Below are 65,976 nucleotides of genomic sequence, written 5' to 3'. Positions count from 1 at the left end.
AGAGAGAGAGAGAGAGAGAGAGAGAGAGAGAGAGAGAGAGAGAGAGAGACTGTAGCAACATGGTAACATAAGGACGTGCAGCACAGGTAGGTGCCCCCAGTACTTTGTGTATGAGACTTTAAGGCAGTAGAAAGTCAGGGGGAAGTGGGCCTTTTAATTTTCTTTGAAATCCTCTAAAATCACACACAAGCAGACACACACTGGTGCCATTTTGTTTGTCTTCTCTTTTTTCTTACAAACGTAGGTACTGAATTGCCTTTTCTGTATCCGTGCAAGCCGCTGTTCTTCCCGTCAGCTGTTACTGCTGTTCCAGTAACTTTGGAAACTGCTACTTTGCAGTGATCTGACTTTTTAAAAATCATGGAGGAAGGGGCACCTGGGTGGCTCAGGTGGGTAAGCGTCTGACTTCGGCTCAGGTCATGGTCTCGCAGTTGGTGAGTTTGACGCCTGCATCAGGCTCTCTGCTGTCAGGGCAGCGTGTGCTTCAGAAATTCTGTCCCCCCCTCTTTCTGCCCCTCCCCACTCTCTCTCTCTCTCTCTCTCTCTCTCTCTCTCTCTCTCTCTCAAAAATAAACAAACATTAAAAACATAATAAAATGAAATAAAATCGTGGAGTAAATTACTTGCGAGCAAACTAGTAATCACAGATACAGGAAATTTACTAAACACATGTGGAAGAACTTACAATAGGACCTAGCTCTCTTTGCTCATTGAGGAATAAAAAGTTATTTTTCCCATTTGTCCCCTGAATTGGCGAGAGTGATTTAAGACCAGGTAACAGACCTTACTCCATGTTTTCTTACCCTTCACACATGGAAAATCATGAATCAGTATTTTCCTCTCAACGACAACAACAAATGCTTATTTTTAGATGAATTAGTAGAATAAAGAGTGGTGTCCCTCCAGATTCCCCTCCTTAAAACCAGGATGAGTGTTCAATTTTCTAATGACTGCGACTGGCCGTGGATAGTGGCACCTTTTGGACCATGGCTTCAATCACTATTAGGTTCCCATCATTGGTTGTTTGGGCAGAGGCGGAAGCCAAGGAGTTCAGTCGTAGCTCGATAAATATGTTATAAAAGCAGGCAGGCTATGACACCGCAACAGTCTCCCCAGACCAGGAATCAATTCTTGTCCAACGTTTCTCTTACCCCTCCCTCCTACCGTTGCTCCAAGATCATTGACATAAGGGATGAGGTTTTATGTTTCTATGGGCTTACTTACACCTAAGTTCAAGTCATTAAAAGTGGCTGCCTAATTCTCATTAACTCAACCATTTTAATTTGCTAACTGAGACGATATTTACTAATCCTTGGATTAGCAATGCTCAATACAACATGATTACTGTTTGCTAATCAGAACTTTCGCGTAATAACAGAAAACTGACAGTTGCTTGTGTGCCTTCTCCGCACACTGCTCCAGAGTGTTCATTAGCAACTCAGGGAAATATCCTCCAAAATTGAAGGAGACATGATGATTTTCAGATAGACAAAAACGGAGAATTAATTGCCAATAGATTTGCCCTGAAAGAAACGTTGAGGGAGACTCTCGGGCAGATGTATTAACAAACACTTGACAGAAACTAGGATTCACACAAAAATATGGAAATGAGGTAAATAAAAATAAAACATATTCTGTTCATGTTAACTGTCCTAAAAGGAAACTATTTAAAACAGAAGATGCACTGTGTACTTGTGGCACAAAGGAAAATAAAACACATAACAAGAAATGTATATAGGATGGAGATAGGCATTGGGAATTTACTAATGTAAGACCCTTACCACTGCATAGGAAGTAGTATACCATTATTTGTAGATTCTTATTGTCTATAAAGATGTAGACCATAAGCCCTGGTCTTATTTATTAATAAACATTTAAAATATTTACAAGCTAAAAATAAATTAACAGTATACATAAAATTGAATTTTTAAGAGTCTTATTAACCAAACATGGCAGACAAGGAAAAAGAAACAAAGAACAGATAGAAAAAAACAGGAAACAGGCTATCCAACTGGTATTTTTATCCAACCTTATCAATAATGATGTTAAACAATCTATTAGGCCCAATGAAAACACAGAGCTGGTCGAGTGAGATGAAAGAGGAAAAGAGGACTACCCAACGTTAGGCGGTCTGCAACTCATGTTACAAATAAAGGCATGAATAGGTTAAAAGAAAACTGATAGAAATGATCTAACATGACAACACAATTTTTTTAACAAAAGAACTAAAACCGCTATCTTAATTCAGACACAATAGACTTCAGAACAAGGAACTTACCAGAACTAAAAAGGGATATTATGCAGCTATAAAGGGGTCAGCTCTCCAAGAAACTTAAACACTCTGAACACGTATGCACGAATCACAGAGCTTTAAAATATACAAAGCAACATTTGCTACAACTAAAAGGAGAAATATATCTGTCCATAATTATAGTTAGAGACATCAACGCTTTTTCTCTCTCTAATTGATAGAATATGTATACAGAAAATCTCTCTGCCAATGAAGATTTCCTATTTCCATTTACTCAGACAAAATCTCATGTCACTTTTAATTTCTCCCTTTCCCATATCTCATCTCTACAAAGCATTTATATATTAAATAAGCCCGTTCCTACTTATTGGAGGAATAGGTGTAATCTCTGGGAATCGTATAAAGTTGGAAAGCCACCCCTGCATAATAACACCTGCACACCTGGGGATAATAACACTATCAATATCTGTTAAGGATAAACAACCAACAGATATATTAAGTAGCAATTATTAGAAAACAAGACTTGAACTTGGAAAGAGAAAGCACATTTCTTTCAATCTACTTCATCAAGATTATCACGTAGAGAGTAATGCATACGAAAATATTACTAAGCCCTCCTCGTAGAAGAACTGCTGGTGTCTTGGGAAAACTTCACAAAAAACTCACTACTACTAAAATCGAAAGACCTGCCTGTATTCCAGGTCACTTTAAACTGTTTTACTGACATCAGCAATGTGTTCGCATTAGATATGTAAGCTTCCTCAGCTATCTGTAATAACATGTCCTACAAGAAAAGAACACTGTCATTTTATTTTTCTTAGCTGTATACGCTATAAGGAACAGAAGCAAAAGATTAGATTAAGCTGTTTTTACTTAAACACATCACTGATGACTCATTATTTTAAAGATTTACTTTTAATTTTTTTTGTCTTTACCATTTAGAAACTAACAGCATACCTTTGATTATGACCATGTAATTTCTTCTGCTTTGAAATAATGTGATAAATGAAGGGGACAAATCACTCCGAATTTATTTGTAACTGAAAGATTTTTAAGGAAAATCTGTCCATCATTTGGCTGTTGTTGATAATGCTGCTATAAACATAGGAGTGCATGAGCCCCTTTGAATCAATATTTCTGTATCCTTTGGATAAACACCTAGGAGTGCAATTTCTGGATCATAGGGTAGTTCTATTTTTAACTTTCTGAGGAACCTCCATACTGTTTTCCAGAGTGGCTGCACCAGTTGGCATTCCCACCAACAGTATAGGAGGGTTCCCATTTCTACACAACCTCTCCAACATCTGTTGTTCTCTGTGTTGTTAAATTTAGCCATTCTCGCTGGTGTGCTGATGAATGGATAAGGATGTGGGGTGTGTGTGTGTATACACACATATTTTATATATACGTTGTATATGTATATATAATGGACTACTACTCAGCCATAAAAAACAACGAAACCTTGCCATTTGGCTTGACATGGATGGAGCTAGGGTATATTATGCTAAGCAAAATAAGTCCTAGAAAGACAAATACCATATGACTTTACTCATGTGGTATCTTAGAAACAAAAAAGATGAACATATGGGGAGGAAGAAAAAACTAAAGAGAGGGAGGCAAACCATATGAGACTGTTAACCATAGAGAATGAAACTGAGGCTTGCAGGAGCAGAGGTGGTCAAGGGATGGGCGAAATGGGTGATGGGGGTGTTACGTGTAAGCGATGAATCACTGGCTTCTACTCCTGAAACCAATACTACGCTGTATGTTAACTAAGAAAAATTTCAATAAAAACTTGAGACAAAGAAAAGAAAATCTTGACAGTTTAAGTTTTAAAAAAAAAAAGACCTTGCAATATTTGAGACATCTGTAAGAAGACTGGTTTCCTTCGGAAAGCACAAGGATAGAGTGGTTAAAGAACAGAAGAGCTCATAAAACCCGTCTACTGTTGACCTGGACAGCATGTTGACAGTGGGCTAGATGTTATCATGAAGTGACTGAAGCCAGAGCAGTTTTCACATATCGAGAAAGAGTACAGGGCAGGGGTGCCTGGGTGGCTCAATGGGTTGAGAGACTGACTCTTGGTTTCAGCTCAGGTCCTGATCCCAGGGTCATGAGATCTAGTCCCGTGTCCACCCGTGCAGCCTGCTTAAGATTCTCTCCCTCTGCCTTCTCCCCAACTTGTACTCACTTTCTCTAAAATTTTTTAAAAAAAACTAATAAAAATATTTTTATAAGAGTACAGGGACGCCACGTAAGGCAGGAAAAGCGAGGCAGATGACAGATCAATAGGACTGTCCAAATCTACCATCCAAGTTTCTAATCATTTAACTGAGCGATGAGCATGTGTCTGTTGGCCGAGTTAGATACAGGCATGGAAATGACTGCGTAAAGACGGAGCTTTTCAAGGGAATAATGTAGAATGTTTTTCCCTATCACCTATACTTGTGAGTTGGCTGCAATTGGAAGTGGGGAGTAGTACTGAGTTTTGTAAGATAAGGAATAAAGTTGAAGCACCAGTTATTCACCACTGCTTAAAAAAAAAAAATAAAAGCTATCTGCGATTCTACCTCTCTCTCTCTTCATCTACCTTACTTCATTCTCCGGTTCTCTCCTGGTCTACTCACATCCTGAGCTCTAACTCTTCTCATTCACAGTATTGCTATGTATTGCTTAGCAGATAGCTATTCACTTCTCAGCACTCAGCTTGAGTTTAACACTCCCCACCTGCTCCGGCCCTCATTCAGACCTCGCTGAAAACTTCATAGTCACTGGCCGCACACTTTTAAAAAATTGAATCTTAAGAAGAACAGATTTTGACACATACGTAAACAACTGTGGCGAGTTATCCTGTGTTTTATTAAAAGTGTGCAGCCAATTTTTGTGCAGTTCAATTTTTTAAAGTCTACGATTCTTTTATTTGTCTATTTCCTGGTTCTGGAACAATACCTGGCATATGGTAAGTACTTAATATCTGTTGAATGCATTTAAATATAGTCAAACGAGGAAGAGGGACTCTTGCTTGGAAACAGAAGTATTCTGAGATAGAAGACAGTCTTGGAATATGAAGCAGGTACAAATTGGCTTGATTTCATTGCAAAATTCAGGGATTAGCATTTATTATCTTTAGGGCTCTGAAGTTTTACGTCTACCTGTTTTTCTTCCACACACATATTTAAATATGCACCTGGTAATTTGAATTTACAAATTGAAAAAAACAATGTCATAATTTTTAAAATTACAATATATGATATCAGTATACCTATAATAAAATACTTGGCCATTTTACATTTACAAGATAAATCCTATTTTATGTTAAAATTAAGCTGAATTTTATTCCATTCAATAAACTCTTCCTTTTACTCAGAAAAGAGTGCTAGCTATAAAATAACTTGTAACTTTTACCTGCACCTGTGATGATGTCTAGTTTTATGAGTAAAATAATCATAGTGCTATTTGAATATTATTTCCTTAGACAGGAACTAATGTTTAAACTTCATGATATCATTTTGTATCATGATATTTGAAAGGTTTACATTTCACATTATTATTACCATGATATGGCTCTCAATCTCTATTATGTAACATTTAAAATCTATGAGATTATTTAAAAGAATAGGGGGGAGTCTTCCCTTGTCTCAAGTTTCGTATTACAGAGTTTATCTAACATATTATATTTTTAACTACCAGTGTCTTGCGTCTAAGCCTCAAGAGATGTTATGCATGCATTACCACATTCATGATCATAAAGGAATAGAAAATGTTCAAAGACGACTTTGTACACGTATATGCGTGCTTGAATGACACCAGGGCTGCTGGCTTCCCTTGGAGAGACAAAAGTTTTCTCTTGGTATTTTCACATCTAAATATTAACACCCTCAGTTGGTTTAGAAGCAGCTTCAGAGACACTGTGACCCTTTTGAAATTATGAAAATAAGTCCAGTATTATAACATCCCAGTCTTTTTGCTTTTTATTCTCTAGCCCTTCTACAACTTAAATTGTCCAATACCTATTTGAAATTTTGAAATTTTTTACTACATCATACTGAATAGAAAATTGTATATATTATATTACATTACATTACATTACATTACATTACATTACATTATATTATAATTTCTTTCCTAAGGTCAGATAATTGTCTGGTTAAATCCAGGAGATAGATAGGGGGTGCCTGGGTGGCGCAGTCGGTTAAGCGTCCGACTTCAGCCAGGTCACGATCTTGCGGTCCGTGAGTTCGAGCCCCGCGTCAGGCTCTGGGCTAATGGCTCAGAGCCTGGAGCCTGTTTCTGATTCTGTGTTTCCCTGTCTCTCTGCCCCTCCCCCGTTCATGCTCTGTCTCTCTCTGTCCCAAAAATAAATAAAAACGTTGAAAAAAAAAAATCCAGGAGATGGTGATACACTAAGAAAATCGCTTTCATTGTGAATTCTATTTTCTTTGATTTGTTTATCTGAGTGACTTTACTTTTTCCTCCCATTTGTTTCCTCTGTATGTGATTCTTTATGAAAATGACGAGAAAAGGAAGCCAGGATGGTTCATATTGGGCTCCAGACTTCACCTGTCACTCTCTTTTTGGTCACACCATTATCATCATTAGGAGGTAAGCGTGACTTCCCTTTCTGGCTTGATTATCTTTTTCCTTTATAGAGATAGCATTTGCATGAGAGTTGAAAGGTTTATTACAGGAAAAAAAAATCTAGGAGGGAAAAGATAAGCATAGCAGACTATATTGGCCCCCTAATATAGTTCTATTAGGTCTGCAGGCTCTGACTGTTTAAATGAATGGAGTTACCCTTAACAGGTAGAATTCTAAATTTCTGTGCCCTCCTTTTTTTCTCGTTTCCAACCATGAAGGGAAATTTTTAATCTATGTATGGAAACATTTAAATTCTTTCTTAATAATGTGAGTCTACTCTATGTGCATTAGTTTCAAGGGACACTAGCATTAGTGTTCTCATAGGGATGAGTATTCTCTAGTTTCTATAACTGAGCTATCCAAAAACTCATTCAAGGGGTGCCTGGATGGCTCAGTCAGTTAAATATCCAACTTTGGCTCAAGACACCATCTAGCGATTCATGAGTTCAAGTCCCACATAGGGTTCTGTGCAGAGAGTTCAGAGCATGGAGCCTGCTTCATATTCTCTCTCTCTCTCTCTCTCTCTCTCTCTCTCTCTCAAAACTAAACATTAAGAGAAAAAGCTCATTCAAGCAGAGGTACGGTTATATGCATACATGGTAATGTAGGTATTTCAAGTCATTAAATTTGCATTACAGATAAAGTGAGGAGAAAACACAGCTTAAACATATTGCCACTGTACTAAGAATAGTAACTTTTAAACTGATTTATTGGCCTAGAATTCAGGTAAGTATCATATATAGAAGACAAACAAAAAACACAAAAATATCTTGAGATATTACAAGGGTATATCATAAGAGATTATTTGGAAAAAGAAGCTTATGCATTCTTAATAGAAAGAGTTTAAAAGAAACTATGATCCTACACGAGTGTTAGAAAAACTGGAGAGAAGTTCAAGGGGCAAGTCGGTTAAGCGTCTGACTTCCACTCAGGTATAGACCTCATGGTTCATGAGTCTGAGCCCCACATCGGGCTCTCTGCTGTCAGTAAAGAACCTGCTTAGGATCCTGCCTGTCCCCCTTTCTCTCCGCCCTTTCTCCACCTATCAAAAATAAACATTAAAAAAAAAGATGAAGTTAAAGAAAGGTACCTCTGAAGATGTGGATAGTGGTTGCTCAAAGTCAGATATACCCAAGTGTAGGTCTTGGACTAGAGCGTAGGGATGCAGGTTGAAAAGGGAGTTTGTGGGGAAATCTTCAGTGTTCACAGCAAAGGCAGACTGGAAGCTGGGGGATAAGTCCGAGAAGCTCCTGCATTTGCCACATGCAAGTTTGTGAAGCCAACAATGAAATCGACAAACTGATGAATTTTCTAAGCTTCAGGACCTCCCAGTGATTACGGTCTCACTTCTGCTTTGTGAATCTCAAGCAAATTTTCATCACTGGACATTTGGTTTTTTTTTTATTTTTTTTTCAACGTTTATTTATTTTTGGGACAGGGAGAGGCAGAGCATGAACGGGGGAGGGGCAGAGAGAGAGGGAGACACAGAATCGGAAACAGGCTCCAGGCTCCGAGCCATCAGCCCAGAGCCCGACGTGGGGCTCGAACTCACAGACCGCGAGATCGTGACCTGGCTGAAGTCGGACGCTTAACCGACTGCGCCACCCAGGCGCCCCTCATCACTGGACATTTGTAAGTAAGAACTATACATGGGGCGCCTGGGTGACTCAGGTGTTATGTGTCCAACTCTTGATGTGGGCTCAGTCATGATCCCAGGGTGGTGGGATCAAGACTTGCATTGGGCTCTATGCTGAGTGTGCAGCCTGCTTAAGACTCTCTCTCTTTCCTTGGCCCTTCTCCCCCACTCACACTCTCCTCCTACCCCCTAAAAAAAGAACTACACAAAAGCCATGCCTGTCAGGGATGGAAGAAGCGGTTATAGAGCCAACTTGACCATGAAGCCTACAAAGAATCTAGCATTTTTTTTTTTTTTGGTACATTGCAATAACTCTAGTAGCAGTAGGGTTATGGAAAGTCTAACACAAACCTGAAACTTTCATAATTACACCAAATAGACTTGGAGGTGAGACTGATTAAGTAATCACAATTGAAGTCACTAGAGAGAAGTGTTTTACAGAAAGAATTAAACGAAGCAGAAACCAAGAGAAACAGATGTGAGAAGCCAGATTATCCTGGAAAGAAAGGAAAAGGGTGGGATTAGTGACTCATGCAACTTCACTGGAAATTGTACTCTGGGACCAGATAAATTTTGTTATACCCTTGTGGCACATTTCTCTCCTTATTCTCTGGTAAATGTAGATATATGATACTTTCAACAAAAAGTACACTGACCAAGAAAATGTCCTGGCTAAATTATGTTCTTTTTTCTGTCATGCAATTAACTAACAACCCTGTTCTGTTTGTAAAAGGAACTGATCAATCAGCATAAACTGTAAATGGACCCACTGTAGACACAGACTATGTAGATTCACATTTTAGCTGTGCCACTCAGACAGGCTCAGGGAGAATTACCTACTTACCTTGCCTATCTGTGCCTAAGGTTTTCATTTATTAATTGAGGATGCCATTATTGGAAGGTAGTACAAGGCTCAAATGATTAACTATTGATACAATTCTTAAGAGACTACCTGGTAAGCTTCAAGCAATTTTTGAGCTAATAATGACAGATTCAGAGATGGGCCAAAAAATCACTTTTGAACAATTCTATCTCCAAACATACCAGAGTCCAGGATCTTTATCATAAGTATTCCAAAAGAATCAATAAAAAATAATAATGAACAGTGGGAGACCTCATAGTCACTATCTAGAATTTGTCTTTACCATGTTGATGGGTCTTTCAAGTCTGATGCGTATTATCAGTTAGGAAGAGGCCACTGAAAAAGACCTCGGCCAACAAATTTCCTCCCTTCCTTGAATCTCTATGGACGATCCGTTCTACATGTTAGCAAAACAACAAAATTGATCTCTACGCCAGAAATCTGGGTATTGAAAAGGTATGAGAGATAATAAAATATATTTTGTAGATACTTAAGTTTCACAATAGATAATTATTTTATAACATCATTTCTTGTGAAGTTCTAGATTCTAACTGAATAATAAGGACATCTGTGAACCCTTAAGCATATGATGATTAACACTAAAAATTAGCAGTATACAAATATTATAAAATAATGAATAATCAATCTAAGTATTATTATGTACTTGGATACAATGCACATGTACAAGTTCAGTAAATTGTACACTTAAGAATAATACCTTATATTTTCACTAGGTTCTCAAAGTTGTTCTAAAGGTTACTATTTTTCAAATGTTTTATTTAGGATATCAGCTTGTTCTTAGTGGAAGGACCCATTCATGTCACTATCACACATATTATTGGAACCAGAACAATTTACTTTGTCTCTTTGTTTCTTTCCTCCCCCCTTTTTATTTTTGATCCATAAGATTGTCAAACAGATAAACTCAACTTTTCCAAATTAGTTGTGAACCTGCTGATGTGTTGTAATAAAATCAACACTTTCCCTTTGTATGGGTTGATTCTTTTTTTTTTTAAGTTTATTTATTTTGAGTGGGAGAGAGGGAGACAGCATGAGTGGGAGAGGAGTAGAGACAGAGAGAGAGAATCCCAAGCAGGCTCCACACTGTCAGAGCAGAGCCTGATGTGGAGCTTGAACTCACACACCGTGAGATCATGACCTGAGCTGAAGTCAGATACTTAACTGAATGAGCCACCCAGGTGCCCTTCTATGGGTTGATCCTGTCTTGTTCATTGAATTGCTTGTAAGTTCATGACTGATTTTGTTGTTTTTGCAGATTCTTCGAACATTTCCTGTTATGCTTTTACTTCATTTGTATTCTTCACCTTAGATTTCATATTATGATATCAACATTGCTAAACTGGCTTTCTTTATTTGCTCAAATTTCAAATTTTTAACTCTTATTCTTTTTATCTATTTTTAATTTTTTTAATTTTTTTAATGTGTATTTCTTTTTGAGAGGGAGAGAGAGAAAGTAACCGAGGGAGGAGCAGAGAGCGACGGGGACAGAGGATCCGAGGCACCGAGCCTGATAGGGGGCTCTAACTTGCCAAAGTGAGATCAAGACCTGAGCCAAAGTTGAACACTTAGCTGACTGAGCCACCGAGTCGCCCGTATCTATTTTTTTTTTTCATTTGGCAGTTGCAAAGACCCCCAAATTTATTTTTTTCTCCTCTAGAAATCTAACCTGCGAGCTTCTCATTCAGCGAGCGGGTTTATATTTGCTCTCTTAGATTGCATAGGGCAGACATTGCCACCACTGTGTCGCCAGCACAGTGTCCAGCACCAGCGAGAATGTCAAGAAACTCTGGGCTTAGCCTCTTCTCATTTACCAAAATTATTCCACTCATACTCAATCTGTCTTACTTCCCTCACCATCTTTACTTCTGTCTCAAATGGAACTAATCTTTTTTGCTCCTCTTTTGTATAGAGTGTGAGCTTAATGTACATTACCTTTATTTTTGTATTCTTTTTTGAGTGTAAGTTGACACACCATGTTACATTAATTTCAGGTGTACAACATAGTGATTCAACACATTTAGACATTATTCTATGCTCCCCACAAGGGTAGCCACCATCTGTCCTCAGGCGTCACTATTACAACACTAATGACTGTATTCCTTATGCTGTGCCTTTGATTCCTGTGACTTAGTCCCTCCAGATCATTTACACCTTTTTATCCAACCAACATCCCCACGTATTTCTTAGAAGCCTACATCTATGCTAGCATATTAAATTAAAAAACCCAGAAATATCTGTACTTCCGGGAGTCTCAAACTAGGGAAAGAAAGCTAAAATACAAAATTGCCATAATTTGGGATACATTCTGTAGTAAAAGAAGCTTCGAGGTACTTTTGACATCAGAAAAACAAAATAGGCAGCTGTGGTCTTTATGCTGCCTGGGAATTTAATGAGGTCGGAGGTAAAATGGGTAGGGGAGGCTTCGCCTTTGTTGATTTGTAAATAATAAGTGCAGTTCTAACGGGCAGAAGAAAGGAAGTCTCCCAGGGAAAAGGCCAGTACATGCAAAGAAGATGAAAGAAACCAGGGAAAGATGTATGAACTGCAATTGGAGACTTAGAAGGTAGATTCAGGACTATCTAAAAGCCACCTCGTTGGGGACGGGATTTGTACAGTTATGGCCTTCATTTAGGTCAGGTTGGTGGCTTGAAGATCAGAGTTTGAGTAATTATAACACTGAAATAGGCAAACACTACAAACCAGGGCTTTTTATCCCAGGGATCTAGTTGCTCAATATTTGCTAGCACACTACTGACTTTATCTCAAGTGTAATGAGGAATCATTAGAAGACTGCAAATTAGGGTGTGACATCTAATTTCCTGTGGCTGCTGTAACAAATTACCAAGCTATCATGGTAGCTTGAAACAACATTTGTAAACATACACTTCTGGAAGTCAGAAATCCAAAATGGGTATCAAGGCTAAAATCAAGGTACCTGCAGGTCTGCTTTTCTTTGGGAGATTCTAGGGAAATACTCTAGGCTTCCTTGCCTTTCCACCTTCTAGAAGCTGACCATATCCCTGGCTCATCAAAACTGCTACCTCTGCACTGTCAGCACAGTGTCGAGTACCATTTCTTATTCAAAACCACCAAGGTCTAGAAGAGTCTTTCTTACAATACATCAGTCTGACACTCCATCCTCCCTCCCTTTTCCACTTATAAGAATCCTATGATCACTCTGGGCTTGCCTGGATAATCCAGGATAACCTCCCCATATCAAGGTGAGCTGATTAGCAAACTTGATTCAGCCCTCAATCTTCCTCTTGCCATGCAATATGTTTATAGGTTCTGGGGAGTAGGACATGTACATCTTTGGGGAACCATTCTATACCTACTGTTGCCTTCAATAAAATTTGTTCTAGAAGTGGTACAGAAGATGGCCTGGATGCCATGTTAGAAGGATGAGACAATATCTCGGTGAGAGAAGATGAGAGCTTGAATTAAGTTAATGGAAGTTACAGTAAAAGTGGTGAGGAAAACTGATGACTTCTTTGTTGGACATAATGGTATGGAGAAAATGAAAGAAGGTGAAGCCTTAATACAATGCACAACTCTATCAACAAGCAATGATATTATTTCCATTTCCATTACAAACAAAAGTTATCAAATGGAGTTTATATTTTGGTAAAATTGTCTATTTTGTATTAGATTGCAAACCAAAACTGCAGTGCAATAGAAACGTTGTGTAACTTATCAAATCCTAGCAAGTAAAAGGCAGTTACCCTGATTCTTCAAATTTTTCCTCTGTGCCTTTCCTCTTGCTCTATAACATTCTTTCCATGGCTTTGCAATAAGTAACAATGGATTGGAGAAACAAATATTGCTTACTTCTTTATATAACTATACTCTAAAACCCACTCTTGAAGAACTCATAATAACTTTAATTGGTTCCTGGAGCTGGGATAATAGCCTATATGCTTTATATCTCCAAAGCAATAGCAAAAACTACCTATAAAACAGTTATGGAGATGAAATATTTGCTACTGTTATAAGAAGGCACAATTGTACATATTCTTAAATAGTGAGATAAAAATAATTTAGTGTATGTCAGGGGAAGAAGAGAGCCATCTAACTTGTGTCTGGCTCTTACCAGTTATCAGGGGGAAGGATTTATTAGGTAATACCTGTTCTTCTAAGCCTAGTTAAAACCAACCAACCAACCAACCATGTTCTTTTTATGATCAAAAAATTACCAGTTGTAGTATTCCTAAATTTTTCAAAGTGACAGAAAATGACTATGTTGCCAGCACAAAGTAGATGTTCAACAAATATTTACTGAAGAAATAAATTAACATAAAGCCAAAGAAATATTTCTCAAAAATCTTTAAAGCTCCAGAAATATACATTGATAACTCATATAATACCATATATTAACATTTGTGGACATTGAACTTTGGTCACAGAACTAACCCAAGTCACTGTCATATCTACAACTGTCACACTGTCCCCAATTTTTTGCTGCCATTCTTGACCCTCTTAAATCCACACCCATGTAACATCATCATTAGTCAAAACAAAATACAGTCATACCTCTCCTGCATGAAACCCTCTAGTGGCTTCCCACTTCACTGAGAACAAAATTCCCAACCTGTGGTCTCCAGGGTTTATCCTGACTGGCACCTATTTAGACAATGAGCCTCAGAACCTTCCTGGAATGTGCTGTCCCCAGATCCTGGCCTGTCAACTCTGAAGAAAGGCTTAACTAAAGTAATTCTCCTTTTCATCCTACCAAGGTAATCACCTCATTTCATATTATTCATGGATCTTAAATATCTTAAACCTTTTAGATTAGATCTATCATTATTACTCTATGTTTATCTCATTTCCTTGTTTATCTCTGGCTTACTGCCTCCTGCCCCTCCCCCATTAAAATCCAAGTGTCACGACAGCAAGTTGTGTTTGTTTTTGTTCATTGTTCTATCTCTAGGTAAGCCCTCAGCAAATATTTTTGTGTGATTTAATGCATGGTATTCCCTTTAAGTATAATAAATGCAATCTTACACAAGCACCAATTCATACTGTCTGATGAATTTAAAACTGACATCCATATATTCACCTCCGTTAAAATTTTACATAAATGAGACTCTTTTCACTGTTCAGGCAAGAAATATATAAAGCACGTTTTTGCTCATTTAGTTCTCTCTCTCCACATCATCTTAACCTTCAGCAAATTCTCTGGGCTTTATCCTCAAAATATATCCAGAATGTGACCAGACTCCCCCTATACCTCTAGTAACATGATCCAGGGAGCATCAACTCTTGTCTAGACTCCCATAAAGGAAAAAATATATACATATCATGTAGGTTGAGAGTTATACAAGACTGAAGCTTAATGAAAAATATATTAAGATATAAAATGGGAATTTTTATCCTGACAGGTATAAAATAATATCTCATTGTGGTTTTGATTTGCATTTCCCTGATAGTTAGTGATGTGGAGTATCTTTTCATGTGTCTGCTGGCTATCTGCATATCTTTTTTGGGGGGGAGAAATGCCTATTTATGGCTTTTCCTTTTTTAAATGGATTATTTGATTGGGGGGAGGGGGAGTTGAGTTGTATAAGAATGAGAAAGACAAGAAGTAACAAATGTCAGCAAGGAAATGGAGAAACAGGAATGCTTGTGCACATACGTTATGTAACGTGAAAATGTAAATTAGTGAAACCACTGTGCCAAACTATGGAGGTTACTCTCAAAGTTAAATATAGAAATATTGTGTGATCTAGTAATTCCGCTACTAGGTATTTACCCAAAGAAAATGAAAACACTAATTTGAAAAGATATACGCACCTCTATGTTTATCACAGCATTATTTATAATAGCCAATATATGGAAGTAACCCGTGTCCATTGATAGATGAATGGACAAAGAAGATGGGAGATACACACACACACACACACACACACACACACACACACACACACACACACTGGAATATTACTCAGCCATAAAAAAGAATGAATTCTTGCCATTTGCAACCAAACAGATGGATCTAGAGAGTATAATGCTAAGTGGAATAAGTCAAACAGAGAAACACAATACCCTATGATTTCACTTATATGTGGAATCTAAAAAACAAATGAACAAAGAAACAAACAGAAAACTAGACACTTAAATACAGAGAATCGGTGGTCACCAAAGGGGAGTTTTGTGAAGTGGACAGGCAAAATATATAAAGTGGATTAAAAAGTACCAATTTCTAGTTATCAAGTAAGTCACAGGGATGAAAAGTACAGCATAGGGAATATAGTCAATGATACTGTAAAAATGTTGTTTGGTGATAGATGGTAACTATACTTATCTTGATGAGCACTGAGTAATCTAGAATTACCCAATAACTACATTGTACAACTGCAAATTGTATAATATTGTATGTTAATTATATTTCAAAAAGAGAATTGGGATTTTTCAGCATACACATGGTGTTAAAGCCATGAGTATCTCTCTTAAGAGATTTAGTTTAGATTGGATGCAATGCTACTAGGCTTAGTGTTTGAAAAGAGGAAGAAGTACCAGAAAGAGATATTAAGAAGTTAGATCCAGTGAGATTTATGAAACGCCAATAAAATGTATTCACCTAGAACCAAAATTAGCAAGAGTTTCAAGCAGGAGCGACTAATCAACTATATTACATGTGCTGACAGACCAATTAAGGTGAGGGCTAAGAGTTGAACATTGGATTTAGCAACTCTGACAAAAATAATTTCAGTTTAGTGATCAGAATCAAAGCTTGAATAGAGTGAATTCAAGAGAACATTAGAGCTTAGTCATCTTGCATAACTGAAAATTTACATCAGTTGAACAGTAACTCCCCATTGCCAGCTTCCTCCAGCCCCTGGCAATCGACTTTCTATCTCTTCGTGATCCTGATTTCAATTCCTGTGGACATATATCCTGAACAAGTTCTAAATATCTGTTGTATAAAATAATATCTATAGTTAACAATACTATAGTAAACAATTTGCACTTAAAAAAACTGTTAAGAGACGGGCACCTGGGTGTGTCAATGGGTTGAGTGTCTCTTGATTTCCGCTCAGGTCACCATCTCGTTGTTCATGAGCTTGAGTCTCGGTTCTGAGCTGACACAGTGCTGCTGCTTGGGATTTTCTCTCTCTCCCTGTCTCTGCCCCTCTCCTACTTGTGCTGTCTCTGTCTCTCTCTCAAAGAAAGAAACATTTTAAAAAATTATTAAGAGAATAAGTCCTATGTTAAGCGCTAACAAGCAAACAAAATCAAAGGGCTATAAAGAAACCTTTAGTTGTGATGGATAGGTCTATCACTTTGATTGTGGTAATGATTTCCTCCAGTATATGCACATGTCCAAACTCATCAAACTGTAAACATTAAATATATGCAGTTTTTTGGGGCACGTAGGTGGCTTAGTCAGTTGAGGTTCGGGCCCTTAATTTCAGCTTGGGTCATGATCCCAGGGTTGTGGGATTGAGCCCTATATTGGGCTCTGTGCGAACAGTACAGAGCCTGCTTGGGATTCTCTCTCTCTGCCCCTCCCCCACTCGTTATGTGCTCTCTCAAAATAAACAAACATTAAAAATAAAATAGACATATACAGTTTTTATCAATTATATCTCAATAAAGCCAGGGATAGGGGAGACCATTATGGGAGAGAAAGCTTAGTGGTTTCTATAAAAATATCTTTTAAGTACCTTGCTATAAATGGGGTTATATTTACTCTAATTTCTCCATTTTTTACAATGAATGGACAATGGTTTTAATCGGCTTTAGAATAAGGATTGAGGTATTTGTGATTTTACTCTCTGGCCTTTTCTTAAAAGTATAAAAGCAGTTAGTTGACTATAGAACGTCCATTCCTATTCTTTGAAAGTTCCTTAAAGGGTCATCAATCCTGAACTCATCAGATACTATTAATGCACGTCAACAAAGCTGTATAGCTTGTGCTTATCTTTAAAAGTAAGGCTTTTTTGTTTGAATATTCAAAAATGAATTTATTATGAATAATTTAATGTCTTATTTTCTTTTTTAGTATAACAATAGATAATTATTTTATTATTCAGCCTCTGTTCCACATTCAATGGGGGAAAAACACATTTTCCCCTAGTTTTTTCTTTTTCTTTTTTTTTAACTCTTTGAAATTATATATGCTTGGTCGTACAGCTATTAAAATGTGTCTTTCTCTCATAGCCAAAAAACAAACAAGAAAACCATAAAATTTGGGGTAAGTTTTTTTCCCAAGAACTATTAAATTCTATTTGAATAGTAAACTCACCTTGCACATTATTCAATCAGAACTAGAATTTACAGGACTGATTAACCAGGAAATAATTGTTTGATCTTATCAAGAAAAAATCAGAGGTAAGTAACTTAGGATCAGTATTTATCTAAGTACTTTCTCTTCCTCCTGTAGGTCAGAGGATGAGCTGGATTATACCAGGTGTTTTGTGAAGCTTTTTTATAACATAGCTATGCATCCAAGATATTTAGTTTCTTGAGGATCTTAATCTTGCTATCAATAGTCAAAGAAAGGCATTATGTCTTTTTTAAATGTTTATTTTGAGAGATAGAAAGCACGAGTAAAGGAGGGGCAGAGAGAGGAGAGAATCACAAGCAGACTCTGCTCTCTCAGCTGTCAGCAAAGAGCCTTATGGGGCGGTGGGGGGTGGGGGGTTCCATCTCATCATGAGCTGAACTGAAATCAAGAGTTGGATGCTTAACCAACCGAGCACCCTAGGTGCCGTGAAAGGCACTACATTTTTAACTCAGCACATACTAAATGTAAGATGTAGTACCAGGTGCTAAGCAAATAACTATATAAACTCATGGGTAATCATCATAATATTCATGTTTCTATGCTAACTACACTTTGTAATGCACTAGTTGTATTTTGAATATGTAAAAATTGGCTCAAACTAAATTAATGATGTCTGCTGTTAGAGTTAGTAGTCTAAGTCATGAAACGATATGACATTCTCATCAGTAATAATCATTTTCCTAATTCTACATTCCATTGAAATGGGGTAATTCAGACAAGTTTTGGATCTTACTATTTTTAAAAATAAGCATCATTTTACCTAATTGTTTTTCCTAACGGGCTGAACTGTTTCCCCTTCCTGTTATAGGTGGGAAATAAGCTGGATTAGACCTGGTGTCCTTTGAGGTTTTTCTTTAATATGGTCATAACCATGAGACACCTGGGTGCTTCAGGGGGTTGAGCCTTGGATTTGGTCTCAGCTCATGATCTTGCAGTTTGTGAGTTCTAGCCCCACATCAGGATTGCTACTGTAAGTGTAGAGCCTGCTTCAAATCCTCTGTCCCAAAGTCTCTCTCTGCCCCTCCCTTGCTTATGCTCTCTCTCTCTCTCTCAAAAATAAAAATTAAAAAAACTCATATATGGTCACAGCCATGTGTCCAAGCTATTCAATTTCTTTCTGATCTGTAACATTTTTCATGAAGACCTGCTTAAAATTATATTTTATACTCACTGGGAGGAGATGTTGCTAAATAGATTCCATTACATAGATGTGCTGCTAATATTTACGACTTATCCTGAAAATCAACAGCCAGAAGGCTAAGAGGAAAAATTTAGTGTGCATCTACCAATCAATTAAAACTTACGTGGAGTCTCAGGAGAATATGAAAAAAAGGCAGGAGATACACTAACCTTCAGAAATGTTGACAGTGAGGAGGGAGACAGTCTAAGTCCCAGAAATACTTAGGTCTTGATTACAATGCATTTCAGAAAGACTCTAGATTGGCCCAACCATCAAGAAGAAGTGTCCCCTGTAAGGACTTATTAGTGTTTCTTGTTGATGATCGGTATGATTTTGCAGTCATCCTTTATAGCAAAGAGTAATATTTTAACATTGTTACAAATAAAGACTATAGAAGATCATTTTAGGATTAAAAAAATTCAACCTTCCTTTGAACTCTTACCTACATCACCATCGTCAAAATGGGAATCAGTACTTCAATGGATCAAAACAGGATTCAAAACTATTACATTTGGGGTTTTATCTTCTCTTTATGATGATAAAGCATTATAATGGAGAAGATATCTTCATTGTTATCTTCCCCAGTTGACTAATCATGTAATAATTCTTTAATTCCCTCAACTACTCAGTCCATCTGTGCTTCCTGGATTTAATACCCTCAAGTTTAAATGTTCTTGCTTTCCCCACATATTATGGTTTAAACAACCTGTTAAACAAAAGTTTAATACTGCTCTCTCAATATCGATAACAACAGAGGGACAAAAATTGCCTTTCTCACAGTCCAGAACAATTTGGTAAACTTCAATTAACCAGCAATACCATCATTTCAAATTTAAGAGTTATATTACTTTAATTAAACGATCTTAGCCAAAAGTTTCCTGTAGTTACTACTAGATATAACAGTTCTACAAAGGTGTATATCATCATTTAATAATTTAGTTAAGCAGGGGATTAGTAAATTGTCACTGTTGTATAGAAAGTATTCTTAAGTAAGCCTGACCCCTAATGAAAGGCTCTTCTGTTTTTGTTTTAGTTTTGGAAACAGCATGAGTGGGGCAGATGGGCAAAGAGAGAGAGGGAAAGGGGCGGGGGGAGGAGGGGAAGGAGGGAAGGAGGATCCCAAACAGGCTTGACACTCAAATACAGAGCCTGACACGGGGGGGTTGATCCCATGACCATGAGGATCATGACCTCAGCCGAAATCAAGATTTGGATGCTCCACCTACTCAGGCGTGCAGGAGTCTCAACATTCTTCTGTTGTAAGACAAAATTCTCCAGAAAATGTGGACTTTCTTTCAGTTCAGACTAGTCAGATTGCAGTTGACAGTGTGGCAAATTGCAAAAATGACCATAGCTCGCCACCAGTCTTCTCCTTTACAGTATGACCTAGCAGTTCTTTGCATCAAGAAACGGAATTTATTTCCCCACCCCTTGAATTTGGGTTGGCTCTGTGACTTCCTTTGCCAAGAGAATGGTGACAGATGGCACAGCGTAGAAGTTCCAAGCCTGGACTGCAGAAGGTCCTGCTCTCTTCCTTTCCTTCTCCTGGAGACCTACCTGGCTGCCATGTGAACAAGCCTGGACTAGCTTTCTGAAGGTAGATAAACCATATGGTGCACAGAAAAGGCACCCACCTGAAGTTTTCCTAGTCTAACTGAGCATTAGCTGGCATGGTCCCTGACTACAAAGATGTGCAAGGCAGTGCAGCCAACATCATGCACCTACCTAACGTTACATCAGCAGACTCGCCTAGTTGACTCATAGACTCTTAAGCAATAATAAAATGTTTTAAGATAATTAAGTTTTGTGGTGCTTGGTAAGCAGCAAAAGCTAACTGATCCAGGTGGAAAGAAACCCCCCAAAAAAAGGGAGAAATTATTGTAATCTTAGTGAAATACATCAGGACAGCTACAGGAAAGTCAATGATGAAAGCCCCTTAGGAACTACTAGAACCCAGGGGTCAATCTTATGCTTCTTCTTCTATATATCAGTCAACTAAGGCTAGGGTTACATTGCACAAAAGGACAGCTCGTTAGCAACACTACTGAGAACACTGTCAGAAAAAGAGGTTTAGGAAAGATATCCATTGCAAACTCTTGTTCAGTTGTGAGAAGACCTGTGGTTTTAGTCATAGATAGTACATTATCCATTAATACCCATCCCTCCTACTACACAGACCACTTCATGATTCCTAATGTATATTCTGAAACCCCATCCACTGATGTGAACCTGTGTATCCAAATTTCCTCTTTCATCCTGTTTTGTACTTTAATACCGTAACTCCCAGCTGATTTTGGCAAAATCATGTAATATTCTTTCACAGTAACAATATCTAGAAAGTAGAAGAATCCCTTTTTAATATTCAAGAGTCTGAGAATCCATGCAACTCAAGGAACCCACTAACTGCAAGGTAGCGTAAGCAGGAATATACATTCTTTGAATGTCAGGTCAATTCATGTTCTGGCACAATCACATTATGACTGATTTTTACTAAGCATGTGTTCATGAAATTCATGTAAATTCAGGTAAAATAAAGACTTTTTGTTTTAAAGTCTGAGACCTGAATCGCTGACTACATTTTTGTTGGAAATAAGTGAGTGATCTTGCTCAAAGTGATATGACCTAAAAAGTATGTTAAAATGTTTTACTAGAAAATATGTTTGTTATGCAAAACCAAGTGAGAATAGAAAGATATTTTTTAAATTCTCATTATTCATGAATGTTAGGTTTGAAAATTTTTAGATTAAAAATTATTGTTAGACATAGGTCTAAACTTAAATACAAAATCAAACCTTTGAATCTATTCAGTTTTTGAAAGGGTAGCAGTTTGGTGGCTCCATCAATGATAATCAATGGTAGTCAGTCATGTCAATATAATCTTGTGCAGATGGAGGATGGTAATCAATTTTCAAAAGAATAAGGTTTTACTAGATTTGGTGGCTCTGAAGAGATGCATGTTGTGTGCGTTTTGCGTTTCATTTTGGAATTGAACAGTCTACACAATTTTGTAACCATATATATGATATATATTGTATACACACACACACACACTCTGGAGGGTTCATATCATATTATTTTCAAATGATCCATTTCATCTAATGTCATTGTTTTTACAAGATGAGTTTTATAATGTATGGTAATTTAAAATTGCTTGAAGAAAATATGCTGAGAATTTTGTGACAAAAATATAATGTATCATATACATTATAAAATGCTACATCTAGCTTAATCATATATATATTTACAAAATGAATTATCGGACACCTATTACTTAATATTGCTTTCTTCATTGTAAATGCTTTCTGTTTATGTCTGTTGTCCGTCCATTTATAAAGAAATAATTGAATTATCAAAACATATATCCTTCAAGCAACTGTGGACAAAAAACAAATGCACTTTTTTTTTTAATTTTTTTTTCAACGTTTTTATTTATTTTTGGGACAGAGAGAGACAGAGCATGAACGGGGGAGGGGCAGAGAGAGAGGGAGACACAGAATCGGAAACAGGCTCCAGGCTCTGAGCCATCAGCCCAGAGCCCGACGCGGGGCTCCAACTCACGGACCGCGAGATCGTGACCTGGCTGAAGTCGGACGCTTAACTGACTGCGCCACCCAGGCGCCCCAAACAAATGCACTTTTTAAAACCAGTGGCATTTCTAATGAAAGGTATTTCACTGAAGAGCCCTGGTGAATTTTATCTAAAACAATAGTGTTTAGAAACAAGTATTTGGTGACTGGATGTGCTCAATGTTGTTGAATACAACTGCTTCTAACCTTCTCAGCAAACAGAGCTAGGAAATATACATTTGTACATACAAGACATCTATACTTACCTATCTCTTTATCAATACTCAACACCGCAAGTTCATACCAATAACTCCAATTTCAGTTCAAATTTAAAAGCTTCATTTAATTTTCCCCCCTTGCTTTATCTGTTGTGCTTCTCTCTCATTGTGGTACCCAGTATTCAGAATAAAATAAATTTGCTTGATCTTTTCAGTCTTAGACTATCAAAAGACAAATGCATCTGTGATTTTTTGGGATGTTCTCAGATACGTCTCCACAAGAATTCTTCAACAAGGACTTCATTTTGCCTTCATTCCTGAGAGTTGCTATTTTTGGGGTATGGAATTCTGGGTTGAACTATTTTTTTTCCCCAGGAATTTTAAGATGCAATTTCATTGTCTTTTGGCTTCCATGGCTTCTGAAAAGAAAAAACCGTTGTAATTCTAATCCCTATTCTTCTCTATATAATTTTTTTTCTTCTAACTTCAAAATGTTTTCAGCTTTATTGAGGTATAAATGACAAATAGAAATTATATATACTTAATATGTACACTTGATGTTTGAGTATATGTAGACACTATAAAATGATCCCCCCAATAAAGCTACCTAGTATTTTTATCACCTCACATAACTTTTTTTTTATGGTGAGAGCACTTCAGATCTACCCTTTTAGCAAATTTCAAGTATACAATACAGTATTGTTAACTGGAGGCAGCATGCTGTATGTCAGATTTCCAGACCTATTCATCTTTCATAACTGAAACTTTCTCCCATCAAATAAACATCTCCCCATTTTCTTCATCACCCAGAGTCCTGCCAGCCCCATTCCTCTTGGTGCTTCCAGAAGTTCAACGATTTTAAATTCCACATATTTGTCTGGCTTATTTCACTTAGTGTAATACCCTCCAAGTTCAAGTAGGAGTCCAATCGCAGACAGGTAAGGACGTTTGATATTGCCCAACAGCTTTTGGATGTTCTAGGGTTGACTGTTGCTACTGTTAGTTCTTTTCTCATGTTGTGTCCTTTCCTAGGATGTCTTATATCTACTGACAAGCCTGCCAAAACCTTTTTTGTCTTTCTACCTGTTATTGTTGTTAGTGTTTCCATTGACTCTTTCCTCTGCTTTCCATCTTGCTCCTGTTATTGGTAAAGGATGTCCATCCTGTGCACTCGATGCCTTTACATGGTAAGCATTGTTATTTTAACACCCTTATCTGATTGTGTCAACATCTGGTTCTTTGGTTGAGTATATGTTTATTGTTCTGTCTCTTGACATTGTGATTTTGTGTTTGCCTCAAATTTTTTTTATCAAATCATGGTCATCATGTGAACACAGGAACACTGAGTCATATAGCATTTACCTCTGAAAATGGACATACCTGTTCCTGTGCTCGATTTTTAGTTTTAGCTGGAGTTAGTTGAATCAACCTCTTCCAGAGTTGGGCAGGTTTTGATATGTGTTGTTAATCTGGGTAACTTCTACACATCCACTTCCATTTGTTTCTTGCATTACCTGTGGTTAGGATGTTGGCTTGGTTGCTGTAGGGGTTTTCTTCAGTGCTGCTGTTCCATGTTTAAGTTTCAAACTTCCTGGTGACTGGTGCCTAAGAGGGAAGCTCTATGTATGTGTCCCTCTCCCAATGGCAGTCTGTGGGTGCTTATTACTCAGTGTTTGCTGCCATGCCAGTGGAGTCAGGTGCCAGGGGAGTCTAGGTTGGGGTCTCAGAGATGTGTCTTTCATGGTGATACTACTCTTACTCCTATGGAAGCCAAACTCTACCTTTTTTGGCAGCTATTTTGTGGAAGAGGATTTCTTGTCTTTTCTTCAGAAGTAGGGAATCTCTAAATTTTCCCACCATTGGCCTGTGGTAAAGATTTTTTTCCTTTTTGTTTTGTCTTTAGTTCCTCTCCACTAGCCACACAGGATCCTCACAGGTGCTCACAAAGATTGCCGCCCTTCTCCAGTAGCTTAAGATGCTTGTTCTGCAGAACAAAAAAATTGTCCTTGTGGACCACTTTTTCTTCCTTCAATGGGAACAACTTTTATCCTTCAGTTCTGTACCACTCATGGAGGTTTTATTCAGTATGTGCCTCACCCCTAATCATCTTCGTAGCCAGTAGAGGTCTCTGAAGAAAGTCTGTAAATGCATCCTAACTCCCTTTGTGTCTGAAGCTCAGAGGGGCCATATACACTCCCCCTAGCGCACGCTCAATGTTTAGCACATTTTTAAGTATTGTAGCTCAATTATTTTTATCCACTCATGTGGTGCTTGGTGTCCATTTTGCTCATGTTATGCCAAGGTGATCCAGGGTTTGTATTCCATTTCTCTTTGGAGGAGCTGGTTTTTCCAAAGAGTTCAGGCTACTTGCTTGCCCTGCAAACTCTTCTCTTCAATAACCTGAAGAAAATTTATGAAAATGTAGCTCTTGTAGTTTATCCAGCTTTTCCTTCTTGTGAGGACAGCAGCGACCGGTGTTATCAGCTTTCCACCCCGTTCATGGGAGGGGTACCCAGAAAGACGATTTTGAAACTTATTCCACATGGTTTCTTAGAGGACCCCAGTAACGTTAAGCCCCTACGGCCCACAGCATTATACCCACTCCTCAATGACCCTTTATTGATTTTTCATACTTTCCTGTCACCTTCTCCTGCTTTCTCTACTCTGCACATCTTTCTAGGATTTACTCCTAAATAAAACAACCATCACTAAAGTCTTTTTAATACTATATTCCAGAGGGACTCAAAATAAGACACATCTGTTTCACCTCATGTCAAAACTTAGCTGTCCTCACGGAGCTGAGGTCGTGCCTAGAACTGGAAAATAAATGTACTCATAGATCTAATGTATGTTTGTTTGTTTTTTTGCATTTAATTTTTCTATTTCTCTCCCCCTCTCTAAAGGAAGGAAAATCATCATTTTTTATGAGGCATAATGTATAACCTCTGTGTATAATTTCTACTGCTTAAGAAACCTACCCTTTCTTCCATGCAACAACTTGCCATATTCTGGATAATTCTAATACATTTTTTAAAACAAGTTTGGTGGAAAGGACTTCACTTAGTATCAGCAGTAAGGTAGTAAGCTATCTTTCTAACATTGTTCTAAAATCATTTGTTTTGGGGCCACCTAGTGGCTCCATTGTGTCTCACTTTTGATTTTGACTCAAGTTACTATATCACAGTTTGCCGGTACTGAGCCCCACATCAGGCTCTGTGCTGACAGCATGGAACCTTCTTGTGATTCTCTCTCTCTCTGTTTCTTTCTTTCTTTCTTTCTTTCTTTCTTTCTTTCTTTCTTTCTTTCTCTCTCTCTCTCTCTCTCTCTCTCTCCCTCTGCCCCTCCCACCCACACATTCCCTCTCTCTCTCTCTCTCAAAATAACTTAAAAAAATAAATATAAAATCACTTGTTGCATATGTTGCCCTGCCCTCTATATTTCTGAAACTGTGTACTATTTATTATAAATTCTGTCATGAATTATATGTATTTGTTTAAAATTATCCATGTACAAAGACATTTAGAAAAGATGTTTCTAAGTTAAACAAGAATTTCATTTAACTATACTGCACAAACCTTAAAAACATCTCATTCCAGGGGCGCCTGGGTGGCTCAGTCGGTTGAGTGTTGGACTTTGGCTCAGGTCATGATTTCGGGGTCTACAAGTTCCAGACGTGCATCAGACTCTGAGCATGGAGCCTGCTTCGGATTCTGTGTCTCCCTCTCTCTGCCGCCCCCCCCCCTCATTCATTCTCTTTCTCACTCTCAAAAATGAATAAATGTTAAAAAAATTTTTAAAAATCTCATTCCAAAAAATTCACTTATAAATAGCTAGATCAGAAAAAGGTATGCACATGGAAAATACCATATTTTCTATGAATTTCTTGGATTACGAGATTAACATAAATATGAGTTTTGGTGTTGCATTTTTAGACAAGAAGCTCAGAGCTCAACTCTTTATCTGAAGTTCTCTGGCCTTGAAAATATAGTCCTATTGTTTTCTGAGAAAATAACTTCTCAAAATGCTGTAAATGCATTTTGGCTTGAGGCAGATCTGGAAAGGTCCAGGAATGGATTGTCTGAGCTTTATAATTCTATTCTTGAAGTTAGGTAAAATAAAGAATGGGAAACAAAAATAACTTTTTAGAGTAAAAAAAAATTATTTGGGTAAAGTAGAACTTTAAAAGTTAATGTAGAACTTTTATTTAAAACTAAGATTCATTTAAAATGAATGTTTTAAGATTCAGAAAATATCCCACTTATTTCTAATTTAAAATAGTGTATGACTACAATAATTCATTAAAATATGACCAAATTATGGCTATACCTTTCATCTACATTCTGCCTAAAATCATGATATGATTGTAATGTACTCATTTATAAGATGATTAAGAACAGTACTGATTTTATTTTGCTTGGTTTAGTTTACAAAGTAAATCAACAACTTTTAAGAGAAGATTATTTTATTGCTCACATAATCGAGCATTTCCATGATAATGAAGTATGTTTAAAGTCACAGGGGAAATTGGCAGTTGATCATTCAGGGAGGAAGGGATAGATCTCTCTTCCTTTATCATTCAACTTTCTGTGATTTAAAAACAAATAAATTTCCTGATTTTTAGAGAAAATTAACTTTTTTGGCACCACAAACATTATTTGCATCAATTTTTCAGAAATAAAAATGTTTCTTTGTCATGTGAATAAGTTATATGTTAGAGCTCTTTTAAAAAGCTCCAAAGGAAAAGCTTTTAAAAAGTTGGAAAATTTTTAAATGTTTTCAAGGAACTAGAAGATAATTAATGAATATATTTTATATTTTTAGAATATAGCTTTATTATTCATTTCCCTCCCAGTGTGCATTGTATTTCACATGAGTTAAATATATGATCCAGCCATATGTTAGTCTTTCCCTTGAAACTAATGATGAAATCTAAATAGACACTAAGCATTCCACTACCAAGAAAGAAAGTTAATATCACAATAGAAGAGCAAAAATACATGGCAAAAACGTGGATTTTTTCACCCTCTATGTCAAGCTATTCCTCACCTGAAGACAGATTTTGTAATATGATTTCTTGTCTCATCAAAATAGAATGTAAAATTTGTTTAATATTATGAATATTAGTTTCTAATCTTAGACCGGTGGAGATTTAATTTTTGCCCTTGCATTATTATACTAATTTTAACTAGTCTAATAATGAATTTTTCAAAGAAGACAAAAAAGGATAACACTAATAATGGTGATAGTAGTGCATAAAGAGGTAGAGGGAAACATAGAGAAACAAATTTAAATGGCTGTGAAAATTACTATGTTGCTTGCCTACATACATTAAAAAGTGGATTACTCAAAAATAGTTTACCTTCATCTCACAAAATCTCTCTGCATTACATTCTGAAAATCATGTTCTACAAATAAGCTAGTACATGTTCCCATAGAATCCTTATGAAGTAGGATAAGTAATATAAAACAAAACAAAAAAACCACCTTGAGTATTACATAAAAAGGGATTGGTTTATAATTAGCTAAAAATAAAAAATGCTATATCCAATTTTGTAACTTCTGTCAATATGGAAAGAGAAGTTTCTTTATCACATTTGTGTTTCACAGCAAAGGGATGATTAATAGGAAAGAGAAGACTGGCTGAGCCCAAGAGCCTAGCACTGAAAAGTTTTGCACACAAAAATACATGAATGAACACACACACACACACACACACACACACACACACACACACACCAGAGACCCACACATGAAATACTGTCTTGGGATTTAGGTATTAAACCAGTTTGCTAACTACATAAAGATCATCTATATCACAATACCTAAGAGATGTTCTTTAAAGTTATGCAATAAAAATTAGCTCTCTTTAATATTTTTCACCTAGTAATAGGTATGTGTCTCTTCATCGCGCTTGTCATACCTATAATTTTAAGTTAGTTTTTTGTGCCTATTTGCCTAACATCTCTTTCTCCATACAATCATTGATGATACGGATCATAGTCATGTTTGTCCATCATAAACTCAGTGCGTGACACAGTGCCTACAACGTGACAGACACTTAATACCTATATCTATTGAACAAATGTGAGTGTTTAAAGCAATGAAAGGATGCGTTCTTCAAAGTATCACAGTTTTCCAAACAGTGATAGAAATAATTTTCCCTTGGTATAAGATCAGTACTGAGCTCTAGGTGAAAATTCGAGATGTACCATAGTTACTGCTCTCAGAATACCTCACAACTCAAAGCAATGAAGTGAACAGAGCCTTTGGATTAGGTCTATGTCTCAAGAAAAATTAAGTTACCGTTCGACTTACACGGTACGGTGTAAGACCAAATGTTGGTACCAAACCAAAATGAGTCTTTGTAGGTAATGGGTGTCATACTCCTTTAAGGAAATCTTAGGACACTCACCATGGACTAGGAGCAGGCTTTGAAGTCTGGTCCTGCCCAATGTCCCCAGGGAAGCTGTAGAAGCCCTCACTGCCTCAAGTACCTCAATGAAAAGTGAGTGTGTGATATACCTAACATATCTGAGGAATAAGTATTACTTGTAAACCTCTTAAGTGAATGCCTGGCACATATCAGAAGTTTTGGTATAGGTTAGTTTTAATAATTTTGATGACAATTTAAAGTTACGTTTTATGCCTTGCATTTATATATGAATGGTGCTTCAGGAGGCAAATTTTCTTTTGATAAGAAAGGACTAGAAGATAGTCAAGTTAACCAACAGCTCAATAATTCAATCATATATATATATATGATAATATATCATATATATACATACAATATATATATTATATATTACAATATATATATTGTAATATATTATATATATAATATTATTCAGTGACCAAAACACAAATATACATAAACTATATTTATATATATTTATATATATTTTATATATATATTTTATATATATATATAAATTATATATATATATATATATATATTTATATATAATATATATATTTGTGTTTTGCTCACTAAATATATATAATATGTAAAATAATATTTGTCAATAATTCAATCATATTTATACACAATATAGGATATATATTAAAATATATATTATATATGGTATACTATATAATATAGTATAGTATAATATAATTATATAATATATAATTATATATATATAATTTAATTATCTATGTATAATTCAGTGACCAAAACACAAATATATATATATAATATATATAATATAAATAATATATAAATAATATATAATATAATATAATATAAATAATATATACATATTAATATAATATAATATATAATAATATTCAGTGACCAAAACACAAAAATCCTCTAAGAATAAAGTTTGACTTCTAGTAGATGAGGCAGACAGTGACCAATAAACATAATAGTTACATTGTATGTTAGGGGATGTCAAGTACTGTATAAAAAACAAAAGACAGTAAAATGGAGTAGGACTGAGGGTTCAATATTGGCAGAGGTTAGGCTACAATTTAAAAAAAGATAGTGGATACATCTTCAAGGTTCATTGGCACAGACCCAAAGGTAGTGAGTGTGTTAGGCATGTGGAGAATATGCCAAGTACAGGGAAAAGCCAGTGCAAAGGCCCTGTGACAAGAGTAACCATGACGTAATCAGGGAACATCAAGGAAGCCTATGTGGCTGGAGTTGGGTGAGTGGGGGCAATCATACAGGAACTTCTCTATTTTTTTTAATCTTTTGATATCTTTCCCTTAGTTGCTAAGATGTTGAATGAAATATATTTTAGTGTAAATTAATCAGTTATATATTTTTAAAATTATTATTTAATAGTTAATTTTGTTTGTCTCATAGAGCTTATAAAACACCAGCATCTTACAAGAACCTGTGTCTGATATTTTTTCCATAAGTGACCAGGGGTTGATATAATTTTCTTTCACATCATCAGGTCTCTTAACTGATACTATCTTCAATCAAACTTACATTCTTCTCTCCCAAACCTATTTTGTTTCAGCATTTCTTATTTGCTGATGGTCACGTAAGAATCGAACAGCATAGTTGTCCTTTGCTTTTCTGACTCCCTGATTCCTCTTATCTACTGAATCATCAAGACTTGCTCATCTTTTCCTTTCAACAGTCTTTCCATTCTCAGTTCTACTTCTTCAGCTCGGGGGTGATGGGAAGGCTTCTAACCTACTTTTTACACCACTGTCAAATTAAGTGTGGTGAGTGTGCAATTCTCCATTAAACTGTTCTAGCAGGACAAATCGATAACTGGTGGATGGGGTTACAGCAGCTCTTGAATCTCTCCATTCCTCGGCCCCTCCTTGTCTGTCCCATATTAATTGGGTAGTAATTTAGCCCTGGCTCCAAGTGGGACTAAGTATATGTTAACAGGCACCAGCGTGGTATTTTTAGTGGCTTTCCAATACCGTTAAGCCAAAATGCTCCTTCTAGTGCTGACTGAAGCAGCAGAAAAAGTAATGAGAAACCTGATTTATGACCTTATTTAAAAGACAAGTTTGTAAAGATGAGGGTACTCTTAGGGTGGGGAATTCGCATGATAGATGAAGTTAGGCAGTAAAGGTTGCTGCAATACCCCCAAAAGGCGACAACATTGTCTTCCAGGGAAACCGAAGAAAGCAAGCCACCCAGGTGCTTCGGAATAAAAGACAAATTCTTTTTCCAACAAAGATTGGATTATATTTGTTTGCAGTGATTTTATGAATTTATATATTATACATTATATATATATATACATATACATTATATATATACATATATACATAATAATGTATAATTTATATATTACACATTATATATTATACATTATATATATATATATCATCCCATAGCTTGAAATGTCAGAGATATAAAAATATCAAATTTATGAATAGTCTAAAATGCAAAAGGTATAATTGTGTCATTGTCATATTCCACTGAAATTTCACTGAATTTGGATTCAATGTCTAAAGAAAACCTAAAATGAAGTAAGAAATGCAACTTAGACACAGACTGACTTTCTATGTATATAAAAAAGAAATCAGGTTTCAACAAGTGGATGATTTTTCTTAACATGACATTTTTTGGCCCCAAATATTCACCCATTCAGTGTCCTAGAACTTAGCACATGATTTATAACCCTCAAATAATCTGTGCTATATAGCTATAGTTACAAAATTGAATGACTGGATGAACTGAGACACACAGCCTAGATTTGAGACTCAGGTCAATGCAATTTTAGGCAAGTAAGTTATTTTATCTTCATAGGTTTCACGGATTTTACAACTGAGATGATTATGTTGACTTGTTGATCTCTAGGACCCAGCTCAGTAGAAAGAGTGGCCTTGAGAACAAAGAAAGAAGATCTATATCTGTATCTACCTTTATCTGTATCCATCCCTGTCTTTCAATTGAAAAGCCACATAATTCAATTGGAAAGTAAAATGCAGCTCACTTATTTCCATTATTTCTATTAAATCATGGATTTCCATTATTTCTATTAAATCATGGCTATGTGGTCAGGGCAATTCTCCCAAGGGCACTCTTGCACACAATGTTCACGTTATGTGAAACCAAAACAATAATTTAAGGAGCTCCAGAAGGTACGTGAGTCCATTACAAAACTCCACTTGGCTGCATTCCTTAAAATTAAAAATGAGTAAAAGTTAATGCTTCCCGCAGAACTTTAATTTCTGAAAATGCCAAATGCACACATACATCTGTTCCTTTTCCCATCCTATCAACATGGTCATAATTGAGTTACTGCCTCAAATTCAATATGGCATGTATATACATGAAAAGTGATCTAAGTGCCTTCAACAGAAGGATAGAATATACATCTTATAATTCTTTGTCAATTATTAAGTTAAATACATTAAAAATAGACATGTATAGATAGGACATTTTCTTAACTGGGGTAAAAACTGTGTAAACACAAATATTGCATTGTATCCCTGACTGTATTATAAAGTTAAAATATAGACTTTATAGTGATTATTTTAATATATATTAAATGATTTTCGGAAGCACTCGGTCAGAGCCTCTTTCTCTCTCTCAGCTCTTTAAGGGGAAGATTCAAACAAAGCCATGAAGAAAATATAAAATAATTGCGTAGCAAACATATCCCACAGTACACTTCTGTGGCAGGCAGAATTCTAAGATGACCCAATGATCCCCACCCTCTGTTATTACATCCATAACTAGGATACACTACATGATAAAAGATATTTTGCAGATGTAATTACAGTTACTAATCAATTGACCATATTATCAGATTATCCAGGTGAACCAAGCCTAATGAGGTGAGTCCTTTAAAAACAGTGTTTCCAGGGTGCCTGGGTGGTTCAGTCGATTGAGTATCTGACTTCAGCTCAGGTCATGATCTCACAGTTTGTGGGTTTGAGCCCTGCACCGGGCTCTGTGCTGACAGCTCAGAGCCTGGAGCCTGCTTCAGATTCTGTCTCTACCCTACCCCCTCTCCAAAACAAAAATAAACAAAGACTAAAAAAAATAAAAATAAAAACAGTGTTTTCTTGCACTATATGCTAAGTAACTTGGATGTAAATTTTAAAAAGTAAATTAAAAAAATAAATAAATCAGTGTTTTCTCAGGATGATAATAAAAGAGGAAATCAGAGAGATCCAAATGCAAAAAGGATATTATGAGAAAGAGAGAGAGAGAGGCAGAGAGGGAGGGAGAGAGATTTCATTGCTGGTTTAAAGATGGAGAAGGTTTTTAGAAAGGACATGAGAGGATTCTAGAAGCTAAGAATGATCCCAGTTGACATCCAACAAGAAAATCAAAACCTAGTCCTACAACAGCCTGAACTGAATTCTGCCAAATAAGGTGAAGGAGCCCGAAGGTAGATTCTTTCCCAAAGACTCCAATAAAAGGCTATTCCAGCGACACTTGGATCCCAAACTTGTGAGACACTAGGTAGAACCCCCAGTAACGCCCATATCTCACCTACAGAAGTGTGCAATAAGTGGTTGTCTTAAGCTGCTACATCTGTGGTAACTTGTCCTGCAAAAATGGAAAACTACTAGCACTTCTAAGGCCTCAGATTCATCTCACATATAAAAATAAACTGTAAATGAATTCGAAACCTAAGGGAAAAACAAAGCTCCATTTTTTTTTTTAAATATAGGAAAATGTCTTATGACCTGAGATCAAAAAAAGGACATTTTAAAAAGAAAAAATAGGAAACACAAAAAGTAATAAAAACATTAAATTTGGATCCACTAAAAATCTCAGAAAAAAACTTGCAGATTCAAAGTAGAAGGACAAATTATACACTGCAAGAAGATAATTTTTAACATATATTACTTAAAATGATCATTTAATTATAATACAATAAATTTTAAAAATGACAACTCATTAGAAATCAATCAAACAGAAAAAATTAGAAAATCATGTAAAAAGAGAAATTACATAAAAACTGAAATGGTTTATACATATATGAAAAATACTCAATCTCAACAGTAAGTAGAGAATTGCAATTTTCCTAGAAAGCCATATACTATTTCATGCCTATCATATTGACCAATGTAAAACAGTCTGTATAGCAATAAAAGGGAAATTTGTATGAGGCTTTGGACACTAAATTGCTGTACTTTGGAATCTAATTTGGGATTACCTACTAATGTTGAAGGCCCCAATATCCATTAGTCAACTATCTTATTCCCAGGTTACTCCTAAGAGAAACTTGCACATACGTTCAGGTGGGGAATTACAACTTGCTTCTAGTGAAAAACTGTAGGCTACTTAAATTGTGGTCTTCCAGCAGAATGTGTAAAATAGAAATGATTTTAAATTACAGGCACTAGATACTATTCATCTTAAGTTAAATCAATCCCAAGATCCTAAATTTCTAAATACATTATTTTCTAGCATTACATGGGAGTTTCCCATTTCTAAGTACAACTTTTATAACACTAAACCACACACATAAACACACACACACACACACACACACACACACACACACACACACACATTCACCAACTGTCAATTTCTCATTTATCTGGCAAATAAAAATACGTCCGTCACACTAAATAAATTTTAAGGTATGTTCTGGGAGGGGTCTCCTCTAATCATGAGTCATGTCATGATTTATCAGGGCTTCCTTCTTTCCTTAGTTATTCCTAACAGATAAAGGATGGCACTGGATATGGGTTATATTGGTCTTTATTTGGGTTATCTAAGTTAGAAATATTATACACATGGTCCATAACAGTAATGGCAATTCTGGTTTAGCAACCTCCAATCTTTAATAACTTAAATATTACTAACAAAATATTGTCTTTGAGACAGGGTCTTATTAAAGAAAAGTAAATTAGGGGCGCCTGGGTGGCGCAGTCGGTTAAGCGTCCGACTTCAGCCAGGTCACGATCTCGCGGTCCGTGAGTTCGAGCCCCGCGTCAGGCTCTGGGCTGATGGCTCGGAGCCTGGAGCCTGTTTCCGATTCTGTGTCTCCCTCTCTCTCTGCCCCTCCCCTGTTCATGCTCTGTCTCTCTCTGTCCCAAAAATAAATAAAAAATGTTGAAAAATTTTAAAAAAAAATTTAAAAAAAAAATAAAGAAAAGTAAATTTGTAAAGAAAGTTTGAAAATTAAAGAGAATTTAAAAATATAATTAAATGCAGGGTGAAAAACACCAGGGACCCAGGAGGGACACGCCATTCCTGCTGTTGCATGCACTTTCAGGGAGTCTGTGCTCTTTCTTCATTTTGGGACCTACTTCATCAGTTTCTACTCCAGGGGAGGTATTTTGCCCTTAGTCATCCCCCACCTTTTCATAGAGTATCACTAGAACCAAGGCTGAATACCCCTATGTGAAGTCCACCAGACTCATGTTCAAGGACCGAGGCTAAGAGTAAGAAGAAAAAGAGTAAACAGAAGAAGAAAAGAGAGAGGATGAAGAAACAACTTCATCTTATAATCTGGTGGACAGTAACAACCTTTGGTGAAATACCAGGAACCATAGCAATTGAAATGGATAAAGGAACCTACATACATGCACTTGACAATGGACTTCTTACACTGGGAGCTCCACATAAAGAAGATGAGGAGGCCCCTAGTACCCCAGAGCACTTTACACCTGTTAAATTGCCTGATTCCAGAATTGCGCTGAAATCTGGCTATGGAAAATACCTTGGTATCAAAGCAGATGGACTTGTTGTGGGGTGTTTGGAGCAACTAGACCAAGAGAACAAGGGGAACTAGACTTTCAAGAGGAGAAAATGGCTTTATTGGCTTCAAATAGCTGCTCAGATGCAATGAAGCAGGCAATATAGAAAAAAAAAAAGTAAAACAGCAGGAGAAAAAGAAATGATGAAGATTAGATCCTGGGCTGAAAGAGAAATTAAGAAAAAGGATGATATTCCAGAAGAAGACAAAAGAAATGTTAAGCAGTGTGAAATCAATTATGTAAAGAAATTTTGGAGCTTCCAAGCCCACAAACTTAAGTAAAGACGACAGTGAAATTCTCAAAAAGGCCTGGAAAGATGGGTTTTTTCATCAAACACTTCTGGACAGGAGAGCAAAATTGAAAGCTGATAGATATAGCAAATGACCAGAATTTGTGTCTCTGTGTTCTATTTTTTTTCTGAATAGTCAGTGGAATGAAGTGTTTCTGCAAAATACATATAACATATAAAATTAAATGCAAACACTTATTTATATGCATCCTTATTAGTTGGGCCACCAATTTTTTTAAGTTAGCCTAAATAAAATTCAGAGTTAAAAACTACATGTTTTTTCTTTCTTCCCCACCATGGAGGGTTCTTCAGTAAGGGTAGTTAAGATCTATTTTATGAGAATTTCGACTCTTAGAGTAGATGTGTTTCTATTTCTCCTGACGACTACCACTAAAGCCCTTGGAGACACATATATTATTTCCCTGGGTTTACATAGATCTTTAAATATAAAGGAAACCCAAGAAGAATTTGAAAGGTGGAAAGAAGAAGGCAGAAAGGCTAGGAATCTTGAACCCTGATAAATGGCATGTGGTGATTTGACTGGGCTCTCATTACAACATGTGTAAATAAACAAGGCTGGTTTCTAGGAAAGCTGGCAACATAGAAAAATCAAGGAAAAATAGATAAAAGCAATTCCTCATGGTGTTACTTGAGTAGTTTGGAAAGTCTGGATTCTACCCCCACGCAACAGTAATAAAGTAACCCTCTCTCCCCCACTGGGGTAATATCAAGGAGGCTGAGTAAAGAGGCAGGACTTTCCCCACATTTCTGGAGTAATGAGCCCCATTCACACAACATCAGTGGAAGCAGTGCCCAAAACAGTAACAAAGGACCTCTTCCCTTCATAGATGTGGTATGAAGAGAAGCCTAGCAGGGGGTCTGAACTCTTACTCCTGGGTCAGCAAGTAATGATAGTCCTCTTCCCTCCACCTCAGGGTATCAGTGGAAGCTGAATAGGAAACCTGGACTTCCATTCCCATGTGAAAGTAACAGATATCTTCTTCCTTCTTAAAAGAAGTGATTTAAAAATTAGAATGTATCATAAAAGAAAAACCTATAAAGAAGAACCAAATGGAAACTTAAGGACAGAAAATAAGGTAACAAAAATTTTAAAACCCGATGGATGTATTTCACACAACGAACTGGACAGAAGAAATATTAGACTGGAAGACAGAATAGAAATTGCCTGAACCTAAACAACAGAGAGAAAATACACTAAAACAAAAACAAAAAACAGAGACTGAGGGACATGTGGGACTATAACAAAAGATCTAAAATCCCAAAAGAAGATGAGGCTACAAACTTTTAAACTACTTAAATTTGGCAAAAAACATAACCTATAGATCTAAGAATCTGAGCAAACTCCAATAAGGATAAACCATGGCAGATTCATTGTAATTAAACTTGTGAAAAATTAAAGACAGAAAACAAACGTTGAAAGCAGCCAGAGAAAAAAACAACACCTTACCTACAGTAGAAAATCAACTCTAATGAAAATAGACTTCTTACGAGAATAAGTGAAGCACAGAAAGGAGAGGCACACTATTTCCCAATTATGAACAAAAGAACTACAATTTCAGAACCTTATATTCAGTGAAAATATCCTTTAGTAATGAAGGGAAAATCAAGATATAATCAGATGAACGAAAACTAGAATTTGTGATATAGAGAGAGAGATAGAGATTGGCTAAAGAAAGTTCTCTCAACAAAAAGGAAATCATTAAAGAACAAATTTTAGAACATCAAAAAGAAGAATATGAAGAATATGGTAAATAAACATATAGATAAATGCAATACTTTTTCTAAGTATTCTTGATATTCCCAAATTATACTTGATGTAAATATATTTTATTTTTTTAATGTTTATTTTTAAGACAGAGAGAGAGCATGAGCAGGGAGGGGCAGAGAGAGGAGACACAGAATGGGAAGCAGGTTCCAGGCTCTGACCTGGCAGCACAGAGCCTGTCACGGGGCTTAAACTTGTCAACCACGAGATCATGACCTGAGCTGAAGTCGGACACTTAACCGTCTGAGCCACGCCAGCGCCCCAATATATTTTCTATATGTATATACACATACGTACACATATGTAATGGGACATCCAGAGCAACTAAACATGGACAAATGCAACAGACTTCCTAAGTCTTAATGTTCCTAAATTATATTTGAAAAATATACTATATACAATATATAAATAAGTTAAATAGGCATGTGTATGTGTGAGTGTTAACACCTCAAGCACCTACTAAAAATACTACATAAAGAGATACACTCAAAAACAACAATAATAAATAAAGGAACTGTAAATTTGTTCAAGGAGCCCACAGGAAGGCAGAAACAATAAAACAGAAACCAAAATACATAAGGAATAGAAAGCAAAAAAAAAAAAAAAAAAAAAAAAATAGGCATGCCAGATGGCTCAGTTGGTTAATTGTCTGACTTTGGTTCAGGTCATGATCTCGCAGTTCACGAGTTCAAGCCCCATGTCGGGCTTTGTACTCAGAGCCTGGAGCCTACTTCGGATTCTGTGTCACCCTCTCTCTCTCTGCCCCTCCCCTGCGTGCGTTCTGTCTCTCAAAAATAAATAAGAACAGGGGCACCTGGGTGGCTAGGTCGGTTAAGCGTCCAACTTCGACTCAGGTCATGATCTCACCGTCTGTGAGTTCGAGCCCTGAGTCGGACTCTATGCTGACGGCTCAGAGCCTGGAGCCTGTTTCAGATTCTGCGTCTCCCTCTCTTTCTGCCCCTCCCCTGCTCACATCCTCTGTCTCTCTCTCTCTCTCTCTCAAAAATAAATAAAGGTTAAAAAAAAATAAGAACTTTAAAACTTTTTTTAAATGGTAGACGTAAGTCCTAAAATTATCAGTTATTACATTAAATATTAAATATAGATGGTCCAAATACAGAAGGGAAAGGACATAGAACTGCAGCATGGTTAATTACATGACGCAACTAAATGTTGTCTATATAAGAAACTCGCTTCAAATAAAATTATACAAGAAGGCTAACTATGGCAAAGGATAGATCATGAACATATTAACCAAAAGAAAGGCTGAGTGGCTATATTAATGACACATGAGTTACACTTCAGAACAAAGTAAATTACCAGAGGCAGAGAGGGACATCACATAATGATAAAGAACCTATTTACCAAGAAGATATCGCGATCCTAAATGTGTATGCAACCAACAGGATATCATACACATTACAGAAAACTCCACCCAACAACATCAGAATATACATTCGTTTCAAATTCCTATTCAACAAATACCAAAAACTATCATGCCCTGGACCATAAAACAAACCTCAATATATATGAAATAATTGAAATCATTTGGGGTATATGCAACTACAAATGAATCAGTCTAGAAATAAATTAGAGAACAGAAAAAACCCAAACACTTCACTATTGGACAATATGATTAGAAAAACAATCCCCTGACCAAAGAGCAAGTCTCAGAGGAAAATTGTAAAATTGCATCAAACTGAATGAGAATGAAAACACAACCTATCAAAAAAGGACACAAATAGGACAAAACTTAGGACACAAATAAAGCAGTGCTTCAAGGGAAATTTATAGCACCAACTGCTTACATCAAAAAAGGAAAGTCTCTAAATAATAATCTAAACTTCCATCTAAAGAACCAGTATGAGAAGAGAAAAATCAATCTTAAAACAAGCAGAAGGAATGGAATAAGATCTCAAATCAATGAAATTGAAAACATGAAAGAATTGAGAAAAAAAATCAATGAAACAGAGCTGATTCTTTGTAAATATCAATGAAATTAACAAACCTCTAGCCAGACTGACAAAGAAATAGAGAAGACAGAAATCAACAATATCAAGAATGAAATGGGATATCACTACAGACCCTTTAATATTAAAAGCATAAGGGAATACAAACAATCCTACATATGTAGATTTGACAACTTACATGAAACGAATTCCTTAAAAAAAAACTATACCAAGTCACCCATTATGAAATAGATATTTTTAAAAGCTCTATAACTACTAGAGTAATTGGGATTCATAATTTTAAAACTCCTAAAAAAATTCTAAGTCCAGATAATATACCTGAAGAATTTTACCAATATGTTAACACCAATTCTACTCAGTCTTTTGCAAACAATAGAACTGAGAACATTTCCTAATTCATTTTGTGAGTGATCATTACCTTAAAACCCAAATGAGCCAAAGAATAAAATAGAATAAACTATGGACCAATATCTTTCCTGAATATAGGTGCAAAAGTCTCTAACAAAATATTATCCAATAGATTTCAACAACCTATAAAAATAATCACACACAATATCAAGTAAGGTTTATTCCAGATGCAAGGATGGCTCAACATTTGAAAAGCAATCATTGTAATACACCTGCCATATTATCGGGGTAAAGAAGATAGAAAAAGATCATGTTAATTGACGCAGAAAAAGTACTTGACAATATTCAACACTTATTCATGAAAAAAAATCCCAGAAAATGAGAATAGCCAGGAATTTCTTCAAGTTAGTAAAGAACATCTACAATAAACCCATAGTTAACAGCACACTTAATAGTCAAGGACGAAATGCCACCAAACTGTTTTATACAGTAGTTGCGTCACTTTACATTCTCACCAACAATATATGAGGGTTCGAATTTCCCCATGTCGTTACCACCATTTGTTATTTTCCTTTTTTTTTTTTTTGCCTATTTTTTACTACTCACCGTTTTCTACTTTTTACGAATCATCAAAAAGTGCTATCTTGTGATTTTGATTTTCATTTACTTAATGACTAATAACGTTGAGCAAGTCTTCACGTACTTATTAAAGCTTTGTATATCCTCTTTGGAGAGATGTCTATTCAAGTTCTTTGTCGATTTATAGCTGATTTTTTTTTAGTCGTAAGACACACACACACACACACACACACACACTGGAATATTATCCAGGTATAAAAAGGAATGAAGTACTGATATATGCTACAACAGGATGGACCTAACTAAAAGAAGAAAGATACAAAAGATCAGGCAGTATATAATTCCATTTATATGAAATATCCAGAAGAGGTAAATCCATAGCAACTGAAAGCAGAGTTAGTAGAGGCTGGAGGGAGAAGAGAGTAAGAAGTAACTGCTTAATGGGTGTGGGGTTTTCTTTTGGGGTGGTGACAAAAATGTTTGGGTATTTGATAAAGGTGACTTCACAACACTGTGAATGTACTACCTACCAATGAATTGTATGTTTTACAATGGTTAATTACATGATATAAATGTCACCTCAACTTTAAAACGTGGCAAGAAATAATAGCAGCTAAACGAGAGAGGAGGTAGAGACTGGCAGGAAGCATCAAAAGGGCTTTTGGGTTCCGAGTGAACGCACGATTTCTTTAACTGGGTACTGGTTTTCAGAGGAGTCAATTTCTTAAATGCTCTATGTTAATGACACATGCACTTTTATAGAAATGTTATACTTTAAAAGTCCATTCAAAAAATAGCTGGGGGTGCCTGGGTGGTTCAGTTGGCTGAGTGTGGGGCTTCAGCTCAGGTCACGATCTCATGATCTCCTGGGTTCCAGCCCTGTGTCAAGCTCTGTGCTGACAGCTCAGAGCCCAAAGCCCGCTTCAGATTCTGTGTCCCCCCCTCTCTCTCTACCCCTCCCCTGCTCACGTGCGCTCTCTCTCTCTCAAAAATAAAGAAACATAAAAAAAAAAAAACAAAAAAAGAGAAAATACTACAAGGTAGGTATGGCTATTTTCATATTTTAAATATTGAAATAGCATTGTGCAGCATCATACTACCAGGAAATGTAACACAGAAATTCTAATATAATTCCTAAACTCTCACCATTGCATGCTGCACTGGAGCTCAAAACAGATACTTGTGGCTATGTTATCATCTAAAAATCTTATACTGAGTATTCTTCTCAGGTGGGTACTCAAAACCTAAGCCAGTTTTTGTTTTTACAGCTTTCAAGTTACTAGTAAGTTTTGATATGTCCAAGTGAGGATGTACACCAAGAGTTATGGATGTTAAAAAGAAATAGCATATGAATTGATCTTAAGATAATTTAAAGTAAACTAGAATATTGACTGATGAATTTAATCTACTAATTGATCTTTTAGCCATTGTTTCAACAAAGCTAGAGAATGTTAAATTTCTTTCCGTAATGGATTATCACCTTGCTTCAAAGGCCTTAGAAGAATTCTTTTGGTAGCTCAATTATTCCATTATTTTTGTTTTTTAAGGAATGGAACAGTTGAGCTAATTAAAAATCTAAATGCAGGGGCGCCTGGGTGGCGCAGTCGGTTAAGCGTCCGACTTCAGCCAGGTCACGATCTCGCGGTCCGTGAGTTCGAGCCCCGCGTCAGGCTCTGGGCTGATGGCTCGGAGCCTGGAGCCTGTTTCCGATTCTGTGTCTCCCTCTCTCTCTGCCCCTCCCCCATTCATGCTCTGTCTCTGTCCCAAAAATAAATAAACGTTGAAAAAAAATCTAAATGCAAAAATTATCTCCTCCCCCCAAAATACACTGCCCCTCTCTAATTGAGCACTCATTCTTTTTAATGCACTTGTTTAGATGAAAGTGCTATCATATTAGCAGAATCCTTTTTGTTTCCTTTGTATTGATTCCCATCACCTAATCTTAGTTGGTAATTTCTCTTTTTTCCCCCCGAGGCTGCTCAGAAAAAAGTAAGAGCAGCTGACAACTTTCTTGAATTACTTGTATCAAATCCATCTTTTTCCATTTCATCTGTCATACATCATCTGCCTTCAGGAATGGAATTGCAGTTCTCTTGGACATGCTCTGCCTTAGCCAGTATTCTTGTGTGGTGATGAGTGGAGGGTACCCTAAGAAAAAGGACAGTTACGAAGTCTCTAATTTCTGTACTTCCACAACCAGCTTGTGGGACACACACAAGCACAGACGCCGAGGTGTATGCGTGTACATGTGTCTGTGAGTACAGAATCTATCCTCTTTTTTTTTTTTTTTAATGTTTACTTTTGAGAAAGACAGAGACAGAGCACGATCAGGGAAGGGGCAGAGAGAGAGAGAGGGAGACACAGAATCCAAAGCAGGCTCCAGGCTCTGAGCTGTCAGCACACAGCCTGGTGGAGGGCTCGAACTCATGAACCTCAAGATCGCGAGCTGAGGCGAAGTCAGTTGCTTAACCACTCAGCCACCCAGGTGCCCCTCGCCTCTTTTTTATGAACATCTGTACTTTTAATATGGTATAACTGCGCTTATAAATTTCTATAGCGTTTTTGACTATGTATTAATGTTCCTACTGGTGTTACCCACAAATACCACCCACAAAGACAGATTTGCATGAGGATTTTAAGCTATTAAATACCATGTCAGAGTGATGATAAATAATTCACATGTAAGACTAACAATGTTTTGTAGTATAGAAATAACATTACTTGGGCAGGTCAATTTCACCTGAAATTATAACAGTAAGAACTGTTTCTGGGGCACCTGGGTGTCTCAGCCGGTTGAGTGTCTCGACTCCTCATTTTTGACTCAGGGCTCATGATCTCACAGGTTCATGAGATCGAGCCCTGTGATGTCTGGTTCTGTGGGGAGAGCATGGAACTTGCTTGGGATTCTCTCTCTCCCTCTCTTTGCCCATCCCCAACTTGCACACTCTCTAAATAAATAAGCAAATAAGTACATAAGTAAATATTTTAAAAAAACGTTCAGGGCACCTGGGTGGCTCCCTCATTTAAGGGTTCAATTTTGGCTCAAGTCATAATCTTGCAGTTCGTGAGTTCAAACCCTTGTGAGGCTCTGTGCTTACAGCTCAGAGCCTAGAGCCTGCTTCGGATTCTGTGTCTACCTCTCTCTCTCTCTCTGCCCCTCCCCTGCTCTCACTCTGTCTCTCTTTCTCTCAAGTATAAATAAACATTAACAATTTTTTAAATAAAACAAGTATTTATCATATATGCAAGAACGTAATCATTTGGATTCTCAAGGACTCAACAATCTAAATCCTGTAGGTCAGACATGTTGTTTCTTTTTTTCTCTTTTATTTACAATGCCTGGAACACGGTAAGGACTTACTGATATTTACTCAGTGAACACACACAAGAGTTCGAGAAAGTATAAAGTGAAAATTGATTTTATCATTAATTTATATGTATTATACCACTGCACACAAATGAAAATAAATAAAATGCAATATTGAAGGGAATTCTAAACAATGCTGGCTCAATTATACATAAATATATATGTAATTGATATATATAATTATATACTTTTTAAATTTTTAACTATATATTATAAACATGATTGATTTTGTAAAAATTGCCACTGGTTTTTAATGCCCCTGTGTCTCTTTATTAACTCTTGAGGGTCGTGAAACTCTTTAACACCCAGTAAGTAGATTGTACAAAGATATGATGCAACTGTACAAACTAGTCCCATCTTCACTTCACTTAAGGTTATGCAAATATACCTGGATTCTCCGATCTGAGATACAACAATGGGAGTGGGGAGTTTACATCACCAATGGAATTTAAAGCAGCAAAAGAAGGATCAAAGACAAAGAAACCATATTATATTTAAGTGAAAACTATATATCTGTAATGTTTTCTCACATGGAGCCATAACTAAATCCCAATACTATAAGAGAAAACAGATGTGTTTTATTTGATTCTCTTATTTAATCTCCAGATCCCTCACTAGAGTGATTCTCATAGTGAATTTTATTCATGGAAAACATACATACAAAATTCAGTATCCATGAATGACTCACTCCATTCATTCAGCCATATAACTGAAGATAGCACTAAGAACAGTATTACCCACAGCAGATTTACTGCCAGCTCAATTTAATAAAAGTGTTATGAAACTTTAAACATTCTCCCAGATGTTTAAGTAGTTGACATGGCTCATCCCTGCTAGAAGTTACAATATTGTGGGAGAAAAAATGGAGACAAAACAAATACCTGACATTGTTCATCCCTGCATGAGGTTACAAGATTTGGGGAAAAAATGGCACATTAGACATTTAAAAATTAGGGAATAATGCAAAATTACAGCAAGAAAGTGCTAAATGGAATATAATCAAATATCAAAAAAATCAAGTAATCCAAAGAATAGCTACAAGGAATCTCAATGGGGCCTTGTGTTACAGGAGGAAGCCTCCTGAAGCAGGTAGAGAACTAGGATAAGTTTTATTTTTAAAAATTTTTTTTCAACGTTTATTTTTTTGGGGACAGAGAGAGACAGAGCATGAACGGGGGAGGGGCAGAGAGAGAGGGAGACACAGAATCGGAAACAGGCTCCAGGCTCTGAGCCATCAGCCCAGAGCCTGACGCGGGGCTCGAACTCACGGACCGCGAGATCGTGACCTGGCTGAAGTCGGCCGCTTAACCGACTGCGCCACCCAGACGCCCCAAGGATAAGTTTTAAAGAGGTTGAAGAATGGAGACAGAGCTATAAATCTTGGGCCACATGCAGAGAAGGGGAGTATTTTTAACTGTGAGAAGCCATCTTTTCAAACTTACTTTCTGAAACCCTATTAAAAGCATCAAGTTTCTAGCAGTCCCTGGTGGGCCTCCTCTATACTATGTTAGGAAATTCGGAATACAGGACACAAGGAAAACAGTGGTAATGTGTGCAGAGTATAACCCCAGCATCCAACAGGGGACTCTCTTCAACTCCCTCAAAACAAAACAAATGGAGAGCTTTAGGTCAGCAACGTTTGCATAAAGATATATGTGCATCCCACATACTATGTGATTAGAAGATTTCTGGAATCCCATCTCTGAAAACCAAATTATGGATAACATCCATGTTAAAGAGGGCAATTAGCAAGTATATCAACATCTTTTGTGTAATTCAATTATAATGTAGAAGTAGAGATTGACTTATCTATGTAATTTCTGAATTCGGTGCCTTGCGATTAAAACAAGAATCATTACATTCAAATATGCTTGCGTAGTTCAAATGAAGTTCCATAGTAATAGTTGTTACTGAACAAAAGTATGGCAAACCTCTAAGTAAAATTTTTAAAGCTTTTTTATTATTACAATAAAGAAAAATAATTGGGGCGTTTGACAAGTATTTTTCCCTGCTAATATTTATCGTAATATTTATCAGTCATTCCTGAAACATAATAGTGAAATTGTCTATTTCTGTTCTGATAGTAAGATAACTATTTTTCTCCAAAAGAGTATTTTCTCAAAAAAAAAAAAAAAAACAACACAAACAACATTAAAGGTAATTTTTAATAATGGTCACTCAATATCTTTTCATCATAGCGATCAATGTTTGATATTGAATTGTGTAGTCAGCGTGTACGTGTTTTTGCTTTGAAGAATTTCCTTCTTTTCTATTTTTCTTACACAAAGCACTTCAAAGATACTTAACAAGACCCATAGTCATCTCTTTATGAAGTTTTCACCCTACTTATTTTCATAGATAAAAGTCAGCACTATTTGCTTTTAACTTCTGTGTCTGAGCTCCAGAGTAAATATTACCCAATGAAGAAGTTCCACATTGGATGCAAATGGCTAGAACGTTTTACAACTGCCTTGCTCAAATACTGAGTGCAGTGCATCCTGGAAAATCAAGTCCTCCACCGTGCCATGTTGCTCAGTCATTGGCAGTGCTGTAAGCAAAGTTAAGATCTCAGCCTGTTAGAACTGAAGCAAAATCGGGGCGCCTGGGTGGCGCAGTCGGTTAAGCGTCCGACTTCAGCCAGGTCACGATCTCGCGGTCCGTGAGTTCGAGCCCCGCGTCGGGCTCTGGGCTGATGGCTCGGAGCCTGTTTCCGATTCTGTGTCTCCCTCTCTCTCTGCCCCTCCCCCGTTCATGCTCTGTCTCTCTCTGTCCCAAAAATAAATAAAAAACGTTGAAAAAAAAATTAAAAAAGAACTGAAGCAAAATCTAAAGCAGTTAACAGCTGGGGGCTATCAGCTAGCCCCTCCCTTCTTAACAGCTGGCTTAATATAGATAGAATGTATTTCCATAAATTTTAGTAACCCTTTATTTGTAAACAAAAAAGCCATCCTTTAAATACATATTTCAATAACATTAGTAAAAAAGATCCTTTCACTTTTTTTTTTTAATTTTTTTTTTCAACGTTTATTTATTTTTGCGACAGAGAGAGAGACAGAGCATGAACGGGGGAGGGTCAGAGAGAGAGGGAGACACAGAATCGGAAATAGGCTCCAGGCTCTGAGCCATCAGCCCAGAGCCCGACGCGGGGCTCGAACTCACGGACCGCGAGATCGTGACCTGGCTGAAGTCGGACGCTTAACCGACTGCGCCACCCAGGCGCCCCTCCTTTCACTTTTAAGTAATTCAGAATAGCTCATCCTTCATTTCAGTTCCTACATTCACCCACTGAAGTCCTATTCTATTATTCTTCTATCCATTCTATGTCTTGAAAAATCCAACTATTTCAGATTAATATGAACAAGGAAGAGGTGAAAGACAGGAAAAAAAAACCATCTAGCATCTAGCATCCCCCAAAAAAATCATGCATGTAAGATTTGAGCAGTGCATTGCCTTGAATTGTAGAAAACTGTGAAACTATTTTAAGATTAATTACCTTAATCAGCTAGGAAGAAAATGTGATCAAAATTGACATGAATGTGAGTGATGATTTTAACAGAGTTTTCAATTTTTATTATTGGGAATGTCATCCCAACCTAGCATGATCTTTTCAAGTAAGCTCTAAAGGTCAACAGCATCTTCAGAATGTAAGCATGTTGTGTTAACACTGACATTTACTGTTTTCTCTGAAGGACCAATAATCTTCTCTATTAAACTAGCCCTCAGAAATTAAGTATCTTTCATTGAAAACACACAAATCTGTCAAAATAGTATGCTTTTTTATTAGGAACACTGCTAATCAAATGAGATCATCCCCCTTCCCCCTCAACCTTCACAGCTATGCCACTAAACTAACAGAGAGATGTTAAATTAACCTCTGCTAAAACATCACGATCACTACTAAAAAAGGAATCGATTTACTTCCAAGGAAAAAGAAGGAATGTACTGTGTTTTGGACATTAACATGTTGAATGTTATCTTGAAACAATTTAAGAAATAAAATACATGAAAAATTCCTCTAAGAATAAAATCTTGTACAGTAGATTCCAAAGAGGGAATCCCTTATGGCGGGTCAGTTACATGCAAACGACTACTCAAAATTTCCTTCATGAATCCTATTTAGGGAAAATTACATAATGGAAGAAGCAGTAATACAAAATGCCAATACACAAAACGATTTGGAAGAAGTCAGTAGAGCGAATATTTGTATATACATAAAGGTCAAAGAATTACAAGTCAGGTATCTTTAGGACCATACGAGGTGCTCCAAGAAAAAGAATGTTGGTTCTGGTCCTAACTCTGTCATTTCTCATTATACAAATATATTTGTATATATTATTGTCCAAATCACACTGTGTAATAAGTGACGTTTTACAGTAGGTCTTGGTATCTGGTAAACATTTCAAGATTATCATGTTTTCCTATGTTTTGCAATTCATTTTTCAATTTCCAAAAAAGACTGGCTTAGATTTTTGTTGAGATTTTACTGAATTTACAGATAACACTGGGGACAACTGGTAACATTACGTCTTACAGGTTTCCAGTCCAAGAACATAGCATATCTCATATAAATTATATTATTTTCTCCAATTTATAATTTTACAGTCATGTCCTATAAATTTAGGATTTGTTCCTTGGCATTTGAATTCTCTTATTATTCTAAATAGTATCTTCACAGACTGGGAGAAAAAAAATACCTGCAACACACATAGCTAATAAAATCTGCATTTTATGGTATATAAACAACTCCCATAAATCAATAAGTAAAACAGTAGCTGAGTCAATGGGGAAAACATGGAAAAGTTATTCAAACAAGACATGTTTTAAAAGATATTCTAAATATCCCAATACACATACAAAAAGGTGTTCAACCTTATTAGTCTGAATATAAATAAAAATTAAAATGAAAACCAAACATAGATAACCCTACACATTTGCCAGAATTAGTCAAGTCAGGAAGATACATGGCGGAGAATGTTTGCAAGAACATAAACAGGTGCTGAAAGGCACTGCTAGTCACAGTGTAAATTTGTACAACCAGCTCAGAGAACTATCTGGCCTAACACACTAAGTCGAACTTACACTTATGATTTGCAGGCATCTCACTTCCCACTGGCAAGGAGCCCAGTGCTATGCTCAAGCACATACACATGATTAAGCTAATTCCAAAATACCCTATTTTAGGGGTTATCTCCTGAAACTTTCTCCATATCTATCCTGCATCAGAACATAGCGAGGACACAAAAACACCAGTAGTCTGAACAAGGAAATCATTCATAGAAAACATAATATTAATTATGAATAGGGGAATGCCTAGAAAGGCTGATTAAAACAGAGTGTTCGAGAAAAGCCTAAGCCTGAGAGAGCAGAGGCAAAGAAGCAGCAAAGAAGGAAAAGGACTACTTGCCCAAAGCTGAGATTCAAGCCTTCTTGGGCAGCGTGTGGCTACAGCCCATTGATGCTGGAGACAGTTACGGAGTTCGTCCAAAGCTGTGGGGTCAAGGCTGGAAACTAAGAAACAAACCAAATGGGAAGATGGAATCTAGGTGGTCCCCTGCTAGAGCTGGCCCACAGGTACTAGATAAAGCCTGATGAGCAGGAAGCTTCCTGACAGACCGCCAGTAGGTTGAGGCTGGTGAGTAGGAAACCATGGGACAGGATGGGCAAGGAAACGTGCTAGAGGACAAGCACTCCCTTGGTGTGCACGCTGCTGGCTCCAAGGCTGGCTCCGTGTATGTTGCCAGGGCTTGAAGGGAAAAAGCACACCAGAACCAGGAGAATCCTCTTCTCCATCAGTTTCCCTCCCGTTCCCTTTACTGACCAAACGTTAACATCTCAGCTGGCCAAGAAGAAATGTTCACGGAGTCTAGGTCCAGTATCGCAAAGCAAGGCGAGCAAGGCTGGATTGGGACAAATTAACACGTGGCACAAAAAAAATTAGGTTACTTATAGTAAGAATTGCAGAAAGAGGAGCACCTGGGTGGCTCAGTAGGTTGAGCGTCTGACTCTTGATTTCAGCTGAGGTCATGATCCCAGGGTTGTGAGACTGATCTCTGCACTGAGCATGGAGCCTACTTAAGATTCTCTCTCTCTCTCTCTCTCTCTCTCTCTCTCTCCCTCTGCCCCTCTCCCCTGCTGATGCTCTCTCTCTTTCACTCACTCTAAAAATCCATAATAAAAAATAAATTAAGGAAATAATTTCAGAAATAATGTAATTAGAAGAAACTAAGTAAACATGTATGGCTGTCCAACGTGAGAAGCCTAGCCGACTGATGATCACATAGGACACGCTTAATACTACTTGGACATGAATTGATTCATCTCAATACTGCTACTAAAATAGAATTAAAAAGGAAGGGTCAGAGAAAAGGGTGAGAGACCGGTAAAAGACAGTGCCACAGAAGTCGGGAAGCAATACATTTTTAAATGCAAGGGACAGTAAAAGTGTCAAAAACTCTAAAGACAACAAGGAGAATTAGGACCGAAGAAATGCTTCTGGTTTGGGACAGAAATAAATCACTGGTGTCTCCTCTGTTACTCGTGGATTCTGGCCAGATTTCCGGTGATTAAGAAAGAAATGACTGGATACTCAGGAAAGTGAAAAATGGGAGATGGCGTGACATTAGCAGTTAGCATGCATCTCTTAGATCAGACACCGTACAGACATTTGAGGCACAATATATTTTTTAATCTCCTCTGTCTCCTGTCATGATAATTATTATTTCCATTTCATAGTTGAGAAAACTGAGGCTGAGAGCAATTAGGGAAATTGCCAACGGATTTGAAGTTCCTATGTGACAGAACCGGAACTTAAATCCAAATTGATTGAATATCTGCCAGAAGAGATAAATGAATCAAATGAAAGTCAGGCTCATTTTTAACATGAAGCTGCCTGTGACTATTTGATTTGCAAGGGATGGATTTCATGGGGAAAATAATGAAGCTTCTAAGAGATGAGATGTATACTCTTGTGATAAAAATATTAGTAGCCTAAATAACAAGTGTTGAACCTAGAGGTCATGGCAGATGACATCCAACAGAAAGAAAACAATTTAAGTTCATTAAAATCAAAGACTTTTGTGTCTGCTGAGACTTTTGTGTCTCTTCCTATCTGTATAATCTTAGGCAAATTACTTTACCATCTGTCTCCATTTCCTCAGCTACACGTTTACTTTAGTTATTATGAAAAGTAAATAAATTCATATACATAATGCATGCACAAGTTCCTGGCCCATAGAAAGTGCTTTATATATTAGTTTTGCTATAATACAGAGATGCAAGAATATATCATATACTCCTTTTTTTCCATTTCTTTAAAAGTTGACACAATGAAGCTACTTTAAGAATATGTTCAAAGAGACAATTTATAATTATTTATTATTGATGAATAAATTATGGAATCTAGGCAAGATTAAAAGAAACAACAAGATGTTTATCCTTCTAAGCGTACTCTAGCCTGTCTTACCATTCTTACAAATCTCACACAAATCTCACTTTCTTCCTCACTAGTCCCCTGACCTTCATTCGAAGCTGGGTGAGCACTCTTCTTTGACATTCATCAAAAACTGCCTTATCAGTTAGCTATTGCTGTGTAACAAATGGTCTCGAAGCCAAACAGCTATAAACACCCATTTTTTATTCTATGGATCAGGAATCAGAGAGGTTAGCTGAGTCCTCTGGCTTTGGATTACTCACAAATAGGGTTCCTAGACTGGGCAGATAAAATATACTATGCACAAATAAATTTTTACTTTAAATAAACAACCGATAATTTTTAACGTATGCCCCACTTATGTATACTTACAAAATATTTCATTGTTTATCTGAGCCTCCAATTTAACTGATCTTTTTATATGGCAACTCTACAAGACTTAAACCATCTCAAGCTTCAACAGGAAAGACACTGTTTTCTAGACCACTCACAAGGTTGTTCACAGGATTTAATTCCTAGTGCAGTGTTGGCTGGAGGCCTTGACTCCTCATGACCTGCTGACCAAAGACCTTTTTCAATTCCTTGCCATTAAACCTCTCCATGGAGCATCTCACAACACAGCAGCTGGCTTTTATCAGAGCAAGTAAGCAGGAGAGCAAGAAAACGTTCCAGGAAGAGAGAAAGCACCAGCAAGGCCAATGTCAGTCTTTTGTAACATAACGATTGAAATGATCCCTCATCAAGTGTAGAGTATTCTACTTGCTAGAAGCAACTCACTGGATCCATCCGTCATCCCTCACTGGATTCATGCCCTACACAAGGCACGAACTCCAGAAAGTGGAGAATCCCTGGAGCCACGTTAGAAGCTGCCAGCTACCACAATGATTTTCTCTCTCTCTCTCAGTCCAGCCTTTTCTTTCCTTATCACCCATTCTATCCCTACTGTCTACATTACTTTTGTCCCAGTGGTTCCCCCACTGGAGACACACCTTGAACACACCTTGAACACACCAACAATGCCCTTGTCATGGTGTTTTCTACCTACTATCCTTCTGTCTGAAATGGTCTCCAGCCATGACAACTCCATCACTGCTTTCAAATCTTTTCTTAGATACATCACTCTCAGTAAGCCCTGCACTAACCTTTCCATGTAAAACAGCATCCCTCCTCACCTCTAAAATCTCAAGCACTACTTTTCCTGCTCTTATTCTACACCCAGCATAGCCATACGACATTCTAGCCTATCATTTCATTATGGATTGATTCTCATACTATTTATCGTCTATCTCTGCTTGCAATATAACCTTCTTGAAGGCAAGAATATTTGCCTTGTTAACTGATGTGTCTTTAATGCTTAGAAGTGTTTGGCATCGGGAATGTATTTTATCAACATAAACTGTTGAATAAATGAATAAATAAATATGACATTTCGTTTCTACCTTATGAGATTTCAAACACACTAAGGGTAAGCTCTGGAACTTTGATTTTTTTTTTTTGTATTCTTAATAATTAGCACAGTGACATGAAAATCACTACAATTACAAAATATTTTTTAAGATCATCTTTGTGCTTTGACCTAAATTTGCAAGCACTGAAGAATCACTCCTTTTTGCCTGTAATGATCCTATTGACTTCAAAGTTAATCAAAGTTGTTCTATAATGGGAAAATTGGGGCTATCAAATTTGGCATAAAATTTGGCATATTAGCTGGAAAAAGGCAATTTAGAAAGCCATCATAAAATGAATTAATACAATTTGAAATTCAAAGCCATGGGTTATGAATTCAATTATTTAGGAAAGGAAATCTTTTGATTTATGCTTCAATTCTGGTATAGTACCTAATGGCAGTCTTTGGTTTATCACACCACTTAGTTCAAACTCTGCCTGGATTTAAATACGTAAAATTTTTCCATTAGGAAAATAATAATCTTTAGCTTGGAAAAGAAAAATCAATAAGAAGTAAGCTTAAAACATATTTTTCATAGGTTATCTCTTCCTCTCCACCCTCTCCCCTGCTCCTTTCCCCACCCCCTCCCTCTTTTCCCTCCTCCCTTCCTCTTAGAAACCTGCTCTTGTTAAAGTAGCAACACGTTGAATCTTGTTGGTGCAAATATCTTAATTCCAGTACCCTCTCTAAAGAAGTTAAGCGTGTCTTACAGAATACCCCGTTAGAGAGCAGAATTTTGGTTCAGTAAGATTATTCTGTCTCCTAGGGGCGCCTGGGTGGCTCAGTTGGTTAAGCGTCCGACTCCGGCTCAGGTCGTGATCTCACGGTCCCCGAGTTCGAACCCCGCGTCGGGCTCTGTGCTGACAGCTCAGAGCCTGAAGCCTGTTTCAGATTCTGTGTCTCCCTCTCTCTGACCCTCCCCCGTGCATGCTGTCTCTCTCTGTCTCAAAAATAATAAATAAACATTGAAAAAAAGATTATTCTGTCTCATTATTTTTCCCTATTTCACCTTCTTTCTCATGACAACAAATACATTCTAGTGATTTTATCTTCACCATGACCATAATTTTAATAATGTTTTATCTAATTCATTCTAGAATAACACTGATTGTGCATTTAACTAATTTTTATATGACATAAATATAGGAAGAATAAAAAAATTAAAAATCCATTACAGATTGAAATAAGATGACTTTTAATGGGAGCACAAATATAAATGTCAAGTGTGAGATGGTAAGGCACGACTTAACACCATGATATATGAAAACAAAATACAGGGAGTTTAATTCACTGTATATGAAATATGAGTCAAAATATTATAGAAATGATAAAAATAGAGTTTAGAACACTTTCCAGATTATAATGTATACAAGAAGAGAAATAATCATCACTTCTCTTTGGACTAATTAGACTGTATTTTATTTATTTATTTATTTATTTATTTATTTATTTATTTATTTATTATTTTAGAGACAGGGGGAAGAGAGAGAGAGAGAATCCCAAGCAGACTCTGCACCATCAGCACAGAGCCCAACGTGGGGCTTGATCTCATGAACCTTGAGGTCATGTTCTGAGCCAAAATCAAGAATCCTGTGCTTAACTGACTGAACCATCCAGGTGCCCTGAGAGTGTACTTTTTAGTAAGTTTGTTTAGGCTTAGAGGTCATACCTGTTAGCTGTCGACAAATATACAAGATTTAGACAAAGAAAATGAGTTACGTTGGGTTGTTTGAAATGACGTAATTAAAAAAGAGCTGACAAAATGGGAAAGATTTATCTTGAGAAAATAACACTAGAAGGAAACCAAAGATCTGACAAATACTTAAATCTTTTCAATACGAGAAAGAGAGTAATGTATTCTAGGTTAGCCCAGATAATTAAAGTGGATTTAGTGAATGTAAGTTATAGGAAAACAAATATAGCTTGGTATAATGATCAATTAGCTCCTTAACAATTAGGATTGAAATCTGTGAGATAACTTTTCTATCAGTTGGTTTCATCCATTGACATATTAATAAAAGTTTAGCTGGTCATTGGTTGAGGGGTAATTTTTGAAAATATTGGTAAATGGCTGGGTAGCCCCTTAAGAGCATTTCAACTCAAATATATTCTGATGCCATTATCTCCTAATGAAAACTTAACTTTAGCCCAAATTGCTACCTTGTAAGTTTTATACTCTTCTGAGATGATGACATGTATACTTTTCCAATCATTACTGCTTTGTTTTTCTGGGCACCACCGCCATTTTCTCCCTTCATCAGCTTTTTGCGATATTCACATGCTTCTCTACTCAGCCTGGGCTACATGATCAGAAACATCAACTTTCTTCTCACTATGTTAGAGTATTTACTGGTTTTAATCTTACGGTTTTGTTCTTTCCAATACCAATAACCTGTACTCCAACTCCAACAGTGCTGATAGAAAATTTATGGTAAGAATAATTGAGACATAATCTGTGAAAAGTATATTGGGAGATTTTTAAAGACCACACGATTTTCCTCCCCTCCACATTATGTATGCAAACTATGTCTCAGGCAAAGTTCAGTCAAGCTTTTACACAGCTGTTTCCACTCCAAAATAAGACTGACTTTCTAAGTAACCATGGCCAAAGTTCAACCCTTTCCAACATAACACTTGAATGTCTACCTTCAGTCGGGGAGGCTGGGTGGAAGGAATGTGATTGCATGAGGCAGCTTGATGCTGCTAGCAAGTTCCCATGCTCCAAATAAACTGGTCCACTCGGGTCTGTACTCCAGTTAAGCCACAATCACACTTTTTCGAGAGCCATGCCAAATCCTAAACCCCCTAAATATACTTACAGGATAGGATAAAAACAACAAACACATGCAATTCACATTTTACAACAGCCAGAAAGTGGTCCAATCCCATTTGTTCCTTAGGTTCATTGATTTGATTTCTAATCACCAGAAATTATCTGTAACTCTCATACATATACATAGATATGTATGTATACATGCATATACGTATGGGAATATATACGTATGTATATATCTGTCTTTGTATATAGGTATATGTGTCTATACATTTATATATTAAAAGTGTCTTATGCAGATGTGATAATTTGAAGATTTTCTATTATTAAATATTACCTGGCAGTAAATAAGAGAAAACTCATTTTACATTTTCTGGCCATAGATAGTTTATTACTAAGATTTCTTTGACTTTAGACTTTTAAATAAGTCTTATATCGTATCTCTTCGGCATCATTCTTGACAGCGTTTAGACCCTGATAAATCTATTTTGCTCCTGTATTTGCCTCCTTTGGGCTTCAGAGCTCTGAAAAAATGTGCTAGTATAATGATACCAAATGGCTCCAATCACTCCAACGTATTTTTCTACCAATTAATCTCTAACTTTTTTCCTGCTTTTAGTGAAAATTAGTTTCCATAGCCTACAGTTATTGATTTCTTGCTAATTTTGCATTGCTGTCATTCATGTAACAAGTGTTTGTTCTCTTCCTATCAATCCTACTCACTCAAACTTACCTTAAGAAAACAGCGTGTATTCAAGTAAGACTTCCTTCACTGCTCTTCATTCCTAAGCAACACGAAACTACATCTCTATCCTCCCTTCCTCATTAGCGCTCTTGCTAAGCAAAACACTGTCATTTTCAATTTTTAATTCTTCAGACTTCAAGGATTTTCTTCTGTGCACTGTTCAATGATTGTTCCATTCTTCAGACTTCAAGGATTTCCTTCTGTTCATTGTTCTATGGTCTGTTCTATTGTAAGTCCCTGGATTCTGTTGCAGAATTTTAAAAACAGGTCAACCCATATTCATATTCAAATACACCCTCTCTTGGTCCTCTTCTTTTTCTCCTTTACACTTTTTTTCCTGCAGAGTAACAGGATCAGAAAATGTCTATTGTTTTTACTCCTGTTTAGTGCAATAATATAAGGAGCACAGGCTGTGTTGTTAAATTGAACATCAACTCGAACACATGTGTTCCTAATTACTTTAAATCACCAAAATGCCTTTCCACTTGTAAATGGAAATACTAACAGTATTTTGAGAATTAAATCAATTTATAGATATAAGACTCTTAAAACATTCAAAATATATTATGGCTAAAGGTATGTTAGCCACTGTTAACTTTATTAGAACTTTCTTAGAAAATGGGTTTTTATTAAATCTTCTAACAGAAATTAATCTGTGTAATTGTAAACATTAACCTTCTCCTTCTAAAATCAAAACTCTAGGGAGAGAAGCAGACAACAGGAAACTTGGCTTTGTATCCTACTTGTTTAACCTTTTAAAAATATAATACCTGAATATATAAAAGAAACATGTTAATTAGCAAAATTCTATTTTGAGTGCCTAAAGTAATGGAGATTAATTGAACACTGTTAAAGAGTTTCGATATAGGAACCAGGAGCAAAATATCAAAGAGCTCTTCAGTTTCTAGACATCTATCTTTTCATAGCTTTAATGTTTTTCTAGGTCCCCAAAAATTATTTAAACAATAGCTAGGAGGGGCGCCTGGGTGGCTCAGTCGGTTAAGCGTCCAACTTCGCCTCAGGTTATGATTTCACGGTTCGTGAGTTCGAGCCCCACGTCGGGCTCTGTGCTGACAGCTCAGAGCCCAGAGCCTGCTTCGGATTCTGTGTCTCCCTCTCTCTCTGCCCCTCCCTGCTCAAGGTCTGTCTCTCTCTCTCTCAAAAATAAATAAAAAATTAAAAAAAATTAAAAAAAAACAATTGCTAGGAAAGTGCATGGAAAGTAAAAAGTGGTATCTCTACACACTGAAAACGTATACAACAAAGGAAATTATTTTTTCATAACATATAAAGGAAATATCCCAAATCTACATGTGTAGACATACGTAAACACACTTCTATTTTCCTTACATATCACTTAGAAAACACGATGCCTGAATTAGGCTTTTAAAATGCATAAAATTAAGAAACATCTGTAACTTAAACTTAAGAAATATTAAATGAACATGCATATTTTCATACTATTTAATTCTGTTTTAGTAATTTTATAAGGCCTTTTTAATCTTTGAAATCTAAGTGATGTATCAGCACCATAAAATTTTCCCCCATGCGTTTTTTGTTATAATTTCTAACTTTGTTTCTAATTCCTTTACATGTTTTTTAAAACACTTGTTTATATAATACTGACGTTTTGAAATGTGTTCGTGTGTATATTATTTCCCTGTATTTCAGGTAGATATTATTTTAGATAGTCTCTTTTTAGGTTTTCCAACCATTTTTTCCTCATTTCACCTTATATTTTTACTGCACATTTCCTTTTGAAGTACTTTTTTGAAGTTGTTTTTGAACTTTAATTATTAATGTTCTAAATCTAATACTAAGTTTTATTATACATGTTGGGAATATTATTTCACACTTATTCTTAAACAACAGTGCTGGCTTGAAACCTATATTCTGTCAATAGTGTGTTGGCTTCTGGTGTTGGCTTTCCTCATGGCTTCATTGGTGTCCATTGAATAGTCTGATGTCTGCAGTTGTCAATTCTGTGTACTGAATCTAGCTTTTCTCCCTAGCCTCTCTGATTTTGTTTGTTTGTTTGTTTGTTTGTTTGTTGCGGCTATTGTTGTTTCCATGATCTGAAGTTTAACCACTTTAGGTTTAACCAGTTTTTTTTTATTTTTTTTTAACGTTTATTTATTTTTGAGACAGAGAGAGACAGAGCATGAACAGGGGAGGGGCAGAGAGAGAGGGAGACACAGAATCTGTAACAGGTTCCAGGCTCTGAGCTGTCAGCACAGAGCCCGACGCGGGGCTCGAACTCACGGACCGTGAGATCATGACCTGAGCTGAAGTCAGAGGCTCAACCGACCATGCCACGCAGGCGCCCCAGGTTTAACCAGTATTTAGGTATGTGTTACTTTTTATACATCGTCACATGTTTGTTTGTTTGTTTTTTTCTGAATCTGAGGATTCAGGTCTTTATTAATTCCAGAATATTCTCAACTGTACTGCTCTTGAACTTGCTCATTTTTCTTGGCTAAAGGCTCAATTATTACTTTATTTTATGCTCCTTATGAATCTTTGACATTCTGCCATATTTTCCATCCAATTTTCTTCTGTGATTAACTTTCCGTAATTTCATGTCATCTATTTGCTATACCAATCATTTTTTTTCCAGTGGGTCTATAGTGTTGTCTTATCCATCCCGACATTTTAATGTGAACAGTTTTTTCTTAAAGCCCCTACGTTATTGTAACTATAGAGAACTCACGGTTACCAGACGGAGGCAGGTGTGGGATGGGTCATACGGATGGTGGAGATTAAGGATTGCACTTGTGCTGAGCAGCAGGTGTTGTATGCAAGTGTTCAATCACTACACTGGACACCTGAAGCTATTATTACACTGTATGTTAACTAACTGGATTATAAATAAAAACCTCGTTTTTTTTTCTTGCTTTACGTACTCTTTGTTTTAAAGTACACTTTCCTGTTACACCTTGTTCGTTTCACATATTTTTATTGAGACACAATTAAAATACTTTGCATTTGTCATCTGAATATTTTGGTATCTGAAATCTTTGAGGAATAATTCAGTTCTCTGTTGGCTCTGCTTACTTTCACTCCTAGAGGCTATTTTTTCACATATTGTGATTTTAAGTGCATGTGTGTGCATGCGTGCATGTTGTGTTGCGTTGCAAGTTAACCATATAAGCACCAGAAGTTTGTAAGGCCTTTCTATCTAACCTAGAAGTGTAATTTATCAAACTATGATAAAAAATTGCTTCACAAAAAAATACCATCTGGAAAGTCAAACTGAAAAAAAAAAGTATGTGCAACTTACCTAAGAGACAAAGCATTAACATCCTTAAGGTATAGAATAATACTTTAAAAGTCAAGAAGTAAAAAAAAGACTTGTTAAAAATCAAAGTATGAACAGATAGTCTAGAAGGTGTATATGCAAGACCCTTAAACACCTAAAATATGCTCACCATTATATACAACAAAAATGCACATCGAACTCCATAGTGTTTTTCGTTACTCGATTAAAATACAAAAGTTTGAGGATACATTTTTTTAACAAAATGAGTGGAAACACAAACATTCTTACATTGCTGGTGGGAGTAAAAAATAGTATTTTCCCATATGGTTGGAAATTTGGCAATGCATAGCAGAATTACTGATGCATGTACCCTGCCCCAGGCATCGGTCGGATATTATGACAATAATGCCTTAGAAAAGATTGCAAAATTTAACTTAGATTTTCTCATTTGTTTTCCACAAAATTAAAATGCATTGTGCACTGGCTGTGTGCATTAGCTGTGGCTGTTCTAAGTTGCTGATTACCTCAGTTCAAGTGCAGGCTGTGAATTGGATGTAGCTCTGCTCTAGGTAGGCCTCGTTTTCCTTTAACTGAAACCTATCCAAGCCGTATGCTCATTACAAATCAACATATCACAGTAGACGAGATGCAGGATACGAATATGTTTAAAGCTTGCGCTTGCATATCTGTTCATGTTGCGCTGACCACAACAAATCACATGGCCAGCACCAAAACAGGGGCTGGAAAATCTATTTTGCCCCAAGGAAAAGAAAGAATGATGAATGGATATTTGCTGAGGATGACTTCAGCTTATCAAAATTCGCCCTCTTGTTCACAAATATTTACGCTCATTCCTCCCGTGTAAAAAGAATCTAGGTCTGGGACAGGTCAACTTGGGCCATCTTGTAGTGGCAGGAAGCAAGAAACTGCTCAAAGATGAATGGAGCTCTGTGAAAAGCAAACAGGTTACCATGCACGAATTCTTACTGGGAGTCCAGATACCATGCAACAACATTTATAAATTTTTCCTGCCCAAGGTGCACTTGAATCTAACCAAGCCTGTAGAACTAACTTCCAGTTTGCAGGAAACATAGGGCCTAAAGGAACAAGGGAAATGAAGAAAATGAACAAATAAGCAAACATATCAAGTATTTGTCACAAAGTTATGAGAAAACTGATCTGGGCTCTTTAAGAAAAAATCAGTGTTATTTGAAAAACTTTTAAAGCATGAGTTTGCCTCTGGATTTAAAATTTGTACCAACCGAATGAAATATGGATCCTTTATGGAAGTGGGGACAATCAACTGTGGAGGCAGGTAATGTGAGAAAGTTGAAAATGGACTATTAGACTTTATTGGTAAATTACTGTCAATTTACCAACATTTTATAAAGACAAAAAGCATTTTGATTGTGTAAGAGAATATTATGTTCTTACTAAATGCAAGCCAAAATATTTAGAGTTGAAGCTCCATAGTGTCATCAAATTGTTTTTAAAATGGTTCTCTATGTATTTATAGAGACAACGTGAGAAAAAAAATGTAGGAAAATCTTAGCACTTCTTAAATCCTAAATACAGATGTTTACTGCATGAGTCTTTCCTCTTCTCCATTTGTGAAATATTTCCAGTAAGAAATTGATGGAAGAAATTGTATGTAGTCAACCTGTTCCACACCACTGTCCTAAGCATCTTCAAGTATTTTCCTTGATTGCTTATAAATAATTTTCAAGCTTTAGAGAAACTCGGGCCCACCTTAGACAGCCACCACTCATGAAATGTTTCCTCCTACTTGAAATGTGTTTAAAAACACACACATTTGCATCATGACAAACCACCTTTTGTATTTTACTTAGGTCATAGCTGATACAACTTATTTCAGGTTTAGAAAAAGTCTCAGTAAATTTTGAATTTATTTTCCTTCTATGTTCCATACGTATAACATCATGATTATAGGAATGTTGATTTACTTAATTTTCTCAATTTTAATATTAAAGTTCTCTTGCTTTCTTTTATTTATCTGCATATTTTGGGAAATTCTTTGCCGTGAACAAGAGGGAATGTTTGTCTTAATTCTCTAAGCCAACAGTAATCTCTATTTTCAAGCCTTCTGGTTATTTTTCAGAGTTTTGTTTGTCTATGTATTAATTCCTCAAATTTTGCCTCAAGAAAATTATTGTAAGGACATCCAAAAACAGCTTTTTTATCCTCCCCCTCTTAAAAAAAAAAGTCCTGTCTTTTCAAAATGAAGTCTAAGACTGAACATGATCTGGATCCCTGCCACATATGTAAATAGTAGATGATATAAAAATCTTTATTTCAGGGCTGGGGTTGCAAGGACATGGCTGCGCACCTCAGGATAGTTTGCCAAGTGCCACTGTTGGCAGGGACCCTCAGGAGCCCAGGTGTTCTCCCGGGAACCCTCTTATCCACTCAAAGGGGGCTGACTCTGAAACCAACATCCCTTCTCCCCAATTGCCTCCTGATCTAAGCGGGCTGTTTCTCATACCTTCTACACGTGGGTCGCAACATATGGGGGTGCTGGGCAGGGAGGTCAACTGCTTTAGAGCTCCACCTTGGAGTGACTGAGGTCAGCATGGAAGTTTCTTGTGGAAGAGATAGAATGTTCTATTTTGGGGGCACTGTTTCACAGCATCTTTACACTGCTTGAGGCTACTGTGGGCACTCAACAAATGGTCTTGGCCAACTGAATCACTTCTGTTCAGATCAAGGAACATAGAAGAAGTTTAATAAGTGGTTCCTATGGAGACGCTGATGCTTGATCTCCCCAGTTACCTCCATATTCAATTGCTTATGGTCTATCGCAACTTGACAGGGCAACTCCAAGGAACAATCAAAGCACACTTGGTAGAGGGTTCAAAATATTACTACGAGTAGGGTAATAAAATAACCAAAGTCACAATAACAGAGAGCAAGTAACAATCCCTGAAAAAACACCTCTTGAAGGGCCAGGCCCTGGACAGTGTATGACCCACCTTTAACAAAGCAGTGCTTGCAGGTACAGAACACACAACAAGATTTTAAAATGCCTAAGGGACAGAAAATTACCAAAATGATCAAGCAGAAGAATTCTCCTCAAAAGAAATTCCAGGAAGTAGCGACAGCTAACGAATTGATCAAAACAATTTAAGCAATATAATGGAACAAGAATTTAGAATACTAGTCATAAAATTAATCGCTGGGTTTGAAAAAAAAGCATAGAGGACAGAAGAGAATCTATTGCTACTGAGATCAAGGGACTAAAAAAATAGTCATGATGAATTTTAAAAATGCTATAAATGAGATGCAAAATAAAATGGAGGCGGCCATGGTGTGGATTAATGAAGCAGAGGAGAGAATAGGTGAATTAGAAGATAAAATTATGGAAAAAGATGAAGCTGAGAAAAAGAGAGATAAAAAAAAAATCCTGGAGTATGAGGGGAGAATTAGAGAATTAAGTGGTGCAATCAAACGGAATATCTGTATCATAAGAATTCCAGGAGAGGAAGAGAGAGAGAAAGGGTCTGTGTACTTGAACAAATCATAGCTGAGAACTTCCCAGACCTGGGGAAGAAAACAGGCATTGAAATCCAAGAGGCACAGAGAACTCCCTTCAGATGTGACTTGAATCGATCTTCTGCATGACATATCATAGTGAAACTGGCAAAATACAAGGATAAAGAGAAAATTCTGAAAGCAGCTAGGGATAAACAGGCCTTAAAATACAACAGTAGACACATAAGGGTAGTAGCAGACCTATCTACTGAAACTTGGCAGGCCAGAAATGAATGGCAGGAAATCTTCAATGTCATGAACAGGACAAATATGCAGCCAAGAATCCTTTACCCAGCAAGTCTGTCATTTAGAATAGAAGAAGATAAAGGTCTTCCCAAACAAACAAAAACTGAAGGAATTCGTCACCACTAGACCAGCCCTACAAGAGATCCTAAGGGGGATCATGTGAGACAAAGTACCAGAGACACGACTACAAGCATGACACCTACAGACATCACAATGACTCTAAACCCCTATCTTTCAATAATAACACTGAATGTAAATGGACTAAATGCTCCAACCAAAAGACATAGGGTATCAGAATGGATAAAAAAACAAGACCTATCTATTTGCTATCTACAAGAGTCTCATTTTATACCTGAGGACACCTTCAGATTGAAAGTGATGGGGTAGAGAACTATCTATCATGCTACTGGAAGTCAAAAGAAAGCTGGAGTAGCCATATGTACAGCAGACAAACTAGACTTTCAATTAAAGGCTGTAATGAGATGAAGAAGGGAATTATATAATTACAGGGTCTATCCATCAGGAAGAGCTAGCAATTATAAATGTCTATACACCAAAGTCAGAGCCCCCAGATATATAAAACAATTCATCACAAACGTAAGCAACCTTTTTGATAAGAATGTGGAAATTGCAGGAGACGTTAATACTCTACTTACAACAATGTATAAAATATCTAGACAGAGAATAAATAAACAAGAGCCCAGAATGATATACTGGATCAGATGGACTTGATGGATGTATTTAGAACTCTGCATCCCAAAGCAACAGAATATACTTTCTTCTCGAGTGCACATGGAACATTCTCCAAGGTAGATCACATACTGGGTCACAAAACAGCCCTTCATAAGTATACAAGAATTGAAATCATACCATGCATACTTTCAGACCACAATGCTATGAAGCTTGAAATCAACCACAGGAAAAAGTCTGGAAAACCTCTAAAAGCATGGAGGTTGAAGAACACCCTACTAAAGAGTGAATGGGTAACCAAGAAATTACAGAAGAAATTAAAAAATATATGGAAATGAATGCAAATGAAAATACAACAATCCAAATACTTTGGGATGCAGCGAAGGCAGTCCTGAGAGGAAAATACATTACAATCCAGGCCTATCTCAGGAAACAAGAAAAATCCCAAATACAAAATCTAACAGCACACCTAAAGGAAATAGAAGCAGAACAGCAAAGGCAGCCTAAACCCAGCAGAAGAAGAGAAATAATAAAGATCAGAGCAGAAATAAATATAGAATCTAAAAAAACTGTAGAGCAGATCAATGAAACCAAGAGTTGGGTTTTTGAAAAAACAAACAAAATTGATAAACATCTAGCCAGGCTTTTCAAAAAGAAAAGGGAGATGACCCAAATAGATAAAATCATGAATGAAAATGGAATTATTAAAACCAATCCCTCAGAAATACAAACAATAATCAGCCAACAAACTGGACAACCTGGAAGATATGGACAAATTCCTAAGCACCCACACACTTCCAAACTCAAACAGGAAGAAATAGAAAATTTGAACAGACCCATAACCAGCGAAGAAATTAAACCAGTTATCAAAAATCTCCCAACAAATGAGAGTCCAGGACCAGATGCTTCCCTGGGGAATTCTACCAGACATTTAAGGCAGAGATAATACCTATCCTTCTCAAGCTGTTCCAAAAAGTAGAAAGGGAAGGAAAACTTCCAGATTCATTCTAGGAAGCCAGCATTATTTTGATTCCTAAACCAGACAGAGACCCAGTAAAAAAAGAGAACTACAGGTCAATATCCCTGATGAATATGGATGCAAAAATTCTCAACAAGATACTAGCAAATAAAATTCAACTGCATATAAAAAGAATTTTTCACCATGATCAAGTGGGATTCATTCCTGGGCTGCAGGGCTGATTCAATATTCGCAAATCAATCAATGTGATACATCACATTAATAAAAGAAAAGATAAGAACCATATGATCCTATCAATCGATGCAGAGAAAGCATTTGACAAAATTCAGCATCCTTTCTTAATAAAAACCCTCAAGAAAGTTGCGATAGAAGGAACATACTTAAACATCATAAAAACCATTTATGAAAAGACCACAGCTAATATCATCCTCAATGGGGAAAAACTGAGAGCTTGCCCCCTGAGATCAGGAACATGACAGGGATATTCACTCTCACTGCTGTTGTTTAACATAGTGTTGGAAGTTCTAGCATCAGCAATCAGACAACAAAGGGAAACCAAAGGCATCCAAATTGGCAAAGATGAAGTCAAGCTTTCATTTTTTGCAGATGACATGATACTCTACATGGAAAACCCGACAGACTCCACCAAGTCTGCTAGAACTGATATGTGAATTCAGCAAAGTCTCAGGATACAAAATTAATGTACAAAAAT

The 65,976-nt window shown here is 36.6% G+C and overlaps 1 pseudogene; it reads left to right on the top strand.

Moving 5' to 3' along the window:
* The first annotated feature begins 6,761 nt into the window (after positions 1–6,761).
* On the top strand, positions 6,762–36,192 carry LOC121028962 (protein FRG1-like; annotated as a pseudogene).
* Positions 36,193–65,976: the final 29,784 nt, after the last annotated feature.

This window comes from Herpailurus yagouaroundi, unplaced genomic scaffold (genome assembly GCF_014898765.1).
Source record: "Herpailurus yagouaroundi ecotype Mexico unplaced genomic scaffold, PumYag 100, whole genome shotgun sequence".
Classification (NCBI taxonomy): domain Eukaryota; kingdom Metazoa; phylum Chordata; class Mammalia; order Carnivora; family Felidae; genus Herpailurus; species Herpailurus yagouaroundi.
The sequence above is the reverse complement of the archived record's forward strand: the minus strand, read 5'-3'. Positions and strand labels throughout refer to the sequence as shown.